This window comes from Aphis gossypii, chromosome 2, assembly GCF_020184175.1.
Source record: "Aphis gossypii isolate Hap1 chromosome 2, ASM2018417v2, whole genome shotgun sequence".
Taxonomy (NCBI): Eukaryota; Metazoa; Arthropoda; class Insecta; order Hemiptera; family Aphididae; genus Aphis; species Aphis gossypii.
Window position 1 is genome coordinate 28,830,711 of NC_065531.1, and position 60,948 is coordinate 28,891,658.

The window sequence follows — 60,948 nt, forward strand, 5'->3', positions numbered from 1 at the left end:
ATAATAATAATATTATCGTGACGTGGATAATGAATTTACCGCCGTTGGACGCCCCTCAAATTAATACATAAAGCGTTGAACGTTCGCGAAACGATAATTCGTATCGATAATAATATTATTACATTAATTCAGGGTAAATATAATATATCATGCGTACAACGGTGAATGAGGTCGGTGGGGATCACAATATATTATAATTATATCATAGATAGGTAAATAAGTAACACAAACAATGCATTTATGTGTAGAATATAGATGTATAGTAAAGTATAATAATTATATATGGTTGAAAAATTAAACAGATCAGTACGAAATCAAATTAGATGCGATGCGGAAGAGGGCGAGAGATAGGAAAGGTTGGAGCCATTTAAAACACGATAATTTTAACCGTATTTTAGGCCCTATTACCTATAGCGGGCACCGGATACGGTAAAATAATGATAATTATAATAATCGAGTCCGTATGATTTATTAAAGAGATCGTTTTTGCATCTAATACCTATACCAACACCGTATCACACTGCATTGATAGCCGATAGACTATCAATTTCGATATAATATTAGCAATGCTTTAAACTTTAATAGAGATATGATCGTAAATATTTTAGTAAATAAGCTATGCTAAGTCGTTATGATAATGGAAAATACATTTATTTATAGTATAATGTTTATGTTTTCTTATTAAAAAAATACAGTATTCATAACACGTTCATAGATAATAAACAATATTTATTCAAAATTTAAAACAAATTGTTATTTTCGCATTTACTATTTATATAATATATCATACACTTTGAAAGGATGACTAAAGTTCTAATAAATATAGAATATAATGTTATTATACTATTAGTTAGTACATAGCATAAACTTACCCTACGTAATATTATGTGGGTATATTATTTTAAATATAGTTATTATGCAAAAATATGTAGGTATAAACGACCTTTAATAAATTTAAGTTAATCCCCAAAATTACTGTAATATTAAATAAAAATACCCAACTAACCTAATGTATTATATTGCTCCCCATAGGGCATAGACAGTCTTCTGTTAAAGGCTTACAAATATGGTCAAGTATAATGAGGTCAACATAGGTTTTGATAAAATAAATTCAAACGAAAAAATAATCTATAATAATTAAAATAAGAATTAAGATGAATGATAACGGTAATGAGAGTTAATAATGTAATATTATATTTGTAAAAATGTGGATTATTTTCAAAGCTTTTAACATACACTACAAAACCATTATGAATTTTAACATTTTATATTCTTTACGGAGAGAAGAACCTAAGCTTTAGCCGAAAATTAGACTGCAGACAAAAATTATTGTATGGTAATAAAATGCGCATATTGTTAAATTTAAATTTTAGTTATATTCATATTCCTTAAGTACTCCTAAAACAAGAGACCAAGGGAACGTAATAAAATAAAAACATTCGTGAAAATTCCGTATTTTAGTAAAAGCTTTTAAGGAACCGGCAATCTATTTTCACATAAATTGTATAGAGTGTGTTTATTTCCACTATTATGAGTAAGCTTACTATATATGAAATTCACGGTTATTGCCATTTTCTTACGTACTAAATTCTCTCACATCGCTGTGTATACCACGCAGTAATTTATTTACACATTGACAACTTTATAGCCATTAACTTTGAAATATATTCCGACTGACTTACGAAGTCTACTCCATGACATTTGATTAAATATAACCGCAATCCGCATGACAAACGCGTAAACTTTGTAAGAAGGGAGTGAAAAAACTATTGCACTATGAATAATTTTTATTGTCTTGAAGTTTTACGGCTTGGATAAATATTTCCTGGAAATATCCGGTCTCCGATAATTTTAAAATATTATATAAAGCTTATATATATTATATTGTTATTATTTTTTTTGTTCTTTTTTTTTTTGCTCCCTCGAAACGCCCTCGAGCCAAAGAAATATACTGCAATATTTTTTTTTATTGTTATTTTATACTGTCTTATATAACTTTACAGTACGAACGTCAAATCGCTATTGACGTCGAGCAAAAAGACTTATGACATTTATTTATTTCTGCGTAACACTAAAACAAGCCAACACGTGTAAAAAGCTTTTTACGAGCACCTCGTCTCAATATTTATTTCGATTTACTTTCAACGTCACGTGGTGCCAAAAAAAAAAAAAATAATAATAATAATAATTTAACAACAACATATTATTATTCAAAGTCAAACACGTTGTTTTATTGTTGTCGCGATGGCACTGAACAGCGTAATATTATATATATATAAATTTACTCAAAAATAACAAAATAATATAATACGACGTTGAAAAATCGTCAAAAGTATACCCAACCGCGTGTAAGATGTATCAAAACCCGATGATCCAAATGTATTTTATACGGATAAATAAGGTGTTTGTATACAAATAGGAAGTTTCACAGTGCGGTGAGTATTCGATTTCAACGGAAGTCTATAATACATACACACACATTGGGCTTGAAATCGTACACCGCGCTCGGTGCCTCTGTAGGTTATATATTATTACCTATATACAATATACATATTTATATATAAACGTATATACACGAGTATATACATACATTATACACGGAACACTATCTGTACCTATATTGTGAATCGTATGTACCTACAGTAAATAATAACATATACAATTACTTTAGTCTCCTGTCAATGTCATCAGACCATCCGAGATCGTTTACGTCCGGGGGAATATGACACTGCAGTCGACAGTTGTATAATATTATATAATGCCGTGTTGGAACAGTAATCGGACATGTAGTCCCGAGAATCCGATCAAATATGACATTATTATTATTGTTTCGTTCCGGGCGTTGACGGCAAAACAATAAGACACAATACATTATATTACCATTATGTTAATTGAATTGGAAAAGTTTTAAGAGCTTGCCGAGTTTGACACGAACAAGGCGCAGACGGGGTTGATTACGCATTAAAACTGTCTGAAAATATATAGGTCGACGTTTGTATGGTGTGTGGAAATAGAACATATTATTATAACGCTGATCGTATATTATACAGACTGTAGGTCGTTAAAAGTGTTTATAATATTTTTTTATACTGTTTAGTGAGTGATTTAGTCTGTTTGATAATAACTCTCCATAGCCATCAGCTGATGATGTAATATCTTCAACAGATGGGATTTAAAAAAAAGGAAGTTGAAAAAAACATTTTTATATTAGTAAATAGGTATGCCATTTTATAAATTGGAAAAAAGAAATATCAATTTTGTGGACTTTAATAATACTCTTGACTTTTATAAATTAATAATATTGTAATTTGTAGCGTTACAAATGGTAATGTAGGTACGAATGTAATGATTATATATATATATACATCGATTAATTTTTATAATAGTTATTATCATCTTTATAACTCTATTTACACATTTTATTTGTATTTATTATGCAAATATTATTGGTATAAAATCTTATATAAAATAAGTACAAATTTAGGTTACCGAATCGAGAATAAAATAAATCTATATAATATTATATTACCAACTTGACTGCATATAATATCTTTAATTATTGTATAAGTATACAGCAATTACAATCATATTATAGGACATTAAAGTAGGTGTATGACGTTTGTGTAATTTGATGCAAAATTTAACAATGCAAAATGATCATAAATATTAGTAAAATAACATAGATATTTATAACGTTGGGAAATTAAAATTTTTGAAATAATATAAATGTCTAGGTTAGTGTTATAAATTGTTATCGTCAATTTTCATTGTATTGGTTCTAACTGCTGTGTATGCTAAGAAGGTTTTCCAGGACAGCACGCTATTATTTTTTTTCTTGAACACGCGAATTCACGTTGGGTTTGAACGACCATACACTACTGGAGTGAACGTTAGAAATATTTATTATTAATTTTGTCGTATTGATAACGCACAAGGCGGAGTACCTACCGTATATAACGCGCATTTTATGGTGCGAGTCGACCACATTTCCGGGCCGCTTCCGGAACGATTTTGTCACGTCCGGTTGGTGGCGTGACGTGCAGACGAACGGCGTGTCGACGAAATGGCCACGATTGGCCTGACAGCGCTTAAATATTATATCGTCTTACTCGACAGCGACGTCGGCGATTTTCTGTGAGCTTCACTAACAATACCCTTGACGCTTATACCACCAATATTTATACCTGTTGCCACCAACGACGATACCACTAACCACTAGGTTAAGTTAGGTATATAACATATTAAGAACAAAATATCAATAATTATTCTCAACACCGTACCGTTTCAAATACGAGTAACAAATAATATGCATTATATAAGTCCGAGATAAACAAATAAACGAATAATAATATTGTAGAGATAATAACTTTAGATCAAAACATAAACCACAATATTGTTAGTTATCATTAGTTTTATCACAAAATGCTACAAACCAAAACAGAATACAGATCGGAGTAAGTAGATACCTATATACTGTAGCTTTTTTAAATTCTGAACAAAGTGATAATGTATTTTATATTGAAGCATTTGAAACAACAATTGAACGTTACGTAGCATTGTAGCAAGGTTGTGTATTTACATCCCACGTTAATGCTCTTTTTATTTAACAAATATTTTTGCAGAAATAATGTACAGACTCTCTTTTCATAGATAACATGTTGATGGTTTTACTGCATTAAACATTGTTAATGACAAGTTCATTTTTTTTATTCAAATTTGTTACAAACGTGGATGGAGGCTAAAGGGCTTTAGCTCCTTCTATGGTAATTTTATCATATATACTACTACTATTTCTGTACATAGATATGATCGTGCACAGTATTGAGCGAAAATATAGTAAAAATTAAAACGTTAGTAAATCAACAATAGTTCTTTGTTTATTTAAAAATGTATGAGTTAAACGTTCATACTTGAAATCGAATAGATAGTTTATACAGTATAGAGTAGTTTTTAATTATAAGACTTCTGAATAAATAATATTTTTAGCTTACTATTCAATCATCAGCATAAATCAAAATCGTTTGATGGTTAGAATCTCCATTTTATCGGTAATATTACAATATTACCTACATGATATAATGGTAACACAAAATATCGGCACATAATTCGTGTCGTATACTCATCGTGTTTGTGGCCTGTCTGTTCCGGGACAATTATATACTATATTATTATATTACGATAATAATAATATACATTATACATGTACCTTTTATAAAGTAAAATATCATATTTACAAATTTATTTTAATCGCGTAGTACGCGTATATTATATATTATCATTCAGAAAACTAATAGTATATATTATTCTTATTATAAAAACGTTATTCACCGGCGAGAAACGATACCGGGGATACTATTACAAATGTCATCGTATTATTACTGTCTATTTTTTTTTCTTACTGTAATATTTCAAAAATCGTCTTCGCATCCCGCCAAAACAACAACAGTAATATTATAATAGCAGTAATACGATATACCGCGTACTTGCGCAATATTATTATTATTATTATTGCGATAATGGCAGCGTTTGAACTATATAGTAGTGGCGGCGGCGACGACGATGAGGGAGCGGAACGGCAGACGCGCGTTCGCGATATTCACGGAAACCGTAAACGTTTTAACACGTCGTGTTTAAACCCGTGAACGATGCAGATAGCTTTATGGGTCGTGCCGAGCCGTTAATGAGCTGGTTGTCGACATAAATCGTCCTCCGCCTCTAGATAAATTACAACACCCGGCGAGTTTGGTTTTTGGGCGTGCGTGTGTGTATTTAAAACATCCGGCACGTTTCTAAATCAACGCGCCCGACGACGACGACGACGACGACGGACGACTCTGTGTGTTTTCGCCGCGGCGTATTATAACACATAATAATATTATAAATTATACGTAAAATAACGATGATGATAATAATAATAATCGCTCTGCATCGCGTCGGCCACTGGGTAAATTATTATTTTCAAACACACACGCTCAGATCATATAATATAATGATATACGGGTCGGTACTGAGGTGTATCCCGCGTCGTATATTATAATAATCTAATATGAGAATTAATGTGTTCGAAAGAAGGTATACTAACGAAAAAAATAAAAAACGACGAACAAATAATTTACAGCGTTTTTTCATATTATTGTACGTAGTTGCACGGGGTCATTGATATTTCCAGTGACAAAATCGGCGGGGTTCGCACAAGACAGTAATTTCCATCGCCCATATTATTATCCCGCGTTATTATACTGGTATTATCATTATTATGATAATGTTGACCACCCGATTAAAATAAACATAAATAATCTACTCGATCCTAAATACCATATAATATATTATATAGATAATAGGTATAATATACTAAAAATCTATATACCTACCATAATACATGGCGTGTTCAATAATATACTTCGTTATAATGTATCACATGGATTTAAGCTCATATTCTAGAACCCAAATTATTACCTATATCAACCATGAAATAAACTATAAACTATAAACTCAAAAAATTAGTCTTAGTAAGTGCAAACTTTATGACACTTTTTTTCTATATTTTTGTTTCTGTGAAAGTCCTTTTTATTTCTGTATTTGCATGTAGTTCACTCCACTTAATCGCCTAAATGATAAATTTATTTGATTTCTGTGTTCATCGTTTTTTTCTTAACTTAATGTTTTAGTCAAAACTATAATGTTTCTTCCACGATATGCCAATTGTTATAAGATTTAAATTGGTTTCATTTATACTGATTTTTAAAATAGATTATTTCGATTTTCACACAACAATAATATAGCAGAAGCAGCAACCGGCAACCAGCTGTTATGTTTATCATACTATGGAATACATAAAATATTTTTATATTATCTGCTACCAAATAAAGAATACTTTAACAAGCATAATAACAAAAATAAATTTATTTATTTTTAAGTAAAATTTCGCAACGATAAAAAAAAAGTACCTACCCGCTTCTCAATTTATGAACGACTTTATATACTATAGGTTTTGGATGCTGCAGTAATACTGCCGTCCATACATTTCCAAGAGATTGCCACCGCAGAGACTGATATCTCTAAATAATAAGTTACCGACAGCCATCACTAAATACGTCCTACACGCATTGCCAAACAAAATTGTACATTACACATTAATTGACATTATAATGTCTGTATACTCGTATATTATACGTACGTTTCAACAAATACTATACGTGCACCGCAGGTCGTATGACGTATGCGCATTCTTTGGTCAATTATAATATAGTACATGAGCGTATACCAATAAGATTATAATAATTTATAACTTTGTGTGTGGTCCAGATTTACCACGAGATTATTACTAACACACCCTGCAGCTATAATGAGTAGTAGGTTGTTATCATATCGTTATTCGTTAGCAGTCGTAACCGTGCGCGCAATCTTTGATCATTGCAATAACGAAAAAAACAATTATTAAATATTAGGCATTATCATAAAGAACCGTCACGAGATTGACATGCGACAATTACGTGTACGTAGACATAACGTCAAGTAAACGATAAAATGGCACAAGTGCATGTATAGTGCATCTGAAACTCGAGACAGAAATTAGAAATTATTGATATTTTATTATGGTCAGTACGATATACTACAACTTACTACGATACATATTATATGATAGACATGTGTATTAATGGACTTATATAAATGGACTTCAAGTTAGTATTTTAATATTAATTCTCATACCACAACCGCTTTATGATTAGGATCGGTTCTGCATTGACCTAGCCTGATGTATCTGTAGGTTTTAAATATTTAATTTATAATAATAATTGCAATAATTATTTTTAATAATGAATTTGATTCCAGTCGACATCCTAAGACACGAGTTACTAATTAGTGATATAATCTGTCAGTCGTTGCTTTTTACTCGAGTCACGCCTCCGTGGCTGTCACAAACTACCCATTCTGCTTTAAATATGCTATTAAAATATAATATACTTATATTTATATTATCCTTATTTATCAGCACACCAAAAATGATTATATATTTTTTTTTACTACTCAAAGAAAAATAACAAATGTTCTGTCATGTATATTTTTAATCATAGCCTTCACAGATCACAATGATTTACATTTAAAAACTGATCAAAAAGAAGAAAAACATTTATAAAAGACGTTATAAGCTCATCGCTTTGGCACTCACATTAACCCCAACCATGATGACTGAAACTTGTTACAGTGTAACAATGTTACACTAACAAGTGATCATAATAATAATAAAACAAATAGGAAGTGCCAACACCTTCTTTCATAAATATTCACTGTCATGTTTATATTTACTTATCACATATTCTTATTGTGTCCTATAGGTATAGATTGTAATTATTATCAATATGAATCTTAAAAATGTGTTCTCAGAAACTAATGCTAGCTGTTTGTATTATTCACCAGGTCTTATATTTAAATCATAAATTTATACCACATTATAGTTATAGTATAGTAAATAATTTACACCTATTTTACATTGAAATATTCGCTATTTTAAATAATAAAAATTTTTAATTCTCTTTCGAAAATTGATTATCGACTATAGTTTATGAACTGTAATATTTATTTATTCTATATTAATTTTAATTCTACATGTCTAGTTGTATAAATATCAATATTTTAGCATAGTGTTGTAAAAACACTAAATATACCTGTACAAATTCCAATATATTATAATATTTTGATAGCCTACATTGAAATTCCCTAATGCTATAGTAATATTGAGTTCTATACTCAAGTTGACTTCACCTATATTGCTTTGAATTGGTTACCAATATACGAGTACTGTAATTCGATAATAAATTTAAATTATGTGAATTTTAAACATCTGAATAATATTTGATTATTTGAAAAATTGAAGTTCTTATGTATTATATAAATAGTAGATATAGTTTATGTGAGAAACGATCTAATAATATTATCAAGAGTTTATTAAATAAAACATTCTTTTGAATATAACTATACTCGTATAAGGTGCTTAAAATTATACAAGCTGCATATAATAGTCTATAAAAATAAATCTGCTATTATATAAAATTTTAGTGCGACCTTGATCACCGACGCCATTTTTTTGTCTAACTAATCATGTCTTTATATTTTGATGGCCATCACAAATATAGATGATAAACTAGATTTCTATAACTAGTAACTGCTGTACATAATAGATTATATTTTTTTATAAATTAAAATTCAGTAAGACGTTATTTGCCACTATTTTTGTTGGAATTAAAGCCACCATGTTATCAATCATGAAAGTCTACATAAATAAATATAAAAATATATAATATTTAGGTTATTTAAAATGTAATACCTATGTAATGGTATGGTTAATATGTTTAATTATGTAGCTCGATAATAAGGAATGGTATATAATAAAGTTTATAATTTCCACATAAATAGTAGACATTAACTTCATCTAACACCAAGAGTAAGCAATCTAGTTAATAATACATTTTATTTCATAAAATATCTATATGTTGTGGTTTTCTTGTTAAATTGAGTAACTTCCCAACTAAGTAGTTATTGTCGTAGTGATGATATCAAATTATACCGATTAGATATTAGCATGTTTATAAGTAAAGACATATAGTAAAAGGAGTGCTTAGAGCCAGGTTTCCATTATATCGAGTAATGTACCAACAGTTTGATATAAAAGTTTTATATAACGTATTACGAAAATTTTGTTACCAAAAAAACATAACACATACGGTGCTCTGGAAATCAGTTGTCTAAATAACCTGGTTCACAGTCATGTCGTCTAGCTGTCATACCGTAAGTATTTTATCGTATATAGGCCCTTGTAATCATAGTATCATTCACTAAACATGATCTACCGGAAAAGATCTAAAGTTGGACCAAGTTCAACTTTTGGATCCAAAACGACAGATAACGTAGCTGTGAACCATCAGCTTAAGAGCATAATCATTACTCATTAGAGAATGCATAAAACATTATAGATATGACTACTATCTAAATGGACTAAATGCCTTTATTTAAAGAGACTCCATTTATTACATGTGTGATTATATTTATTATACTAATCCGCCTATCCGTCTAATCTATTGATTACTCATAAAGCTCAGTAAAAGAAAAAAATGTCACAATACACAGTATACTAGTATAAATATTAAAATTAAATCACGAGATAATCAACTTTAGTTTAACTTAATTAACTTATATTTTAAAGCAACAAGTAACAAACAGAATTTACAACAATTGCTTACATTATAAGTGTTTATGTAATTCTATTTTGATAAAAAAAAATATTTAACGATGAAGATTATAATGTTACCCTCCTCCCCCCCCCTCCCAAAATAAATATTATACTAAGTTATACATAGTGTTTTTAGAGACGAGAACGATAGTAGCACATAAAATATTTGTAAATTATACTCTCATTTTTTCAAATGGATATTTACGCATATATATTAATCGAATGCGTTTTCCGAACACCCTAAATCCTACACATGTATAAATTATATTTTATTATAGGTACTACTATATATTGTGTTAACGCTTCAAGAATAACGACGACCCTCTGAAATTGTATTGTAATATGTCTCCATTATAGTCTATATGATGATCACCCTTTAAGACAGTTATGTTTTCGAGCTAAACGATATTCCTATTTTGTTATCGAAAGACGAAAGTATAATCCACAGCTAATAATGTATAATATATGATAAATTTATGAGACTATAAAGTATACCAACCAACAATTTCCACTCTATAATAATATTAATGAAAAATACAAATACAAATCCTAAAGGACTTTTACAATAAAATGTTTTATAGAATTACTAAGAAATAAACATTGTGACGGTGAAAATGACATTTAAGATATCAATCAAATAATATTATTCCTCAGTTACACAATAATAATTTTTTTTTAGTTTTTGTGTCACACAAAATAATTTGATTGGAAGTTTCTGACAATTCATTTAATATTTCCTAGAATATACTAATTAAAAAGAAATTGGGTTTTCATGAAGTTGAAATATATGTGTTGCGTGTTAATGTGTAAGACATGCGTGTAATAATCATTAAATTATAATAACTGTGTTAGACACTCATTGCAATTATCAAAAACATCTGTCAAACCTCTTGTGCAGTCTATAGTGATCGTGCGCACCGTTTTCCCGACACGTTATTCCGATGGTAATTAAGTTTGTCAACAGACGTTGTATAGTGACGGCGGACAAAAAAAATAAAGTATTTTTGACGTCCTCAAGTACCGCCGACCACGATAATGCAATCGCAGAAATATAATAATATTTCTCATCCCTCCACCATTCGTGAGGGTGGCGATGGCAGCGGCAGTGGTCTTCGCAGAAATATCAGCGGCAGCAACAGCAATCTCTTTCATTAGGTTCAAAGCCGAACGTTGAAAACATTTTAAAAAAAAAAAAAATCCTTTGGAAAAAAATAATAATAAAAAAAATGATATTGCGGATCGACGGCCCGGAAGAAATGGTGCACTCGCTTCGCGTTAATATAAGTGTTGGCAAGAGGTGAGTGGGGTATTAAAATCCGTTTGAGTGTCCGCCTCCCCAATTAAAAACGGCTCTTCTTCCGCCAAAACCGCGCGCGAAGTCCTTTGCATCGTATAATATTATATACCAACCCACTATATATTATTATATACCGACGTTTTAATATTCAATATATATATATGTGTGTGTGTACATAAGCACACGGTGTGCACCTTGCGCAGGATAGGTATATTAAATTTCCGCCAACACGTCAAAACCACTCGCCGGGTGAACGGTGAGATTCCTTTTGTTCTCGGCGCCGACAATAAGCGCAGATTTTATTCCCTCTGACCGAATCCTTTGTTCGTATATGATGGGGTATTTTTATTATCATTATTAAATGATTATTTATATATAAATATATAAATTATAATGTTTAATGTGAAAAAAATTAAATATCATCGTATTGTAAATCACACACGGTTATATTACGGTGGTCGTTTAATTTAATTTTAACAGCTTAACCCGCTCTCGTAGTTTTCATGATAAATAAAATATACCTATAATTTCATTTCCACTGAATATTATTGCGCCGGTAAAAAAAAAGATCCAAAAACCGCAGGTTGGCTCTATTCCAGGTATACGTTGCGCCACCCGGAAAATCCTGCAAACGAAATTTAATTAAATTAAAAATCTGTACACATGACCTCGTGAGACCCATAATTCCGAACTGTGCGGTTAATTCAGTCGGATTTACTAGGTATATACTTTTTACCTTTATTAAGTTCATTTATATAGTCAGCACTTTTAATGTACGTTCAACGAGTGTACGCGTGTTATATATATGTTCACGATGTATATTATATTATATAGATTTTCATTCTCAGAATTACCGACTAGATCCAATTCACTAACCTAAGCCACAGTAAACGTGGAACTTGATTGTTCCTAAAGGTGACGTTAGACACAATTAAAAATTGCGATTTTCACAAAATTCTATAGATTCTCTTAAAATTCCTATTTGATGCAGATATGTCTTCAATCATGTTCTAGTATGAACATTTTAGGTATTATATCTATATTTATTTTATGGAAAGTGAAAGAAATTAAACAGTTAGTTAAACTTGTTATGGTAGCTTAAAATTTAATTTATATACCCATGGTTGGATGTTCTACCATACAGTAACGATTAACGATTACTTCTCAGACGATATTTTTATTATTCAATTGTATTTCAAAATATATTAACTATAGAAACTTAAAATATTCCATTCGCAATTAAATGTTTGGACAATTTTGAGCTATTTTGAATATAGTATATCAAGGTAGTGTCCGCAGGAATTTCTCAAAGGGCCCCGAAGGTATGTATTTTAATCTTTAAATTTTTGTTTTATTATCTGATTAGTGGTAAAGTATTGTTTGTGATTTGTTTTTTCTCATATAGGTATAAACGTAAAAATTAAATTATTAATTATGTGTAGATAGTTAGAACTTCATATTTTAATTAATAAATATACCATTTTAAACTAACAAAAGCATTTTTCTTTAATAAACAAAATGTTATTATTGACTTGATAATTTGGGGTTGTTTATAAAATGAAATGTTTCTAGCTTATATAAAATAAATAAAGAACCACCAAAACATTTGGAAATAACTTATTTATTTTTTACTTAAAAACAAACATAACTATATTATAATAATAAACAACCTTTAAAAATAAATATTATGTATACTCACATATTATAATAATGTATAAAAAAAAAACATAAAATAAAATAAATAATAAAAAGTTTTAATATTTAACCATAAAGTCAAACTGTGTGCTAAATTCGTTACCTTCCTGTCATGCTATCAGCTAGCAGCAGTGGTGCAACTAGGGGGTGCAAAAAGGTCTTTAGCACCCCCAAGTTAAAATTTAGCATCCCCTGTTTTTTATATCTAACTTTTATTATTTTATTGAAATACCATGAATGTTGTGTTTTAAATTATGGAAAATATTTAATTATTTGGTCGTAAGTCATATAATTGAATTTGGTTTGTTTTTACCACAATATTATTGATCATTTTTTCCTTTGAATAACCTATCAATAGGTATGCAAATAAATAGTACTCTACAGATTCGAAACGTGATCGATCACTCAATCATCGGTTTTCGGTAGGTACCTATAAATAAAGTGGCGAGAAAATTGTTTACTAAAAATTTACAAAATACTACCAAAAATCATAACATAACAATACAACAATATTCGTATTGTATCAATACAGGTGACGTGAGAGTTATATTTTGTAGTGCACGTGTACACGTATTATTTGGAACTTCAATATTATATATCACAAAACGGAGTGCCGTAAAGCGTCGATGAAAAGTCGTACGGGTAGACTGCTCTTATTATAAAAGACCGAGACAAAAAGACAAAAACGAATTGGCTCGAAAACACTATATTTTTACTATACATATATAGAAAGAGAGAGAGAGATAAATGTATTATATATACGGCGGCGTGCTGTGCGCGCGCTCCCGTTCGGGATTTATGTACCGGCCTCCGAAAGGTCAATCCCGGCTTTCAATAAAAACCTCTGTATTTTCATCCCTTTTGGGGGGGTCGCCTCCACCACCAGAGCCACTGCCGAGGAGCGGCACATAAATTAAATCTTCGCCGTACGACAACAAGGGGAAAACACGAAAAATATATCGCCACTCTTGACACCGGAATTATTTACGATCGGCCATAACTTACTGCGAGGTTTTCCAACCGCCGCACAACCGGCCGTCCCGTACTTGTTTATATATTTGTGTGCACATATACATATATATACATATATATATATATATAATATATATATATATATATATATTATACTTATGTATATACGCTTCTACTGCGCTGCAATATCTTCCCCGGTGGCGGCCATGTCACGACTGCGTTGTTTTATGGACAGCTATATGAAACACTTTCGTTAATTCCGACCAGTTTCCCCGTTTTTCGTTTTTTCCCCATCCCGTTTTCTCTCCATTTTTCTTGCCCCTCGACGTTTTTGTTATTTTTACGGCTTTTTTTTCATCTTGAACGTCGCCGACGTGGTTACTTATTTAAATAACACATTTTTCGGCGCCGACTAAACTTATCATTACACTTCCCTCCGGCGTCATACACCATATGAAACGAGGTCAGAAAAGGTCTAAAATCAAATGTTGCAGTACTGTTACCGTTCGTTAACCTGTGAATGCGTTTATGTATGTATTATATTCTGCAGCTGGTGGCGAAAATTTCATGAGCCACTAGGCAACAACGAATACTATGCTGGCGGTTCACAAGAAAGGTATTTGAAATATTTTACTACAACATTTAGTACCCACTACCCATTGGCTATCAAAGTATTATTACAAACTGTTTACTGCAAATGAAATCTACTAGTACATAGATATATTTTCAGATCCAAAATAGTCTTAGGTTTTGTGGTATTTATTGTCTGATAACACATATAGACTGATAGAGGTATTTTCTATATAATCGTTTGCATTACAAATATTATTTAACCTTCATGTATTTCCTATCATATCAATAACAAAAACAAGATAAAAAATACTAAGATAAATTTAAACTAAGAGTTTAGATTATATAGTACGTATATACCTAGGATGTTCAAATTATTTTACGCTCTGCTGCAAGCTCATACGTTTGTGTGAATATGGAATAACGGTATGTTAGTTAGTATATAGGATAAATTGAATCCATATTATTTTACAAACTGCATTATTATAATAAATATAATATAGGTAGGTAGATACTGTGTACTACTGTATATTCCTATTTAAAAACTGTATAGAATAATAAATCATTTACTGTAAATGATAGTATGGTATAGATATATAATCATAATTTATGTACATACAAAAAAAAACGGGGTCTGCTTCAAATTATCACTGCAAAAACATTGCCGACATTTGTCCGGTTAAGAATATAATTGATGAGGACGTGGAATCAGCTTTAGTTATGCCACTGCTAATTATGCATAGTATTCTATGACTTATAATATAACCTATATGGTATGAATATTTTATTGATTATGGTTAAACATTAACAGTTTTTTTTATTATAAAATATATATATATACATATATATATTTTATTATAAAGTATATATATATACATATATATATTAATTTGTTTTCAAAGTTAATAACTAATTTAACTATAAATTATAACACATTAGAATATAGTAAAAAAGTATTATGTAATAGACAATATCTGGAATATGTTTTTAATATTTTTTGTGTTTTAAAAAAATAATAAACTTAGCACGTTTTAAAAATATTTCATACACAACAACGCTGTTATATACGGATGCCCGCACACATAAAGCAGAACAAACACATAACCAAGCGAGACTGATAGCGCATTACAACAAACGTAACGGGCAGTAAATTAACCGCGGCGGAGGAGTGTTTTCAAAAATAATCTAGAACGCGAAAATGTGTTAAAAATAAGGATGAAAAATTCCTCGGGGACTTTACGCGCTTGGGTCGTAAAATATATGACCGTGTAGTCGCTGAAGCTCCTCCTCGCGTTCCTTTTTACTATAATATATCTATTTTTTTTTCTGTTTCGTCTTATTCTTCTCGTTTTCCACTTACTGCCACCGACCGTACTTTTCTTGTTGTCCGCCACGGAGGCGTTACAAATCGCGAACATAAATAACATCTCGAAAAACAGCGGACGGAGGGGGACTTACAACGCGCACAAGGGAGACTGTTAAAATAATGTTCGGGGACCGTCAGTTAATTTGTTTTCACGTGTCTTGGCCTTTGACGGCATTATTATAGAAGACGCAAACGAACCTGTAATGTAATTTGTATCCATCAATTACTATTATTTTTTTCTTGTTGCTTCTCGGTCGTCTCGTCAACCACAATTGCAACCATAAATATTGTAGGTATGATATATTTCATAAATAAATTTCATGCACAAATGTGGAAAAACCATTTTACTAAAATTACAGGAATATTATTCGTCAATGTTATCTATGTTATTATTTTATCACATATAATATTATAAATCCTATATTACCTAAATTACAACGATAATAATATAAAAAGAATGATAAGAGTACAGGTTAAATGGTATTTAAAAAGAATTATTCGTTTTTTAACACTCATACCAAAAATTAGTTCTCAAAAAGCATAGTTTCAAAACTAATAAGTATCATTCATCTTCACTCAAAATCTAAAATAAAATTTTCTACAAAGATATTTATAATCATTTTAAGCTTTCTATGTTTTTTTTAATGGACTCTCTGTTTGCTATAAAAAAATCTAGCTTAATTTTCACTTACATAATATATAATAATATAATGGATTTTGATGCTTAAAATTCATCCCTAAGTTGTATTATGATCTTAGTATTCTCTTGAAAAACAATCAACCACTATTCCACCATGGCTTGTTCCATTAAATTAAACACATTATCTGATCCAATTTGTTTGAAAACAACAAACTGCCTTATTGCCTTATTATAAACTAAACTACTTAATAAAAAATGTTTTTATACATTTAATAGGAAACCAATTTAGTTTTACATCATTTACTCCATAAGTAATAATATTATAATCACCTTAAGCCAATTTGCAAGTAAAATAATAAAATGCAATTAACACAAAGGGAAAGATTGTTTAAGGTTTGTATTGTGTTTTTCTTTTTAGTTGAACACAAAAAATGTTGACTGCTTAATTATTAAATATTATTAATAGAACACTTAATGTTATTTATTTGTAATAATGATTGTATTAAATAACAAATTAAATATATTTGAATAACAAATTCAAGAACTATGAACTATTTTATTTTAGTTTTTGGGAAGAATTTCATATTTAGTGAATGGTGAATATCACTTATGACTAACCTTTTTTCAAATAGAACGTGAATGTAAACAACGTTTTTATTTTTAATAAATTTGAACGAATTTTAGAATGTTTAGATTTATTTACCTACCATTTAATAAATATTTGTATTAGTACCTATTGATTATTATTTAATAATACTCAGTGGTCCTCCATATATAATATCAGTAATATTATGATTTTCACGAATTTGTTATACATTTGTATATCAAATCGACTAATTAATAATTATAATGAAAATGGATATAGATATAATATTATAATACTTAATATATATTTTGTGTTGATTGAAAATTTACATTAAAAAATATTTTAAATTATGAATATTTTTTATAAATTATTCAAGTATTATATTTTATTATTGAAGAGTATTTATTGTAAAAATAAAAACTTGATCTATAAAAATCTATCTGAATTCGTTTCTGTATAAATGAAAAACTCATAAAAACAGAGTTTTTCTATTAATATATAATACTGTATGTATTGTAAACTACAATATTTTTTTTATTACAATCAAACATACAAATATTTTTAAATAGCATTCAATAAATAATGATGATGTATTTTTATATATAATTCAACTAACTACTAAAATAATATAAATACAATTCAACATAACACTCGCGCGATCTAGTGTCGAGTTATCTCACTACTCGTTGAGCATCACATCATATCCAAAGAATCGTGCTTCCTGAATATTAAATTGTATTTATATAAATGTTTTGTCAATTATAATTTAAGCAAGGTGATTCATGAAAACTTCAACTCAAGCGTTTAAAAATATATGGTACTCACTGTATATGATAACAAATGGTTTATTAAATAGGTAGTTATTTCATTATCCAATTGTTTGTAAATTAATTTTAATATATTTGGACTTGGACTTTCAATTGAACTTATTTCTCAGTAGATACCTTTATAAAGACATGAGACAATAACTATTTTAATAACAATACTTATATTACTGTTCTTAAAAATATATTATTATACCTACTACAATTCTCATTTACATACAACAATGGATTATAATTAGGTACAAAGTTGTATTTATAAAGTGTTGCATAGAATTATAAACACACTACAAATCTGCACGATAAATAAACTATGATTGAAAATATACCATTACAATTTAATTAAATGCTAATTACTTACTATATCTTTAAGATTAAACATTTCTCAGTGTTTATTAAAATGTGGTATATTAGTCAATTGTAAAATAGATTCATTAAATAGTAAAAATTGCTTATTACTTTATTTAATACTACTTTTGACTTAAGGTACGCTTGTTTCTGAACAAATACGTTTTTATAATCCTTAATAATATTAGTTAGGTACACCTAATAATATAAATACACCTATTGCGCATTGTCTCATTGATTTAGTAGGTACCTATCTAAAATTTATCATTGCATAAGCTTATTAATATAACATTTAATTTTTTACATTAAATTTAACTTAAATTCTAATATATTGAGATTTTACATTAGAAATAGCTAATTAATATTTTAAAATCAAATATAGAATTGATTTCCGATATAGTGTATGGATAAGTATATTGCCATTATTATTAGGGTGATATTACGTTTTCGTAACTATTATAATAATAGAAGACTTTAGTATAAATAATATAAAATTACTATTAAAAAAAAAAAAAGAGAGAGAGAGAGAATTGATACTAAAAAGTATAGTATTTAAAATCATTTAAAAAAGTCTTGTTTTTAAAAAAAATAAATATTGTAGATGTTTTTTTATGAAAAGAAAAAAACCAAATTATATACCTACATTATGTATTAAATTAAAAAAACCAACATTTTGTCAGCTAATTGAATGATATGTGCTAAAACAAAAGTATATAATATAAATTTATATTTATATTTCAGATAAGTAATTAGTTCAAATGTACCTAGTTATTTTTGTGGTACAAATCTACTGTTGACATTTCGTAAACGAATTATTTGTTTAATAAAAGAAATAACCACTTGTGCAATTAGTGAATAGTAAATACAAACCGATAACTATTGATTCCATTACACAATAAGATAAAGTAAAAATTATTATACATTTTAACGACTAATGGATTCAACAACAATGCAATATTACAATTTACAATACATTACTATTATAACTGATACTTTGTTCTTATTGTTCTAAAGTTTTGACAAGGACAGTAGGTAGCTGTTTTCCGATAATCTCGAACTGTATTGCTTATAAAATATAGTATATCTGTATATATATTATGTATAATAATACTTGTACGAGCAATCGACGCTGTTTTATTATATATTTTTCAAAGCGACTTATTGATTGTGAACATTGAAACAACAATAGCAATAAAGACAATTGAAACGGTTTATCGACTTATAAGCCCTGTGCAGATAGTGATGTGATCATGATACACACACACACACACACACATACATGGCCATACATATAGGGTTATGGCCAAAAGTAATTGGAAATCGGTATTGTGTCGGTCGGAACGGTCAGCAAGATCGGCGGTATAATGTCTCCGGAAAAAGAAATATTGGAAATACACCCGCGGGAGGCCAGTAAGAAAAAGAAAGACTGAGTGGATATTAAGAAAATAAAAATAAAACGCCATTTCCCCTATCCTTCCGGTTATTTCTCAATTTCGAGAGCGCGCAATAACCACAGATTTTGTCGAAAACGCGTTTTTTACAACTACACCGCGCCCAAAAGATCGTCTGCACTCACACGACACACTCGTTACATTGAGAACCACTGCAGTCTGCAGTAGTCAGTGTCTTTTTTTTTATTTGTGTTTTCCACAGCGTAATTTATGACCACATTACGTGTACATATCGTGAATATTTTTTTTCTTCTCATTGCCAACGCCACACGCCGTTGACTGTCTATCCTCGTATACGTATATTTATTTATCTATACGTGTACGCTGCAGTAAGCCGGTACACTATATATTCGATTTAGGTCTACGGAGGATTTGCGAATTTATGAGGCGCCTGGGGGGCAGTTTCGAGTTGCTGTCAGGGCGGATATACGCGCGCCGGTCTAGATTAATATCGCCGACATTATTAACGTGTTAATAGCAAAGTGCTCACCTTAACTCGTGTAGCATTACGGCAACAAAAAAAAAAAACCAAACGCTTTAACAACAGATACAGCATACACAAATACTCTATATACATATTAATATTATAATATGCTGTACAACGGATGAACGTGAAATAATAGATACGTGAGGTGGGTATGTGTGTGTATGAACGCAGTGTAAATTGAAACACAAAATGACTGCAGTCCCACACCGTCGGCGTGTAAACGACGGAAACATAATATATCGTCGGAATATTAAATCTTGTAACGCGATAATAATGTAATAAATGGCAACGAGGAATATTCGAAAGCAGCCCGAGCGTATATTATAGTATAATGATTGCATTTTGTAAATGAAAGAAACTGTATTGTATATTTGTATGTACAACATAATACCTAATGTCAATAAGCGACCTAAAAAATATGACGATGAAGTGGAAATTAAAAACAATTTATAACCATATAGGGTTATATAATCGCGTTGTGATTATTAACCCAAAATATGTTATCAGTATACCTAGGTATAATAATATTATAATATAATGTATAATTAAGCTTATAGATATTTCCCAACAAGTTTAAATATCTAACTTATTCAAATTAACCATTATTTATCTTCTCATAATTTTGATATCCATCTGCAGGCCACCACTAAGTATCAAGCTAATAAAAAACAGATGTTATAATTCATGTTAAATAAAACAAACAAAATAATACTTAGACCAATATACACGTTTTACAGTAATATATAATAATAATAGTATAAAGCCCCCAACTGATTCATTTAAACTTATATTTAATATTTTAAAATGACTACTCCATATTATATTATGTAGAAATATTAAGTAATTTGTAACAAAATAACTTCAACTTTTAAATTATTTTATAATATATTTATGTATATAATATACATCATTAATTATCCTATTCTATATTATATAATCAATGTATTTAACTTTTTATAAAAGTTAAAAAGGTACTTCAAAGTTAAGTATTTTTTTCAAATAACTAACTTTATAACTTTATACTAAGCAACAGATTAAATTTAATCATATAATATTATTAATTAAACGTATATAAATTTAATAGATAATATTGAAAATATAGTTTCATTGATATAATAAAAAAGTAGGTAGGTACTAGGTACTATTAAAACATTTTATATAATTTACATTCCAATATTAATGATCAATTTTCGGAGCCTCATTTAATACAATACCTAGCACCTTTTAAAAAAACGATATAATTTGAAAGGAGGCAAGGTTTGAATAATATAAAAATGATTATAAACTACATCAGAGTATTAAAACCTAAAATATACCTTAATTGTAGGCATAATTTAGTAGAAACACGAACAAAATCTATTCTTCTTAAACAAGGAGAAAACATGTAAGTATATATTAAGTAGAATACAAAATACGTACAGCACTCTTCATAGATTCATTCTCTAGTGATTTTTTTAATAATATTCTAAATTCTAATTCACTTATTATTATGTTAAATATTGCTTAGTCAATGAAACAAAATATAAAACTACTTACAGTTTTAATAAATTGTTAATTATTTATCAGTGATACTGAGTTTATTAAATAATACAAGTCACAATAAGTCACGTAATATAGAAATTAAATATTTTTCTAGTCTGTATATATTTACATTAATACATTATACATACATACAAAGATGAGAGGTCAACTCAAATCATATCCAAAAATCGTGCAAGTCTTTACAGTTATTACTTATTTTTAGATGTCGCCATCGATGTGTTATTGCAACAAGTACGGGTTAAATTGTTCGCGGTAAGCTATTGGATTTTCGGCGATCCTCTCCTGGATTTCTCGGTACCGTTCTTTGCTTGACAAGTCCGCCAATGGTCGACCGGAACCCCAAGAATCCGTGTGCTCGCTGTAACAACGATCGATCTTTCTCATGGATCCGTGGATCTAAAAAAACAAAAACCGAAACGAGGAAAACGTGGTGACTGATTTTTCGCAACTATAGTCTCTTCTTATATATGCAATATCTTTTTTATTTATCTTAGAAATTTCCCCGACCTTATCCCACATAAAACAATTAAATCCATAATTGACGTGACAGTACTGATGGTGGTTGTCGTGGAACATGCAATCCGGTTGCCAGGGCTGCCACCATTGGGCCTTGAGAGCAACTCCAGAGTGTTGCACGATTCCGTGATAGTACGTGTAAAGAGCCAATGCATAAAACGGAACTGTGATAGAAAAATGGAAATTAATTTAATTCGGAAGGAGTCACGCGGTTTTATAGGACCACGGTCCCCGAGAAGAAATATGATCGAAGTACGACCGCAGTACATTTTAAGTGCAAAAGTCGTACTTCGAGTACCTATATACTCACACCAATGCACGGGATAAATAAATATTGGCGTGACCATGGCCAGTTGCACGACAATCAATTCCACCGGATGTATGGCGGTCACCGACCACGGAGTAGGCTGAAAGTACCTATGGTGGACGCTGTGAAAGTGTTTGAACAAAAACTTTGAATGAAAGGACCGGTGAATCCAATAAGTCACGTAATCCTAAACGGATAATCGAGCATTTTAGACACATGTAATCACATACTACCGAATTTAATAGCTGACTATCTACATGGTACATTAGCATCGTAGCAAATCCCATAATTATTATAACATTTGAATTGGCGTATATAAATACGAATAATAAGAATAATTTAACTTAATATATATTTATATCGTTTTATATGCGAATATTTCTCATAGCTGTTTTATTGTAATAATTATATACATTACATAAAATGCTTATAAAAATTAAATGCAAGTAGTAAAAATAAAAATAAAATTTAAACGAATACGATAATATAAAAACTTACACAACTTTACGATCCACTAGAAAATGTGAACAAAACACGAGCACTGCGATAGTGCAGTGACATACCTAAAGCGTATATGAATCATATAGATACTCTGATAGACAGAAAAAATAAGCACACAGCTTAAAAATGAAACACAACTAATAATTCTTAAGTCCGAAATAAAAATATTTATTCGCCGCGCACGCACTCTCTATAGTAACGCCTAACTCCTATGAGGAGCAGTGGCGGACCTAGGATTTTGTTTTTTTTTGGGGGGGGGGCAATATTTTTTTTCATTAGAACATATTTTTATAAAAACACTTATATTAGTATAATGGTACTTTAAAATATCACATCTTATGGGTCATAGGGGGGCCCAGGCCCCTCTGGCCCACCACTCCTTAAATCCGCCACTGATGGGGAGCCTTCCATTAAGCACCATCAACGGATTCCAGATATTGCGTTAATATTTCAATATTATTTGCAACCGACCTGCTGAAAGAATATCACTGGCCACTGGAGTATCCACCACCACCACGGATACTGGCCGAATGCAATGTAAACTTTACTGAAACCACCGCACTTGACGTGTGTAGCTACCGCCGCGGACACCGCGTTCGTCACCACCAGACCTATACAGCCCCATTTTATCTGATCCCAGAACAGGTGTCTGGGCAGGTGACGATTCGGTTGACATTTCCACTGTGCCTCCTTGCCGCGTTTCTTCACATAGTATTTCCACTGCAACGGAAAGTCACGGAAACCAATAAAGAATAACAATCGTACTGTTGAAAATGCGCATCACACGCGGAAAAGAACAACGATAACGCTCACTTCTAAGTACCCGCAAAAGCCAAAGTATATACCGTATCCGATGGCCATGGCCCAGAATACTTGCACTTTGAATTCATCGTAAAACGAAGTGCACGACAGCTGTGGTCGGTAGTGCAACTGTTGATGTCCTTCGTCGAAGTACTTTTGCGTGTGCGCCACCACCGTCAGCCAATCGCCTGCGATGTATAGTTATACGATCGTTTCGAGTTCACACACGCCACGTGAACGACGGAATTTGGAAAGAAATGCGAATGCGCCCGATAGATTTCATGAAGAAAAAAAATTGTATTAATAGTCACACAATATGACACCGAACAATATTAATCATTCGGAAAGTGGTTACCGTTCATGAAGGCGGCGGCGATCAGCGCCAAAACGATCATGTCGGCGGATGGTTGCAAACTGCACTGGAACGGCCGTAAGAAAAAATATTCTCGTCGTAGCGTTACAGTGTGATACAATATAATACTATTAGCGTAGAAGCACTATAGTACCTGAGTCGTTATTGTAATTACAAGTTATCAGGTATTTTTTTTTTTAATTTTTTATCGAGTACCTACTACCTAGGATAAAACGAACGTTTTGTACACACTCGCGTGTCTTTAATTCAGTGGTTATCTAAAAAACAAAACACACATTCCAAAGTCCCTACTATAATAGTCTCTTGCGAAGAGTATGTATTTAAATGATAACCACCATATGATCGTCTATTTATAATGTTATTTCAATTATAATAGATTATAAAATATTCGAGAGCACTACATAAAAAAAAATTATCGTAGGTATGCACTCTCAGATTTTAATTCGTAGACATAACGAAATGCAAGTTAGAGATTGTACGTAACTATTTCTAACATTTTTACCACTATATTATGTACAAAGTAGTCACAACCGGTTAAGTCGAAATCGATCATTTCCCATTAGCAAATTTGTCCACGTCATGAAAATCCAAATACGTAGATTATCACTGATCAATAACACTGTTAAAAATACTCAATTAATGATATTAAGTATTTGAAATGTGGTTAATTTATAGTTAAAAAAAATCAAAAGTATGACTATAATATGAGGTAGATACCTTATACTTTTCTTTGTATAAGTAAGTAGTGCTCGCATTATCTAAAGTCTATAGATGACTAATAGTAATTTGTTTGCATTTTTTCTTATCTAGATACCTAATTAAAAAACAATTGTACTTTGTGTTGAAAATATAATGAAAAGTTGATAATAATTATAAATCTCAGCTAAATAACAATATTGGTAGTAAGGGATTTGATAACATAACAATTGACTTACAAGATAACTATACGTTAATAGTTAATAGGTACATATTTCAATTATCACAAATTCATAACACTACTCGAGTTTTGAGTACTTATATAACTACCGATCAGAACATCGAAACGTTTTCTATTCCAATAAATAGTGTAGGTATTCGTAAACGTACCCATGTTAAGAAATTAAAAAGACATATTTTCCACGATAGCTAGACATAATATCAATGATACAATTAATTAGTGAATTTGGCATCTGTTGTCTGGCTATGGATCTATAGACTTTTGTTTTTTTAGGTTATTATAATAACAATTTGAATAAAAAAAAACAATTCTAGAACTTAGGGAGGGAGGCTAGATTATTTTACATTAAATTTAGTGGACCCCATGATAAAAAAAAATTGAGAAGCACGTGATATAGACAGATATAATAGACATATTATAATCTAAACCTAAATATAAATCCAAATATTTTTTGGTGAAGCAGTATCTCAAATGCATACTAGTTTTTGATGAGGTATTTCTGCGATATCACAAAACGTCTAAAAAAATACGTTTGAATGAGTACCTATTACAAATTACACTTTAATTATAAAAATTTAAACATCATATAAATTAATTCATTTGCGATTTTTTTTTTTTTTTTTTTTTAATAAGCAAATCTTTTATTTTTTTAAAACACTAAGGTCACAAGCAATGTTGGAGATTTTAAAGACCGAGGTACAACTACCTACTGTATTATAATAAAATATAAGATTTGAATAAATTTATTCTGTCATTACTCTTTAATAATAATAAGAACATAATATGATGTTTCTTGTAAATAAATGTTAATAAAAACTTAGATTTTCCGCAATCATTTGTACTAATTTATACACCGGATACCGGAAGTTTATCTAATAGAAGAATCATATCATTTTACCCAATTATACATCTGATATAATAATTTCAGATTTAACCCTGTAATAATTAATCGTAATAAGAGTATTATTACATTAATATTCCTGAAGTGAAAAGTATCGAAATATTGATACTATACATTTAAAAAAATATTGAAATATCATATTATAGGCCTACATAATTTTGTAATATTTTTAGCAAAGCTCAAAGTAAGTATTTAATTTAATATTTTTAAAATTTTTATAAAACACAACTTGTATGCTATTATCCTAAAATATTATGCAACCTATTTAATCATACTTAAATAAAAAAAATAAATGCACATTAGAGACATTGGCATACTTAGTCAAAATTATTTTTAAGTTAAGTGTAGTAGAATATGCATTTATATATTTATATAAAAATCGAAGAATTATTTATTATAAATGGGTATGTGCAACATATGTAAAAATCAAATATAGGGTTATCAAAAGAAAAAAATCATCTAATTAGCTAACAAATAACTTATGAATTACCTATTCAAAAATATTTAGTATCTACAAATGAATGATTATTTTTTTTATTATTTCAATATAATATGTCATTTACAATGCTTATACAAATAAAAAAATATTAATATAATAAATAAAAATAATTACTTCGGTAATGTTTACCAATATAAATAATATAAATAAATTCTGGCGTTAAGTACACAAATATTGTAGAAATAATTTAAATTTAATTTTTTCATATAAATATAGAAATATAAATTAAATATTTTATAAGATCACATTTTTTTTTCATTGGTATTAAACTGTTAACTCTTTTTTTTTATATAAATATAATTTAATTTTCTCTCTTTGTCTAATATAATAATACATTAATTAGTTGCCGTGTCGGCGGTGACAGCGGCAACTTGGAGGGCCTGTTGCATATGTCCGTTTTCCCATTTCTTTTTGTGTTGATCATCGCCGAATCCTTCGTCGTAATTTCCTTTGGATATGAACAGCCGCTTGAAATGTGGTAGACAATACAGACGGTTTTTATTCCATGTGAACGTGTCCATTCTATAGGCACATAAAAAATATATATAAATAAGACAAAAAATTTAAATTAAAACGACAATGATTTGTAAGTATAATGAACTTGTATTTCAGCATTTTATACTCTCTTAAAATCGTACAGTTATACATATAGATAGCAATAGAAAAAAACTGTTATTTCAATATTTTAATTTGATGCTGTAATTTAAAATACATAATTACCTACATGAAAAGATAATTTTTGGTTCTTACACTATTTGTATAGGTAGTAGGTACACTATTGGTTTGTTTTCTAAACATAAATTAAAGCTGCCACTAAGATTTTTAAGATTCATTATTCAGTAAAAATAAAATTGAAGCACAATGATTAAATAAATAATTGACAATTTTTCGGGAAAAAAATGTATGGATACTTTTAATTTGATATACTATAAAAATAGAACTGGTTATACATAATATATTATATAAATGTGTGTGTGTGTGTACATTAGTACACATAACGCAAGGATTTAAAATGAAATAATTATGAGTGATTTAAAAGTTAAAATCGAAGCCAATTAAAATTAATAAGTATTATTATTATTATTATTAATTACTTCGTTATTTACAATCAGAAACGAAAAAAAAAATTGTGCGGTAATATGGTTTAAGGACCATGGGCATCTCTATACAAATGAGGTACTAAATGTTAGCTATACCTCCTATCTAGAACACTCTAAAGACCAATTAACCTATAGATACTGCAGTGAAGCAAAATAAGCCTATAGACATATACACATCTCTATAGAGATTTCTAATTTGTATACATCTACTTTCTGCCTCCTCAGTCATAAATGTCTAGACACGGCTACCATACCACAGACTAGACCTTTACTTCTAGTCTAGAGCTGTTATGCCGAAATACGATAGTTTTTGATTTTAAAATACGTTAATACAATCTGTGTAGGTAAATGGAAAAATATAAGATCATGGGTAATGTGTGTGACAGTATTTGAGTATGAACCAAGTAGGTATATTATGAAAAACATTTCACCCACCTCAAAACGCACTGACATTGCGTGCACCTAAAGCATGAACGGTGGAACGGCCTGCCTTCGATTTCGACCTTTTCCAGAGGATAGACTTTCTTCTCGCATGATTCGCACAGCGCGGTTGCGTGGCTATCGGGATCTTGCTAAAACGGCAAACATATAAAACAGATTTTAATCATACTCAGCAAAAGCATACAAATATATTACGATTTACAACGAACAGCAAGTGTATAATAAGAGAACAACATCAAGATATAAATATATAAATATTAAAATATAAGATATATCAGTAGGTATATAATTATATAAATATATTAAACCGAAAGAAAAAATATGATACGAGGAATGGCCAATAAGTTATCACATAATAATAATAATAATATACTCGACAGCATATCTAAATGTGTGTGTACGTGTGTAAGATAAATACCCAGAACACTACTTAGGCAATACGTAAGTGTTTCAAAAGACGAACTACACACGAGTTTAGTTCAGGTTTTAACCGGATAGTCGGTGCGGAAAATCTCGTGTCGTCTTCCGCTGACGTATGACGTTGGCACCGCCGTATCACCCACGACGACGTAGAAGAAAACAAAATATACTATAGAATATATATAAAAAAAAAAATACTGTAAAAATTGTAAACACTGCACAATGACAACGTATATTGATAAAATTTTTATTAATAGGTGTATAATTCAAATCACAATCATAATTTATATTATATAGTAAATATTACATTTAAAAACAATAATTATATTCATATATTCATGTATTTAAAACTAAAAAAATCTCACAAGTATAACGATAATAATAAATTATGTTCTCCTTCTAAAATTTAAAATTCAATCACTGAATAATATTAGTGATTATCAATATTTTATTTTCGTTTGTTCTAATACTTAAAAAAGGAAAAATCATTACTATTTACGTCTCACTTATCTGTAAAATGTTGACAAGGGAGAATGTAATTTATACAAAATTAAAAAGACGATTGAAGATAGATCTATATGAAAAAAAAACATTAAATTGTATACTAGACTTTAAATAAATTCATAATCCTGCGATAGGATAAACTTATAATAAATTGTAAACATAACAAAAATGTGATACCGAATATGAATTTAAAAAGTGTATTCGAGTATCACTTTAAAACAAAAATTAATTATAAAATTGAACAAAGCATCGTGTGAATTTTTTTTACTAAGTAACTTATTTTCAAATCGATAATACAATATTTTTGATTGCGTGCTTATGTTATTGTTTTTAGAAGAAGAGTATAAAATTAAATCCAAACAAATAATATTTATGTTAGATACGTATATGTAGTTTCAAGTAAAATTTTAATTTATATTTGTATGTACACTAACGAAGTCCATGGGGTGTACGGAGCTTCAGTTATTACTGTAACAAAAAAAAAAAAAAAAACAGAACAAAATAAATAAATAATAAATGTATGCATTGTTTATTAAATATTAAATAACTATTATTATGACGTAGTAATACTGTATAGATTGTATTTTCGTCAAATGTATAATAATAATATACTCGACTAGGTACTTAAAATATTACGACGACCGACATACGGTTCGTTGGAAGTCAAACATTATAAGTTTTAAATAACGTATATTATATTGTTAGAATAAAAAATAGCGTAATATTGTATTATAGTATTATGTTATGTTTTTCACGAAAACAAAAACAAATACATATTTAGTAAAGTCGTGTTCAAGATAGCGGCAAAAAATTATCTTTTACGCCTACGTATCCGAATTGATAATCCATTAAAAAACGACAAATCACCAATTCTCTTGTTATAATATATAATATCGTATACTGCGTACTTTGAACTTCCGGTTCACCCACCACCATCAAACGTATAATAATTAATAACAGTACAACAGTACATAAAAAAAAAAAATGTTTCACCGCGTCTCCGTTACACGTTGTTATTAAGCTGAAAATTAGATTTGATTATTATTTAAAAATAAAAAATAAAAAATAATATTAAAAAAAAAAAAAAAATGTTAAAAAAACTCACCTCGTTACTATACGAATCTACTAATACATTCGCACACGTTTTATGAACTCGTTGTTAATGGATATTAAATTATATTACAGTAATTGACAGTATAAGCATTGTATTATTATTATTAATATTCCAATCACAACAAACGGTAGGTAAATATATTTTAAATTAAAAATGACTATGATGTTAAACGCGATTTTTCACAACAGGCGCACGACGTTAATCGAGTAAGTTTATGTCTTTTCTTTTAGATTTAATTTATTTTATTTTAAATAAACACAACAAACATGTCAAATAATAATTAGTTAAAAAAAAACTGAACGTTATATGTACTTCGCTTTCTGTGATAACCACTGAACTAAATTATCAAAAAGGTAATTAATTTTACTAAGTAGATAATATATACACTGTTAACTTTGAACTTTTTACACACATACCCTTTATGGTATTATACACTTAGTAATAAACTAATAATTAAATTATTCATTAAAAATTCATTTCTATTAATTGGATATATAGAACATAATTCATGAATCCATATCGACCATATCCATCAATATTCAATGCATTATACACTATTTTAAACTATTTCGCTCTGGCATAACGTAAAAATAAAATAAAATTTATTTTTCCGATAGATATTAGCAAATTTATATCACAGAAAACGTAATTTTCAGAGACAATATTATTGTTATTTAATAATTTGCATAAATAATTACTATAAGCATTTTTATAATATTGTATCAGTATAAACTTGAACAATACTAAACTTAGAATCCAAATAAATTCCTTGATTGAAAATAAAAATGCAAATTATATCATTTTTAATTTTCAGTCTTATTGATTTGATAGGTATCCACTCTCTTTCTTCTATTTTGTGAATATTATTGTGAGTGCCAAATAAATAATAAAAAAGTATTATAAAATACTAATAAATTGATAGTATCACGGTACTCATTCAAATAATAGTTACAATTTAACAAACAAATTAAGTAATTTATATAAATACAATAATTATGTAATTAAATATAAATGGTAACATTTTAATTTTTTTGCATTTGCATTTGTATTCAAATCAAGGAACTAAAAGTAAATAGTTAAATTTTACTTATTTTGCTAAAAATGCTTCAAAATAATTTAATTGCATTTGAATGAATTATAAGACTTTCATCAACACTAAGTATAGAAGTCCCGATAACTTATTAGCCGTTACAACGATTCCTTCACAAACACATAAAATTGACAAACATACAACATATAAATTTTTCGAAATTACAAACATGTATATTGTATACGTAGTATTAAGGATAATCAAACTGGTAAATGTCAACAAATATTTTTTTTTTAAAAGAGTTAAGTATAAATATCTTTTCCTCTTTGTTTAGGTTAATGAATTACACATAAATCGAACTAACAAACATTTACCACATAAACTGGATTTCCAATAATCCAGAAACTTTCGTGTCATTTACCTAATAAAATGAATCGATTAAGAATAATAATTTTTGTGTCTATGTCACCATGTCAGACGTTAGTAAAAAAAGTCCCAATAAATGTCTTTTTTTCGTCCGACTGTCGACATATTAGCATTGGCCTACAAAAACAAAAAAACAAGAAGAAAAAACAGACAGGCCAAACGGAAGAAGGAGATTAATCAAAAGCGTATATACTGTAACTAATACTTTCAGAATTATTTACCACGAATCTGTTAACTTTCGGTTTTGGCTTATCAGCTGGACGGTCACCTTTCAGAGATTCAAAACGAGCACGTAAAGATTTAGTTGATTCAATGCTTTCTTGTTCAGAATCAAGCATTGTAACAGCATTATTCATAGAATGCTTGTCAGGTTCCCAATGTTCAAACTTATCTTTTAATGACTTGGCCATTACTGCACTTTGAGACTGAAATTTGATGATTTTAATTATATACATTAAATATTAAACAATCAAACATTTTATTATTATTAGTATTTTAAAATTATCAAAATCAATAGAAAAAACATTGGTAACACTATATTTCTAGTTTATTTATAAATCATTAATAAAATAGAAAACAAATAGAAAATATAATCTTACATTTTTCAAAAATTCATCTTCAACCTTTAGAGATGATTTTACAACATCACCATTGGTTTCACTACTCGAAGACTCTTCTTCATCACTGTCATCTTCACCACTCACATCGTCATCAGACTCCGATTCTGTTTCCGATTCTTTAAGGTCTGGTGGTGGAGGAGTAAAGCGTTTAAGTGGTTTGAGACCTTCAGGTACAGCTGGTCTGGCAACTTCCATTTGTCTAAATAAGGACAACATCTTAGCAGTAGTATTACTTTTGACTAGTTCTGCTGTCTCATCAATTGGGTCTTCACTGCGTACTACATTAGGATCGCGGTAAATATCACGTTCTGGAGATTCTCCCTAATTAAAAAAAATTTTAACAAGTTAATATTTTAATGATATAATTGATATGAAATACATGATGATTTGTATTAAGGATAATATATATTTAAAACCAGCATTTTAAAGCTTTAAATTTGGTATTAATAAAATGAATTCTATGATTTGGGAAGTATTAAACAATTACCTCTAAATAATAATATATATTATGTTAAAATAACGTTACACCAATAAAATGTATAATAGCCAATTGATCAAGGTGTCAATATGTTTTAATATAAAAAGTATTCTACTTAAATAGAGACTATGACTCAAATAAAAACTTAATATTTATTCATCAATTGTTATCAATATGAATTATAAATACAACTGAAAACTATAATACAATATAGTTTTTGTTTTTGAATTTGAAATTTAGTAAATAAATGTATATTATTCAAAAAGAATATACAATTTAGATGAATAATAATAAATATGTAATTATTATTGTTATTATTAATATATATGAAACTATGTATCATGGTCTCTTATTTTTATATTTACAAAAAAGAGTTTAAATTTAAGAATATTAGAGTTAATTTACTAATATATTATTGTAAATTATAGTCATAACTATACTCGTCATAAAATAAGAGTACCTGAGTGGCGGACAAAAACAGGCCCGGCACAGGCGCAAAGAGGTACAATCTTATTCCACGGCAAGTGTACTAATTGTACAGGTTAAATCTTAATATACTACAAACAGGGCTGATAATCTTAAAATAAGTATAAAATGAAATAAAAAATATTAATTATTAGTTTTCTTTATAGTATGAATAATTTATTAATTTTCAATTGACTATCATCTTTGAATTAATTACAGTAATTTAATTAAGAAGTTCACAAAGTTTTTAATGCATTTTTGAAACTCATAAAAAAATAACTGATTAAAAAATAATTTTTTGAAACAAACGGTTATTAATTATTAGTAATTATGCTTTAGCTGAACACAATAAACAAGAAAACCACAATTATTATTTTAATTCTCTAATATTGTCAAAAAAATGAACCAAATTAAAACAAAACAAAACAAAAAAATACAAAATCATAAATATACAGTAAGTATAACATTACATAAGAAAATTAATAAAATGATTAGTGGCTTAGTTAGGAATAGTTAGGATAATCAATAATTTCAGATAGAAAACCTTAATTTGGCCTTCTCGTGGGGGTGTAATTCGGAACTGTTTCTTAATGACAGCAGGAGGCTTGTATGTTTCAAAAAATTTAAACTTTGAAGAAACTTCAGCTGTTTCCACTGAAACGTCCTCGATGCGGTCACTGCATTTGACCACATCATCAGACACTTGACGATTGTATACCGGTGTAACCTATCATTTGTACACATATTCACATATATAAAATGGAATTTAATAATCATAATAGTATCAAAAAGAAACACTAGTGGGGATATTATAGTATAAATTAAATAAAAATAAATAAAATGTAGGTACAATGCAAATAAAGAGTATAGTATTATGATTAAGATACTAAGTATTAATAACTAGTCTCGCTAAAATTATCTAAAATATAATTACTAATAAATATTGAACTATTTATACCTTTTTCATAGGAATATACTCTTTTTTAGTATTCACAATTGGTGCAGCTTGTTTAGTCTTTACAGCATTAGCATCCAATTCCATGAACAAACTTCGAGACTTTTTGGAGATTCCTAAAAAAATTAATTATTATTATTTATTATTATATTTATTATTATACATATTTTAAAAACAAAAAATAATATAAATATATATATATATAATATACCAGCTTCAAAAACACTCATTTCATCTTCATCGTCATTTACTGAACCATTAACATTGTTTTCATCAACATCACTATTTTCAGCATTTATTATTTCACCCCTTTCAAACTTTTCTTTAATTACTTTGGCTTTGTCAGATTTGTTAATATTTATATCTCTTTTAATACCAGTACGTTCACTTTCAGCCACAGCTTGTTCATACATTTGTTTCATTTTTCCTTGTTTACCCTAAAATTAAATATAGTATTTTTTTTTTTAATTAATAATAAGAATGAAAACAAAAATATTCCACTCTAATTTCTAAAATATATATAGGTAATGCCCAAACTAATATCAAATAAAAGTATAGTATAGTATTTTTTTTTTTTTTTTGGTAATGAATTATTAGACCCATTCAATCAATTATTTAGGGTTATCAGTTCTAAAGACAGTTAAAACTATCGTAAAATCAATAATAGAACACACAATGAATATTGTATAATATAATACATATTTTTTTTATATTGAATTTTCTTTGACTAACCGCAAATAATTTAGACCTAATGTTTTGTATTTCTTGTTTATGTTCCTCTTTCATTTCTTCTCGGCGCATTTCCCAGTTACGTTTAACAGACTCCATTTTGTCAAAACTCATTGGTTTTTCTTTAGAAATACTATTTTTCAACACATCATTTCCAGGATCTTCATCTTCGCTGTCACTGCTTGACGAAGGCTCAAAGAATGCGCCATTCAGATCTTCATTGGAAACTCCTACATCCATTCCTTTAGATTGAAATCTATTATTTTAAAAGAAAATAATTGATTTTAATTAACATATGAGAAACAAATTCATTATTAGTTAAGAGGTATTATAGAAAAAAAAACATACTTAGCTAATTTACTCAATATACTTGGTGAACGTTTAACACTGACTGGAGATTTTTCCATATGGCTGTTACCATTGGTGGTAGCATTTTCAAAAGCTTGAAAACGGGATTTCACGTTTAAAGAACTCAATTCTTCTAAGCCCAAATCCGGTTTATCACTTGCTATAAGTATAAAATATTTATTACTACATCTTTAAAAACTATAGTAAATTATTTTATTTTTCAACTCAAGATGGATAACAAATTGGAAACAAATTGATTTTTATAACATATACATTATCATATTTTTTATTGAATCAGTCTATATCTTGGAAAGTATCTGTATATATTCTTTTACGTTTTTTATGTACAACTTGATAAAAAAACGAAGATATTATGGTATCGGGGTACATTATTACGGTGTATAAATGTACAACGTTCTCAGAATAGTTTAAAAATTACGCATAGATCGTTATTCTAAAATCAAAAGTTGATACTGTTTTATTAAGAAACAGCAATTAAAAAAATAAAAATATACAGTCTAAATGTAGTTACGAGTTGTTAAAACAAAATATGTAATACGACTTTTCCTGATATAGAATGATCACATTAAAAAATAAGCGATACATAACAGTATTATTTACATAAATTTGATGACTAGGGTATTAAAGTTAGTAAAAATCATTATTTTTTTAACGTTAAAACGTAATCTAAATGTATTGTAAACCTCGGGACCAACTAAATATTAGGGGAATTTTAAAATCTAAAAAAACCAAACAGAAACAAATACGAGAAACCATATAAAGACAACACACACCACACATATTATGATGGGTTTAGACTTTATAATACTTTATACTGGCCAATTATATACCTCTAACCACGTCTGGTGGTAATTCCAAGGGCTGATTTTCACGTATTATCATTTCTGGTTTCTTGCGTCTAACTATGATGATAGCAGTTCAAATATTTTGTAAAAAAAATAATACAAGTAGTTGTTATTATTTACAAATTGGATTTGCACGGGAAAAATCTTATATAATATATTTTAAAGTATTGTTATTCAATGAAAATTATTCTAATTTTAATATATATGCATCGATAGCATAATATCGAACCACCTATTTATTTTGAATAAATATAAAAGTATATTAACAACTTACTTGGTTCTTCGTCTTCTACTACTACTTTAGGCTTAAATAACTCCTTGAAATGCGGTTTACAGTACAATATACCTTCGTGGCTACTATAAATATCGAGTCTAAAATGAAAGGCCCTAAATTATTTACTCTTCTTAAATTAATAAAATATAATTAAAAACTTAAGTTTACGTTAGCTGTTTATTGCATGTTGTACACCGAAAACAGTTCTTGTGCCAAACCTGGCGTTCCGCTTTTATTTGTTCCATAGCATACACAGTCTTCTCACATGATTTACATACAGAATTAACTTCGGGACGTATAACACCATTCTAAAAATTAATAAAATGAAATTAGTATTTCAAATATATTATATGTATTTTAGGTTTGAATAAATACTTGTTTAGAGTCGATTTTTTCAGATTCTGTAGGAGATCTCTGTTGAAGGATAATTTTTTTTTCCAACTGATCAAATTTCCCAAAACTTGATTTCTAAAAACAAAATTGCTGTTTTTATATTAATCGTATATATGTAAATTAAACACAAAATATCATTTATGAAGAAAGACCGCAAAATACCATAACCCTTTTACAGATATTTACTGTACCTAATTATATAAGAATTAATATAAATTTAAAAAATAAAAATAATGTTAAAATATTATATACATTTTTTTGAATTCTGCAATATAGAATCAAGGATATTATAAATCAGAAATAATGAGAGAACTTCGTAAGTTCTTATTCAATATTTCGATATTTATAAGATATAGGAAAATGTGACTTATACCGCTTAACCTATTTAATAAAATGCTGTTAAGACATATTTTATAAATGAATAATATACACATAAATAAAAGCAAAGTAAATAAGATCAATGAAGTATTAACACTAATAATATTCTTTAGTTGATAATTTGAAAAAATGTAAGTTCTATTACTTCTATTTAATTATATTACATTTTTAACTGCTATATTATTATAATTTAGATTAAAAAATAAATTATCGTATTATCGTAAGCAATTACAATATTTATTTAAATATTATTTATAGTTATAATTTAAAAAAAAAATTTATAATAATCATTGCTGACTGTAAATAACATTTTGAACTTTTTCCAGCTCACTCTCATCCATTAAATATTTGACAAATACAGCTAAACTGAAGTTCAAAAGATCGAAACTGAACGCATCCAACCAAACGTCAAATAGGTATAATGTATACTTAAGTCAACATAATCTGATTATACAACTCAGCAAACAGTTTAAATTTAAACATTTAACAGACTAAAAAAACATAAATAGATATTTTATAATAACGGCATATAAAAATATTCCATAATAAAATAACATAGAAAAATTACATTCAGTGTCTAATAAAATCCGTTATTATACAATCACAAAATCGTAGCGATATATTTTCAGTATTTTTCATTTTAAACTGAATATATAGATGACATGTTAAATTTAAAATTGAATATTACTATTATTTATAATTATTAAGATATACATAATACATATACTCGGTTTTATCAACAATACCCACGTCAATTCCCATTAATTGGTCTGGATTATAAGAACATTTGTAAACAGCAAGGTAACATAGATTTATACATAGGTTTTCAGCACTTTACTTACTTTGTAAATACTTAATTGTTATTAATTCTTTAAAAACCTAATATTTTTTTATACGGTTTTATCATTATTAGTGGTATAAATAAATGCTTACAAAAGAAATATGAAAATAATAACATGCAATCTACAAAGCAATATAAACCTGACCCATATTAATAGGTACCTACTATCTATTACATGCAAAGATGTTTTAAAATGACATCCCTTGACCTTACTGATTAAATAGAGATAACAAAAACTACCTGCCAAACTAGTAATCAAAGTAAAATATGTATAACATTAATAATAGTTATAACAATTTAAAGAACCTATAGCTTACCGAACAACCGTTTATCATTCCGTTTTCACATCCGGATGGTTGTTTCTTGATGGCACCAACAAAATTTCGCTTCTTTACAAAACAAATAGCAAATAAACACGCATACACAAAACACATGAATGCAAAAAAAAAATGAAAGCACATACATACATGAAAAGCAACTTATCTATTTCGAGGATGAAATGAGGGAAAAAATATTATAAGATTTTACTCACCAATTCATCTATAGGGATAGAAGCGGGTACAGGCTCCTCTGGTATAATAACGGAGGAAGACTTTCGATTAGCTTCATCGCAATAAGATTTTTTCTACCAAAGCATACACAAACATAAAATTGTAAAAACATAACAAAGCATAAAATCGGAAGTTTAAACTAAATTGCGTAAATTGTTAACACATCGTGCCAACTGAATTATAAATTTAATTTAATTGATTTTTAGTACCCAGTTATAATACAACTTAACTACTTATATTATAGAAACTATACATAATTTATAATCTTTATTATATAATATACACTAGTATTAAAACAAAATAAATTTCTCTAAATTTTCTATATAAAAAAAAATAATAATCAAGCTATAAAAAAACCTAATTTTACCTTGTTGTTCATTGTTTTATTATATTATTATCTTCATATTATATACATGGGAAATGTAATAATTAATTATAATAAAATAAACAAGTATTTTAGAACGTTTATGTGGTCAACACATTATGTTATGTTCTTTAAATAAAACAATTGTTTACTTCACAGATATTTATCTAAGCTAATGAAAAATATTATAAGCCAATTATTTTTTATTCGTACATTTATATTTCAAGAGAAAATAAGAAATAAGTAACCTCAAAACAAGCCTAATTCAGGACGATATATATTTTAATAATATACTATTGCACTAGTGTTTTATAGTTCTTTGGGAGGAGTACGTCAAGTATGAAGTATAAACAAACTATATAGTTAGCAGGGGTGATCTCAATTATTGAATTCAGCCGAAGGTGCGGCCAATGTGTTTTTTATATATTTAATTTTCCGTTTCAAACTTCCGGTTGGATAAAATCAACAAAGAATGCTTAAGACAACATATAATTTTTCCCTTTTGAACAACATATGTTTAACGTTTTTATAAAAGTATAGCATGGGAAATAGAATGAACCAATATATACGACCCTACAACTCAATATTTTTTATGTTAATTTTTTTGTTTTTTATATTTTTTTAAATTAAATCGAGTCATAACAATATAACATTTTTTTTTACTGAAAATAAACATGTGTCATACACTGATGACGTGTATAATAACTAAGCATAAAGTGATATTATAAATAGTACCCTACACTTGTGTAATAGTATTAATTTTATGGAAGGGATACAAACAACGAATAAAGAATTTACTTTAAATATAATATATCTAATAAAAATGTTTAAGAAGCAACAATTTATACTTCATTATTGTATAATAATATTTATACTGTAAATTATTTTCTATATATTGACATTTTAAATACCTATACGTGATTTAGTGAACAAAACTTTTTATAGTATGTAACGAAGAGATTATGACTGATTCATTTAATTTACTACAATTACGAAGCAAGATTATTAATATTTTATAACTCATTCGTTACTATTCTAAACGTGCTGATGACACAACACAGTACGTTCTCAATATAGGAATCTTGCTCAGAAGTAGAACAAACCATATGAGGTAATGACTTAAGATTCACAGATATTATTAAACGAAGGCAAACTAATATGAAGGTAGATATAATATGAAACAAGGAGCCAAATAGTTTATCTAACCAAATTACTAATTAAAATACAATATTTATAGTAAGAGAAATAGAATTATTTTTTTTTTTTTTTTTTTAAAGATATTTTAAATTTAATAACAAATAATATTAAAAATGTGATTTGTAAGATATTATATTTTATTTAAAAAAAAAATATTCTTCCACGTTTTAAATAACAGGTATATAATAATATACGAGTTCTATTTTTTAAACAAATATATACAAATTGTTTATTTATTTATTTTATTTTATTTTATTTTTATTTATTCTTCAAAAAGATAATGGGCCCCACTGAACATGTTCGTGTGGGGGCCCATTAATTCACAATTATACATTATAATTTATAATATACCTACTAAAACATTTTTACACCAAGTACTCGTACTATTTTAAGATAAATTAATAAGATGTTACATTTTTCGTTGTTAGCATGTATTCACATAATAAGTAAAAGTATGTACAACTTGTGCATCTTCTTCTATTTTACATAAAAAATTAAAATGTGTCTCCTATGCGAACGGTATTTTCTAATGAAATATTATACTCAAGAATCTTTAATACCGATGTATCTATCTACCTAATACTTACTACTTAAAAACTAATTTCACGACAGAATACTATAGATACAAAAGAAAATATATGAAAACTCCAAGGTCAACATCCAATTAATTCTTGGACAATGTAAATGCTTGCACCCAAATGGACTATTGTAAACGAAAACAATCTCATTGTACTGTTACAATTACTAATTGAGAAACAAATATCTACGGACTTAACTCAAGAAACAACTATAATATAATATTTAAATATTAATTTAAGGGCTCGTATATTTTATAACAAATACATATTAGAAAAAAGATAATTTCGAATACTTACGAGGTCTCGAACGCATACGTTAGATAAGTCATCTTCCTCGACAATATAATCGTCACACTGACTATATTTCATTTCATTTGTCAAATGGCCATTTAAATTCTACAAAAGCCACACATAATAGGCAAAACTTAACACTATTAAATCTAGATACAAGCAGATATGATGCTGGGAAAAGCATATATGGAAAAAAAATAAATAATAAGAAATAAAAATTCCAAAACAAAGGATAAAATTATTATACTCGTCAAATATAAAAAAAAAAAACGTTCAAAATGTAACTAAAAACAAACTTTAAAATAAATATGATTCACCCATTGTTAATTAAAGACAATACAAACAAACTTTAAAATAACATATATGAGCTCAAAAAAGAAAGTGGTTAGGTTACCTTGTAGATGTAAGAACCGTGATTGTGATTAACACCAAGGAAATAGTATTGATAATTTTAAAGGAGATGAAATAAATATAATAGAGGATAAACTAAGAATTTTTGTAAAAACTTACTACAGATATATTTTCTTTTTCATCTGATTTTTTCGACTTTTTGGTCTTTTTGGTTTTGACAACCGTGGTAGACGCCTCACCACCGGTAGCAGACGACTTTTTCTTCACTGTTTTGCGTTCGGTTGTCGTTTCCGACACTACCTCGGTCTGCCAAAACACAATCAAACATTAAACAACTATTATTTCCTGTACGTTTTTAGACAAAAATGGATAGAAGACAGTCATAAATTTTCTACTGTAAGAAGATAATATAATTTCTAGTCAATTGTTGCCCCTGGTACAATGGTATAATGAACAATAGGGGAAGAACACCGTGACGATAACCCGACAGCAATGCATGGACTTGAAATACATGTCGTATATGTTTCTGGTCAATTCCTACTTAGTGTTTACGTATGAGATATAATCGACTAGTATTTTTTATTTTTTTTCAACTCATACTAAATATTGAGTATTTTGTGGTTATAAACGCACGCCACACCACGTGAACTTATAACTACATAATAATATATTCAGTCGGGCAGAAAAATTTCTTGAACATTTTTTTATGACAAAATAATATTGTATAGTAAAATGTAAAGTACCTATCTAAGTAAATTAATTTTAGTATTCAAGTAAATTATAAATTTCCAATTCTACTCATAATTAATGATTAATATTTAAAAAAAAAAAATGTAGACCAAAACAAACTGATAATTTTATCTAAATTGAGTAAATTCCTGGAAATTTCTATGAACATAAACAATGAAGTAAATACTATAAAAAAGATGCGGTAAACATCCGAAAAACATATGTTTTAAGCTTCAGCTTAACTTTTGAGCAGCAATTGGGCTTTTACTAATGTATACATTTAAATATAATTTTATGAAAATAAAAAGCAATTTTTATTAGAAACAGCTAACAAAGAGATAGGAAATAAACATGAGAACATCGTAAATTGAAACAATATTTGGCAATACCATATTTCCGGTTTCATGAACAATTTTTCACGGTATAGGTATCCGATGTGCATAAACAACATTAAGTTTGAACTAGTATTTGATAGGATAAAATACATATATTATAATGTATAGTTTCAAATACATGCCATATCCTTTAAAACTTAAAAAGGAAACTAGATAAATTACATAAAATAAAAAAATTTAAAATATAACTTATATAATTTTTTGTTAATATTGATTTTAAGAAATAAATACAAACAAACACGCTTTAAATATAAATACTTTAAAATCTTTTTATCTAAATGCTTTTCAAACATTTAGAATATTAAAATGTGTTTGGAATTTTGTATAGGTACACAAAAGGCTCTGAAAGTACAATTTAACACCAATATACTAGCACTGCATACAGTTCATGTCATCGGTAGGAATTGTGGTTGATTACACGTCAGTCGTCACACACTAATGAATTATGAATAGAATGAAACCATTTTATTTCATAGCCTATGTTTAAATTAGGTACATACACAAAAGTATGTATAGTGTTATACGAATTAATTTAAAAAAAAAAAAAACAGTAAATCTAACTGTAGCTAGTTTAAAACTAAGTTAATAATCAAAACTATATCTAATACTAAAGCTTAAAAGTATTAATTATTAAATATTAATCAAACAAAAACTCACAAAATTGTTAGTTATGGCTGGTGTATTAATATCAAAACAATCTTGGTTAAGGCTAACAGTAGTGATTTCGATGGGCGAATTTTCTTCATAACCATTTGATTCGTTTTTTTTAATTTCTAATCCCACAACTTCATCAACTGTAGTCCAAGTATCAAATACCAATTCAGTTACATTATCCGTCTCGTCAACCGGTAGGGGTCTAGTAAATACACGAGGCTCCTCTAATTCTGCACGAGAAGGATCCTGGTCTATAGCCTCCTTCGTAATACCATCTTCGAATCCGCTACTCATAGTATCAGATAATGGACCATCATTATCAATATCTTGTTCCGATTCTAAAACGATTTCAGAACCGAGACCCGTATCACTTGTCTCTTCTGTATGTTGTTTTTCTGTTAACAGTAAAAGCTCACTGGTGTCTTTTTGAACTTGGTATTCGTTTGATTTTAAGGACTTAAGGTCTACATGTTCCATGTTATTGGACTGTCTAACACTGTCACTATGAATTGATTCTGCTGTTAGCATTATGTCTACACTATATTTAACACGATTGGCTGGAGTTTCACTTTCGTTAAAACGTTTGGACAGCTCACTGTCAATGACATTTTGCAACGAATCGTCTTTGTCGTCTGAATCATCAGCCTTGTTAGTTTGCTCAACTATGTTATTGGAATGTTCTGGTGCATTATCATATGTACTTACGTTATTGACGCCCGCCATATGCAACGGTGACGGTTTTGACGTTTTTTCTGAAAAATGGAAAAATAATTCAAATGATACAGTTATATTTCAGAAATACTCAAATTACCTAACCATCACAAGGTAATTATTGTTTAAAAAAAAATGTATTAACATATTGATATCGACTATATCAATATTTTCGAGACGCAAATAGACTATGACCCTTTTTAAATCTTTTTTTGCGGAACGCAACTCACTTACTGATAATAATTTCGAACGCAATTAGTATGTTCCCGAAATAACAACCGTAATAGGTACATTAAGACTATTGTTTTATTTTATTTCATATTTTATACTATTTAAATTACCCAACTGCAAATTACCTTCATTACTCATACTATTAACGGATTGATATATTAAAATATAATCGAATTATTGTATAATATAGGTACTATTAAATTTAAATTGTATAAGTTTGTAGTTTTAATAGATTAGTAAAAATGAAAAATACCTAGGTATAAACTACAAAAATACTCCTTACTATTAATATTATTACAAGCCATAATGCAAATTGTATCATTTTATCTATTAACAACTAAAAGTCGTTGACATAAAAGTGACATATTTGAAATAGTAATATTGTATAAAATTATTCATCGAGGGTTTACAACTAACAGAACCCTGGTATAGGGGAAACTGGTTTTTGTCGTTATCTCTATAACCATATAGAACAATATAATGCATTTAAGTCATCACTTCAGCTGTATATAGACAAGTTGAAAAACTGGCTTAACAACTCTTAAGAATAAGGAAGGTTAGTGTCTAATTTTAAAGAAAGTGTCAATCAGAATTATTAAAAAAACTCTTCGTTCTACGTATAAACAAATGTGCAATAACCTAACAATATAGTAAGCTTATAAGACAATACATATCATACAATTCTTGTTTTATGTTAAATGTAAGCTTTGACAATAAAACGGGAATTAAAAGTAATAAGAATAAAACACTGGACAATATTATAATATATGTTTTACGATTTTTCAATTGTAAGCAAATGAAATTATAACAATCACATATTATACTAGTTTTAAAGATATCATTGATAACAAAAAAGTACACAATAAAAAGTAATTTTGTGGGAATGGTGAGCTACACTGTATTTTTAATTTCAACTAGAAGCTACTATAAAAGTTAAGTCGGAAATAACACGTAGGTACTATTATAAAATTAAATTTATATCTATATATATATATATAAATTAAAAGTAATATACCATATAAGTAAATTTAAATTATGAAAAAAAAATTATATGAAGTTAATGTTGCAATGAATAATAATTAATAACTAATAACTATTAGCCAATTAACCAATCAAAGCTTATAAACTAAAAACACAGTTATACAGCACTAGTTATTTATACATGTGTCCAATCCAATTTTGGTGATAAACTTAAGCGTTACAACTTTTACATTTTTAATGTGAAATAAATATTTATTAAAATTAAATTACTTTTTTAAATTATTAGTTTTCACGTTAAGTTGGGCTATACCTACTTACGGCTTTTTACAAATTAAAAGAATTTTGTACAAAAATGAACTATTTTTCTACTAAATTTATTAATGATAACACCATTTTGAAATACAACCAATAATACGCTACTAACACCTTGACAAGCTAACGCCAAATATTACAATTTTAGAAAATTTTCTAAGTAGTCAATCACTCAATACTTAATGTAAATACCTATCTAATTCAATTAACTATTTAAAAAAAACATGATCACAATAATAAACCATTATCAATGTTAGTTTGATACAAATAATATACCTAATTGGCCGTAACAAATTAGTAATGGTGACATGTATTTATATAGATCACATTTTTATATATATAAGAAACTATAACGAGTCTCCGCAAGCGTAAACTCTATAGGTTTGAGTTACTTTTTAACACTCTTAATATGATTATGTAATTTAGTAATGATAAATTGTACCAATAAATAATAATGGTTAATACATAAATAATGCATAATTAAATACATACAATATACATAACATAATAATATACATTATAAATACAAATTATTGAAAATATTGAAAAGTATGAAAATTTAAAAATTTAATTTAATACACTAATTATTAAACAATATAATATGGTCTGATTATAATAATTTATTGAATACTATTCCAATACTATTTTAAGTCTAATAGTGCTTAAAATGAATTTTTATTCATAATACGAATGTAAATATTTCATAACTTAATAAAAAAATAATAACTTTAGATTATTATAATTTTATATTATTGGTAGGTATTATTATATAATCAATAAATTGTATCCATAGCAAGTTGAAGGATTAAGGACATTTTAAAAAAGTTCAATGACCCCTGCAAAATATGCATAACGTGGTCCATTGCCAGTTTCTAGACATATGGAAGCTTTATTATTAAAATAACACGAGTGTAACAATAATTATAAATGAAATGAAATGGCAAGAATTACCGAACCCCATAAAACCATAAGACAAAAATTATAGGTACTATTCTCACTTCACACAAATTATAACATGAAAAATAATTAAGTTATCTAGATACTATTAAAGCTCGAAAATCTAGTCTAAAAATACTTGAAGAGTTAAATATTTTTATATTTACAGTATTTTCTCTAATTGCAAAAAAAAGTACGTATAACCAATCATTGAAAATATTTGAACAAATAAAATAAACAAGTAAACAAAATTATTTTCAAAATATCTACATTTAAAACTTTTTTTTAACAAAATAACACAGGTTAATTTTAAAATTTTTTAATAAAACATCTACAATCTTGCATCGAAATTAAGAAAATGCCTTACACTAACGGCATCTGTATCCTGCTTGTATGAGAAACTTATGAAATAAAAAATAAACACTATAATATGTATTATTATTTATTATGAAGTATCTAAAGTATGGATTCATTTTACACCATATTTATTTAACGTCCAAAAATTATCAACCTAAAAACATTTCAAGCGTATATATATATATAATTATAATAATCACCTAAGTATATAATAAAATATTCAATAAGTTAGCATTTTATGTACAAAAATCTATGGGCGTAACTAAAAGTAGAAGACATTGACTTTTCTATAAGTAGTTATAGAACTGGATCAATGATACTATAAAACATTTACAACCACACGTCATGCAAATTGACTATTGTTTACTTGTAGAAGTATAAAAATACATTAAATTCCATTTAAAAATAAAATAAGTAGGTACTATTGAAAATATTAATATTACTAAAACTGTATATTGAATAGTTTAGTTAGGTATTATACAACAAAGTAATTAATTTTAGTGATACTATTAAACTTATTTATGATTTTAATTACAATTTATTTTACTAAGTTATCTTAAATAACTATTTTCAATAGTTTTACAGATTAAAAACTTGATTTAAAATATTAGTAAAATAAATAAAGCTAAATTTAAAACAAGGTATATACAATTAGAGATACAAGTATTAATAAACTTATTGCATATTTTATAAGTTATAATATTCCCTAATTTGCCCTATAGTATAATGGGGAAATATTAAATTAATTAATAGCGTGAGATATAAAAATAAATGATATAAATTCTTTTTAAATTCATAATAATTGATAATTAAACTTTATTATATTCACACAACTGCTTTAATAGTGTATTGTGATGTATTTAAAATTATAAAAAAAACAATAATTAATACATAAACCTATTATCGTAGTATTTAGCAATTTGACAATTTAATATTTTTTTTGAACTAAACCTGAACAACTGATTAATCAATACTAAAATAACATATTTTAACACAAAAAAATGTGCAAATTTTAATTTAAAAATACAGGATTTATATATTATCTACATAATCAACAGGATGTTAACGTACACAATGAGATCACATTATCTGTGACGATTGGATCTATGACTGGAAATAATAGTATAAAACCAAATCCTTAGAAAAAAAAATAGAATTTAATATAGTACACACAGTCAAAATAACAAGCGCCAATGTATCAAGTTCACTAACCTACAGAGCAATTTAGCCTCGTGAGAAATATTTCCACCACCGTCATGTTGTTAACAATAGAAAAAAGTTATAAGACACAATATACTAGTAATTAAACAGATTCCTTTTTATTTTAAAATTGTTCATTTAATATTTAACAACTTCAGTCTTTCTATCAGAATTTGTTCCTTGATATTTTACATAAACAGTAGAAAATTATACAGAGTGGATTCGAATGATATCACCTGATTAAAATTGATCAGGTAATACAATTTTGTTTTATTAATCCAAAACCTAAACATACTTGCGTACAATAATAATTGTACTAGGCGTTTTATGCACAAACATACAGGCCAAGATTCTGAGACATGGAACATTTTCTTTATGTAATTCTCTACCAAAGATATTTTCGTTTTGGCACAGCCGACAACATTCTTGTACTTTTATATGTGTACATTCAAATGAACGACGAAAGAAGCTGATACGATGCACACGTGATGTGTGCATACGCATAAATAGAGATTAATTTTTATACTATCTGATTTAAACAGTGGGTATAATTCCGTTATTATATACATATCGAATAATTATTTATTTAATTAGTATACTTTATATTTATATCCAATAAAAATAGTGTAATTACTAATTTTCAAATAAAATGTAAAAAAGAGAATTGTAATCCATAATTCCGAATCAACCAAGAGAACGAAACCTATAAAATACACACACATTTAGGGCAGCTCTTTTGTAGTATCGAATTTCCTGGTAAAGAACGTGATTTTTAGAATAAACATGGTTCTACATGGGAGTTATACAGTATTACACTATAAGGGATATACACAACCGTAAACTATACACAACACGTTTTTGAGATATATTACCTTAACTTCATACAGAAAAGAATGTCAACAATTTCTTTTACGGCATTATAGTAGATATACGTATATAAAATGTCTGACACATTTTAGAAAAATGTTAATAATCAATAGGTTGGTACTACAAAATGCCTACAATATTGTCTATAAGTTAATAATACAGTTTAAATTGGTTACACTCCGTTGGCTGAAAAATTGTGATTGCATATAGTTATTGCTAGTGAAATATCCGATCCTGAAGAGTATGTATTGTGGCGAGAATATAGTACCAATAACTATTATGATTTTAACACAAGCATAATCTTGACTGAACATAAATACTAAATATTATCACTACAATAAAATAATATTTAATCATAGCAAAGTAATCAAACACATATATTTAATTTATTAAGAATAATAATGTCTATAAAATATATGAGATTATGCTAAGGATCTATTATTTTTTATAACGTGTTCGTTCGTAACTTTTTGATGACACGCGTGGTATTAATGACGTATTCAGATTTTTTACCGTAAGAGAAGTTACAATAAATTAATATAAATGTATAAATTAATATATCTTACATTTAAGATACAAAATGTTATTTATTAATTTATTATTAAAATTTAAAAATGATAACCAATTGTTTTAAATATGTAAGTACCTGCCGAAGTACCTATCAACTTAATTCGTATAAAATATTGGACATTATAATAAACTAATAAGAAGGAAAATAAGACTAAATTTTTAAATAAATGTGTAGTCATATTTTTATTAGGTTATATTATATAAGAAATAGAAATACAGGGTTATTTTCAGATTACCCAATAATACCATTGATCAAAAATATTTGATAATACAAATTTATTATTATTTTTTTTTTTTAATTCTCATTTGAAAGAACCAATCCTTTACAGCGAAATGCACAAAAAGTTTATAAATTTATAGTATGGTATGAATATGAAGGAGTTGTACACGGAGCTACCCATTATTAACACTTAACTCAATAAAAAATATAAATATTATTATTATTAATTTATTTCCTATTACTCCGCACCAAGACGATGACTCTATGGGTCAATAACCAATAAAAACTAATATTACAATTTTTATTAATAGATAACATTTACACTATCAATACACACATACACTTATTATATAGGTACCTCTGAATAATTTTAAAATACTTAAGTTGCAACATATTGATTGGGTAATAAATCTACTATTAAACAGATTCACTAAGTCTCAATAATAAAAACGCAATTAATGGTTATCATTTTATCAACAGAATACTAAACAATAACAATTTTATTTAAAAAAAAAATTATAATAAATAACCTATAGGCATGTAATATTTATCTAATATATTAAAATTTAGCTTTTAAAATAAATACAATTAAATTAGTCGGGATCAATACATTCAATAGTAAAATTAATTTAAATTAGTAACTGTTTAAAATCAATAAATACGACAATAACGTAGTTGTTACCCTGATAAATTTATTTTAATATTGTATGGAAAAATATTTAATTAAACATTTAACATTCTCATAAAGAAGTTAATTTTAATACAGGCGAAACCAATATATATATCTAAAAAACTAAAACCGTTAAGTTGGCACACTTAAATATTAGTTATTTTAATCTTATTTAACAGTAGTAGCCAACTACTATAACATAAAACTTTCGTGGGAGAATATACAAATCTTACACAATTTCATTTTTATTTGTGACAATATTGTGAGTTTATTATCATTCTTAAAGTAGAAATATTGAAAAAAATAATATGCGATTTATAGTATGGTCAAGAATTAAATGTGTAAAGCTATGTGGATCAATGCCAACCAAGTTTCATGCTTCATTATAAAATATGTTTTATTTTTGAGCTCTACTTATCAAATTCTATTAATAAAAACCCCAAATATTATTTCAAGAAAAAGCTAGTTTATTTATTATTTTTAATTTAAAAAAAATATAGGTATAAGATAAAATTATAGTACAAATATTAGCAACTAGTAACAACCAACTAATATGTTTGGAATTATTTTCGAATTCTTACAATATATAATATATATATAGCAATAAATGTTATAAAATGTTGATGTGTACTTGATAAGCAGTAATAAACCAATCAATTGAAATAATACGATTCCAATAACATAATATTATGTTTATTAGGTCGATAAAATTAAAAAAAAACTTTTTAGTTCATAATTTAAATATAAATAATATTATACAATGAACATTACCTAATCTCAATAATATTATTTTTTTTAAATAATTCTAAAATAAATCTTATATGTTTGATCAATTAGCTATTAGAATTTAGAGTAAATAATTTTCATAACCTATAGTGTAATTAAATATTTCAATCTATAGCAAAAAGTAATAAACACTAAATAAAATTAAAAAGATTTGAAATGTTAGCAATATTTTAAGTTACATACCATTAAATGAAACGGTAATAATAATTTTAAGTTCGATAAATAAATAATTGATTTGTTAATCATAATATTAAATATGATTTACGATAATTTAGGTACGTAGGTAAATCTTAATACATATTAAATAGGTACTGAGTAATAGTTAGATTTAGTACTAAGGACATTAATTTATAATAATTAATTTTATAGAAGGATAATAGAAAAATGCAGTAATTAACGATAATAATATTTCGATACCTTATTTCCAAGAGTAAATATGCATTCAGAACAAATTTACTGTAACCATAATAACGAGTAAAACATATTTTATAATTCAATGTTTTTAAATGTTCTCACAAAGATCTTAAAAATGTTAGTCTATACACACACAGACAATTATAATTTAGAAAATCTTAAAATACATCAAAAGACGTAAATATCTAATTCACAAAATATATTTCATTATAAATTTATCACTTAGGTAACATAATATAGGAAGCACTTTGAACCTTAAAAAAAAAATAACTACCAGCATATAATAACAGACCAAAAATCATTTGACTGCGTAGGTATATTAACTTTGAACGCCAATATACAAAAAACATATGTAGATACATATTTATTTATATTATATATTCGTGTTATACAACAGAACTCTATAAAATAACATATATAATACATAATATATATTAAAAATAGTAAAGCCATTTATAAATTATATTTATATTTATCTTACCACTAAAAAATTCTATATTTATTTGTTTATTTCAATACATATGCCTATAACGAAATAAAATACTCACTATAAAAGAGCAAAAACTAAGTTCTTATACTATGACTATGAGTAATATATATTAAATATAAAAATCTAATACATAAATATAAAATGAATTACATACATGTACCTTTATATAAGAAAATAGATAATTCGATAATAAGTAAAAACTTATGAACTAATTTATTTATGTTACAGATAACCTATCAATATTTTAAAATATTATAAATGTATAACAAAACACTTATTATAACTTCCCAGGATGTTATATAATATAATAGCTATAATACCTTAAAATAAATGTCATAAACTTTTATTAAATAATATAAAATCTTTAGAACAGAAATTAGCGTTTACAATTATTCAAGTGGGTGCTTGTAGAATTCCCATTCAATATTTTTTAACTACATAACCCATTAATATTTCATTGATTTACTTTAACTAATAAATAATAAAAATGCATACCTAATAAATAATATATTTCAATAAAAATCAACTATATCCTTTAATTTGTATTAATGTATTCTTTTACGTAACATAAATAATTATTTAATTTATTAAAGTATATAACAATACAAATAGTTAGGCCACGACAAATAATTATTTTTTGTAGGTAGAACTATACAATTTAAAATTTTTATTTTTATAAGAACATATACCTAACTAATTATACAAATTATTAGTTTATAACATGCTATAACATACGCGTCATAAGTACGTTCAAACTAGAGAACAATTTCGTATATCGGTATATGGGTGTGCATCATACGTATCACAGCTAGGGTAGTTCCAGGACGATGAACCTGTTTTATAATAGTGTGAGAATTATGAAATATACGTATTAGCTTCTTGTCAATTAACGCAAGTAGGTACTTACTCCCACACAATACGTAATAATCATTATTCTTTAAACAGAAAAAATTTAATTTATTATTATAACGTGTACCTAACATTAAAAATTAGTTTGAACGATTTAAAGAATTATAATATATACTATTATATAGCTCTTTTTCAGTTTTTTTTTTTTTTAATTATTCGGAGTATTTCTTACGTGAATAAATATAATATACCAAATACCTACTAATCCAGTTTTAACAACACAAACGAACCTTTACACGATTGCACTGGTTATTATCTAAGTATAAAAATTATACCGTTATTTTTGTAAAACAGTTCAGAATTTAAGTGCATATTGACTGGCAAGTTCTACTTAAATAAAAAGACAATATTTTAAATTAGGCACACGAGTTGTCATAAAAAAAAAACCAGTTTTATGATACATTTTAGGAATGCTAAGGTATAATTTAAAAGCACATTTTAATCATTATATTTCTTTATACTGGTATAAATTATATTGTAGATTTACAATATACACCTTATTATTTTACTACTCAGCCATTATAGAATAGTTGTTTAGTAAAAATATATTAATAATAAATACACACGATTCTATGCAGCTCATTGTCAGTTTTGGATATTTTGGTTATACGAAAATTACGTAATAATGCACAAAATTGTATAATATATTGTACATAGATAAATATTATGTATTTATGTAAGCTACAATAATTGATTAAGTATCTACATTATTTATTCATTATCGCATCATATATTATCCAACCACGACTAATATATAAAGTTAAGAATGAGTGGAATAGAGTGGTAAGGGGTACTCTGCAAAATGTTAATCCACTACTCCGTTCGTCTAAACTTTAAATACTAATAAAGTACTAATCCAAAATTTGATTATTATAGACAAAATACTCCGAATAATATTTTGTTTTGGAGTATGAAATTAAAAATGAATGGTAAAAAAAAAGTAAAAACTTACAAAATTATAACGTTAAAAAAACAGTAAAAATATTTTTTTTCATCATAAATATGGTTTTAAAATGACATTAAATTACAGTAAAAATATATTTTAAAACAAAAACATTTCGAAATAATGAGTGTAGACACTTAAATGAATCACTTGATGGGTGATACACCAGCATTTGTCAAAATATATTTTTATACTAGTAGGTAGTGTATTACCTACCTGTTTTTTTTTTTTAAATATTTTATTCCAAAAATAATATACTTGTGGTCATAATTTGTACACCTAGAGTTAGTTTAATGTAAGTAGTAAATTAAATTTATTTTTTTTTTTTATTTTTTATTTTAGTGATCCCTGCAGTACTTGATAATAATTAATAACTATTAAACTATATTTATATACTACTTTAACTTATGTAATTTATCTATCGTATTCTATTTGCATTTTAGCATACATGAATAATAACACTAAGTGAGTAGTGACATGACTAATAAAAGTTAATATATAATATATACTTATTTTTCTTCCTTATTATTAACATACTATCATAACTATCATAATTAAAAAACCAACGTTTATTAGTTTATTATTATACTGTTATTCAAATACGAGTATATTGATATTGATATATATATGATGCTATGTTTTACAACTTATCATTGTTATTAATTTAATATAAATTGAGCTGACGCCTGTTTTTATTATTAAATAAATAAATATTATATTTGTACATATCAAGTACAAATATTCGTATCAAAGTCTCTATGATATTCTTTTAATTATCATGAATACTTATAATTAAATCTGACATCAATTAACCTGTTTATAGGATTTGGATGAAATAATCTCTACCATATATTTTATAATAATAAAATAATACGAAGATATTCTATAAGCTAAGGAAAATAAATACTCTTATTTCTCTTAAATTTTTTTGATATGAAAAAAGGTTTACCTATCCATTTTTGACAAAAATATATTTCTATCGTCGTAGGTATATGCAATTTGAAAAACCAAATAAAGTAATTTTCTATTTACCGATAAAAGTGAATACCTTAATACAAGGTGATTCATACTTTAAATATTTTAAACGATTAATAAATATACAATCCAGATAAAAATTGATGGTATAGGCCGTATAGGTAAATTCGAGAAAATATTACAATAAATTTTAAGTGATTGTAACCAAAATAATAAGCATGAAATAACAGTAAGAAATAAAAACAAATCTAAGATAAAATATGTAAGCTTTTCCATTTGTGTACTTATAAAATTTTTATTTTTTATTTGAAATATTACGAATTAAATGGTAGCAAGTCCAATTTTTAAAGTTAATCAGAAGAATATATTATTATTGTTATAGGTAGCAGAAGCAGTACTGACCTTCAGTTGCAACAGAAGCACTAACGGTTAACGTCAACTGAGCGGCACGTCGCCATCGTGTATCTTTTAAGACTATACTAGGAGCTAACAGACATGCAATATTGCGATTCTCTGGGTTTTATTCATAAATATCATTTAAAAATAAACACAAATATAAAATATAAAGTAAATGATTTTTATTCAGAGTTATAGTTTCAACATTTTCTATATAGAATTACGTATTATAATCGCTTTAAAGCATCTAAAAATAGTGAAAAAAGTAAATAATGTACTGTAGTAGCACCTTCTCACTTCATACTTATGGTCTTGAATAAATTGGTTTCTTGACCAAAATGATATGTTATTATTGAACAAATAATTTAATTAAATAAATATTTTTATAAAAATACGGAACACTAATTGTCTTCGTTAGTTTACAAATATTATTTGAAAATCAAATGATTGACATAGTTAAAAGTTAAGTACAAAGCTTAAACAATTTTTAATTTCTTTAAAAAAATAAGTAGGTAATTTATTTAACTATACATAAGCTATTCAGTTCATGTTTAGTTGCAGATAAATACTTAGTAAATATTAAATATGAATTTAGAAACTTAAAACACTTTTAAGAAATAATACCTTATTAATAATTTTACATTTTTTATTCTCGACGGGAGATAAAGAATAATATATTACAAGTAGAATTTGATTGAAATATAATAAAGGTTTATTTAACAAATTACTATAAGAACTAACAAGGCCGGGTACAAAAATCTCTATCGAAGGACATTGATATGGTCATTAAATTTCAAGGAACAAAATAGTATAAAAGAACGTCTTTAAAAGTAAATTAAGATTTTTGTACACTGTTAAATATTTACTAAAATATATAAAAATAAGTATTCCAACGTGTATGTTATTACTGGGGTTATTACAGATAAGTATAACAATTATTATTGATCTAAAAATTGGTTACTTGAAACAAACTTTAAACATTTAACAAAAAATTCTATATGTACTTAAATTCACAATATTTAAAGCATTTTATCTTCGACAGCACAATACAATGTGTGCCATAACATTTTCAACCAGAAACTCTCGAGACACAATACTTCACAGGCAAAACCTGCATCGCGAACCGGTTTTTCTTTCATCCTTTCTCGGGGTCAATGTTAGCCACAGAAGAAACACGAAGAGTAATTTTTTTTCAACTAAACAATGGTAAATCTTTTATGAATTTGCACTATTCAAATTAACACGTGGTAAAACATTAAATAGAAAATGTATATACATTTTTAACAGTTCATGAGAATAGGTATAAAAGCAAGTTTTTAATTTAAAAAACATTAAATAATAATCGAGATAATAATCTATTTTACTATAATTGAAATTTAATACTGTAATATTACCTGTACCTATTTATATGATTTTAAAATTTTATTCGCAATAAGAATAATTTTGAATATTAAAATAATGTATTAATGTGGAATATTTTTTTAAAAAATTCTCGATTTTCTAACTTTTTTTAAAAGTTATTGTTTTAATTTATAAATTATAGTAAAAATGTCTCATTCCTCCCCTGGCTATACAATTATTAAAAAATAGAAAAATAAGTTCTATGAATTATGTGATCTTATAATAAAATTATCACTGATATACCTCGTGAGTCGTGATGTACTAAGTTTTTTAGATTAATTTTCAATATACAAATGCTAGCGATACACGCCTAAATAACGCGCGATTATTTGAAAATATTCAAACTCAAATTTAAAAAAAATAATAATTATCTTTTATTTTACAATCAGTGTTTAATTTCCAATTTCAAATAATATTCATAAACAAAAATGTTATTCATAAACTACAAAAACTAAACAATTTACGAAAATAAAACTAACATATTATTATATCTGTTATTATACATTTCTTTAAATAAAATAATTACTGATAACTTGTATAATAAGAATTAAAAAAACTCTAAACTGACTACTGTGATAAATCTTACTTATCATACTTGTTTTTGTTATATTTTGTACTAATATGATAGAAGATTTGTACTATTAATTGGTTTTTTGTAAAAACATAATCAACACAATGAAATTGCTATTTCACAATTGAATTATTATAACAATGTATATGAAAGTAATTAACTGTAAACAATATTAGTTCACACTCGTGAAAGAACTAAAGCTATTGTTTTGATTAAATTGGAAGCTTTCTTTTACTCCACGAACTGAATATCTGACAGCCAAACTACTCAAACGAGTGATACACTTTAATTACAACTGTTAAGTTTGACTAATAGATAATATTACTGTATGAATATCAGAATAAGCATACTAAATTGTTTGTACTGGAAATTATTTAATATTAGTTTAAAATACTTAACTATTGATGAAAATAGTATACAATGACAAGTTATAAGATCATAACAACTAGATACTAACTACTTCCTAATTAATTATAAATACATGGTATTAGTTTTAGTATAATATACTAAATAGGTACATTAAACATAGTATTTTATTAATTTGAATAATTAATTTTCTAAATTCAGAGTTATATAATTACATTACTTAACTCATAAAGTATATTAATTGTAATTTTAGAGTTACTTAAATTAAATTGATTATTTTTTTTTAACAAAAGCGCATAAATAAATGAAAATTATAATCAATTGAAATTCTATGTGAAATAGATACCTAAAATCAAAGAATTTAGCAAAATATTAAAAACCTAAAATTATTGGCAACAAACGACAATATTATGAATTAGACTTTAAACTTTCCTATTTAACTAATTAAATTTGTCGACAAACCCAAAATTAAATATTATTATATTCGATACTAAGAATATTGTATTTAGTAATGCTAGTCACTTTTATTAAAAAATTACCAACAGACTTCCAGTCATAGTCAGAGATTGGTGGAAGGGGGGTGCTTGAGGAGGACTTAGTCTCCCCGCCCCCAAATTATTGAATATTTTGCAAAGTATAATATAGAGTCAATTGGTCAAAGCCCCCCTTCTCCTTAAGTTCAATCAAACCTCTTCCTATGCTTTCAGCTATATTTACACTGATTAAATAAATGACAAGATAAATTTTTTATAATCACCAGCAATAAAATTGTTTTTATATCTATCACACTTTTGAATAGGAACTTAGTACATACTATGAGGATTAATTCTAGTGTAACATTCTGCCTCAATGAGCATAAGGTTAGTTTGTGTGTACATAATGTACCTATATTAAAAATGTATTTTTTTTAAGGTAAAATCAGATGAATATTTAAAATTCAACCAATTGTTCATGACACTAGAAAGCTAACACATAATTATCATGTCTTCAAATAGATTTTACATTAAATTCAAGTGGTATATACAGGGATATACAAGGTATTTCTTTGCTGGTTTTATTCACTAATTTTTTAACTAAGCTAAACTGCAGAAATTCCTGTAGAAATTTAGAATATATTAATTGCTTCATGTTTCAAATACCTAAGTGATTACCTACAAAATGAAGCAACATTACATTTTTTTAATGAAACCCATTAATTACTTACCTCTGTAGGTACCTACCTACATTTTTAAATTTAGAATGAAAATATTCTTACCCAAATTGTAACAAGAATATTACAATTAGTGAATTTCTTTTATAACATACCAACTATTTTGTTCAGTAAATTTTATTTTTAACTAAGTACCGGCTTGTAAAGAATAAAATATGTTTGTTTTGAATTAATATTATGTATCTAAACATTTACTTGTTATCAATCTAAACACTCTTACACTATAAACATTTAAGTAGATTAGTTAAATAAATAGTAAAATAATAGTTGAATAGGTATCATTATTTATTACTCATCAATCGTCAAATAAATTATAAACATGGGAAATAACAGAATAAATTATTCCAGAGAGAATTTATTTATTTCAATGATAATTTAAAACAATTAGGTAGTTTATATTTTGTACTCAAAAATTAATAATTAGGCATAGGTAAGAGTAAATCTATAATTAGTTTAACAGTCATAAATCAAAAATAGTACAAATGACAGTATTACAATATACAATATAAGTAAATTAAAGTTTAAACTATACTCTATAGTATAGGTTCACCAAATAAATAAAAATTAGTTATTAACAATAATTTGAATACCGCATATTATAATAGAAATACTCATAGAAATACTTAAACTTAGAATCATCTATATTTCTACTCTATCTATAAAACAAATATTACCATATTCAATTAAACTAAAAAATAATAATTTACCTATATATGATCAATCATAAATTAATTCATAATAATTGAATAGATGTAAATAAATATAATAAAATATCATAGGTAAATGTTATTATTATTATTAGTGTTATACATCAGTTATTGTTCTAAACTTTTTTTAGAAGTGCATCTAAAATAAATATTACTCTGATGCTACTGTCCCAATGTATGTGCTGCAACTATTATGGAATACCATTTGGCAATTGCCAGCGCTGACTTGTACACAATGAAACAATGATATTATGTGTGCACAACTACGGCCTATCTATCACATTACTACAAATTTTACGCAAATAATTAGAAGTTTAAATTGAAAATAATTTTAATAGTTCGAAATAAATAATAATATTAAATGGATTGCTTGATATTTGGAAATAAATTTTCAAGAATCTACACAAAACGAATGGAATAAACTAGTAAATATAGGTACCTACACATTGCTTGAACACATTATTCTAAAATATATACCTACGCGTTGAAATATGAAACCGATTTATTTTTAAAACGCCAAGAATGTATACGTTACATTGTGTTACGTCATTTGTTAAAATTAACCAGACGATTAGCAGACCTTAATTGTAACTAAAAAAAACGACTTTTTTTCCTATATTATACACAAATACAATACACCGGCCCAAGAATCAAGATCATTAACAGACCGTCTTATCAAATTTATCCGACAAAAATCAAATTCAAATAATAACGAGTCTATTATATTTATCGTTACTTACAGTCTTTGAAATATTCGAAGTTGGACTTCCGGCAAAATCGACACTTGCTCTCACACTGCACTCGATACAATTTTTTTTTTTGTTTTTTTACTATAAAATGTTTGACATTTATGTAGTGATTAAATTATACAGAACGATTTAAATACTGCGAATCGAATTCACCGAACTAATAAAAGTCGAGTAAAGCGAGAAAAATCTACGAAAACACTGTACCCGACCGCTCGAGAGTGACAACAAGACTAACAAACCGGCCGCGGTCTGGCGACTGCAGCAGAATGGAATTTACAGTGCAACAGACGAGCAATAAAAGTGATAGCGATGTATTAAAATTCCCTTGTGCGGCCAAAGACGAAAGACCACTGGAGTACAGTGTGACCAGCCTGTACGGTAAAACAAAAAGCCGATAGACGCGAATACCGACCGACCGACCGACAGCAGCAGCTTGCCAGCAGGCAGTTGTAACTTACAACTACTGTTACTCCCTCCGGTGGACGGTGACCGGTGGCGATGAGCGATGGCGTTAGCTGCACTCTGCAGTAAGCGGTATGCACTATGCGAATGCGACACTACCGCATCGACGACTATGAAAATATCATGTAAATGTGCGTGTTTTCGATCACGGTCGTAGAGCGAACTCTCTGGCTTTTCGGTGGCG

General features: G+C 27.2%; 2 protein-coding genes across 12 annotated transcripts; both read right to left on the reverse strand.

Annotated features, from left to right (window-relative positions):
- Positions 1 to 22,086: 22,086 nt before the first annotated feature.
- On the reverse strand, positions 22,087 to 24,721 carry LOC114119904 (methylsterol monooxygenase 1-like). Its single transcript, XM_027981641.2, has 6 exons — positions 24,484 to 24,721; positions 24,141 to 24,316; positions 23,799 to 24,047; positions 22,830 to 23,013; positions 22,511 to 22,683; positions 22,087 to 22,399 (listed from the first exon to the last, which is right to left on the reverse strand). Exons 1-6 carry the CDS (start codon positions 24,521 to 24,523, stop codon positions 22,223 to 22,225), a joined length of 999 nt encoding a protein of 332 aa, XP_027837442.2. The 5' UTR covers positions 24,524 to 24,721; the 3' UTR covers positions 22,087 to 22,222.
- A 2,136-nt stretch (positions 24,722 to 26,857) lies between these two features.
- LOC114119886 (F-actin-monooxygenase MICAL3) lies at positions 26,858 to 60,748 on the reverse strand. Of its 11 annotated transcripts, none has more exons than XM_050199379.1 (19): positions 60,294 to 60,736; positions 43,334 to 44,082; positions 41,712 to 41,858; positions 41,208 to 41,306; positions 38,753 to 38,845; positions 38,538 to 38,606; positions 36,984 to 37,076; positions 36,777 to 36,916; positions 36,609 to 36,706; positions 36,320 to 36,391; positions 35,469 to 35,628; positions 35,124 to 35,376; positions 34,603 to 34,828; positions 34,395 to 34,507; positions 33,981 to 34,163; positions 32,473 to 32,814; positions 32,095 to 32,298; positions 28,374 to 28,510; positions 26,858 to 27,360 (listed from the first exon to the last, which is right to left on the reverse strand). In XM_050199379.1, exons 2-19 carry the CDS (start codon positions 44,051 to 44,053, stop codon positions 27,174 to 27,176), a joined length of 3,336 nt encoding a protein of 1,111 aa, XP_050055336.1. In that variant the 5' UTR covers positions 44,054 to 44,082; positions 60,294 to 60,736; the 3' UTR covers positions 26,858 to 27,173. The 11 variants fall into 11 exon arrangements, 10 of the variants coding, with proteins under 10 accessions (XP_050055336.1, XP_050055335.1, XP_050055343.1 ...); XM_050199378.1 differs by having other exon boundaries at positions 38,538 to 38,609; XM_050199386.1 differs by having other exon boundaries at positions 38,538 to 38,609; positions 44,036 to 44,082; positions 60,294 to 60,725.
- Between the last annotated feature and the right edge of the window lie 200 nt (positions 60,749 to 60,948).

Coding starts and splice junctions, on each gene's coding strand:
- LOC114119904 (XM_027981641.2), bottom strand. CDS start 24,523: ATGATCGTTTTGGCGCTGATCGCCGCCGCCTTCATGAACG. Junction 22,684..22,829: donor TATTTATCCCGTGCATTGGT/GTGAGTATATAG, acceptor TTTCTATCACAG/TTCCGTTTTATGCATTGGCT. Junction 22,400..22,510: donor ATTGTTTTATGTGGGATAAG/GTCGGGGAAATT, acceptor TTGTTTTTTTAG/ATCCACGGATCCATGAGAAA.
- LOC114119886 (XM_050199378.1), bottom strand. CDS start 44,053: ATGGCGGGCGTCAATAACGTAAGTACATATGATAATGCACCAGAACAT. Junction 36,707..36,776: donor ACATGCAATAAACAGCTAAC/GTAAACTTAAGT, acceptor CTTTCATTTTAG/ACTCGATATTTATAGTAGCC. Junction 32,299..32,472: donor AAGATGAATTTTTGAAAAAT/GTAAGATTATAT, acceptor ATCAAATTTCAG/TCTCAAAGTGCAGTAATGGC.